Raw genomic sequence first — 72,089 nt, 5'->3', positions numbered from 1 at the left:
TTTTATTACAATTTTGCACCATTAAAAAACAGCGATTTTCAAACCATCTTAATAAATAGTAAAAAAATTCCAAAAAATGTAAAATTTGATCTCCAAGCACATTTTAATATAGATTAAACATCTAATGGTTTGGATCGGTTATTTGGACTTTGAAACTAGAGATATGAGCGCGAATTAAAACAATCTGTTTAATTCGCGAAGTAGCATAGCCTTACTCTATATATATATATATATATATATATATATAGAGGTTGGCTAAGATCAAAGTGGTAGTTCCTGAGCTTTGGTGCTACCAATTCGTTTTTCAATTTTCAAAATTCAAAATGTCGATCCGAACCGTTCAAGTTGTTCTCCATATTAAATTGTGCTTGGAGACCAAATTTTATATTTTTCTGAATTTTTTTACTATTTGTTAAGCCACTTTGAAAACAACTGATCCAACGGTGGATTTTGATTTTACTGTTTTGTTAAGCCACCGTTGGATCAGCAATTTTCAAAGTGGCTTAATAAATAGTAAAAAAATTAAAAAAAATGTAAAATGTGGTCTCTAAGCACAATTTAATATCGAGAACAACTTGAACGGTTCGGATCGACATTTTGAACTTTGAAAATTGAAAAAAGAATTGGTAGCACCAAAGCTCAGGAACTACCACTTTGATCTTAGCCAACCTCTATATATATATATATATATATATATATATAGAGTAAGGCTTGGGTGCTATGGATAACATAGAAGCCTACGGTGCTACGGCTCAATATTCGAGTTTTTAAAATCCTAACGGTCGATCCGAACCGTTCATCTTGTTCTCCATATTAATATGTGTTTGGAGACCAAATTTTACATTTTTTGGAAATTTTTTACTATTTTTTTAGCTAGGTAGAAAATCACTCGATCTAAAAAATTCTGCACCATTCAGATATTTGATTTTCTACCTATCTAAAAAAATAGTAAAAAATTTCCAAAAAATGTAAAATTTGGTCTCCAAACACTTATTAATATGGAGAACAAGATGAACGGTTCGGATCGACCGTTAGGATTTTAAAAACTCGAATATTAAGCCGTAGCACCGTAGGCGGCTATGCTATCCATAGCACCCAAGCCTTATATATATATATATATATATATAGAGAGAGAGAGAGAGAGAGATGGGCTATGGTGCATTGCAATGCATAGGCCATGGTGTGCATTGGACCATAAATCACCGATTCAAAGTCCAAATGACCGATCCAAACCGTTCATCTTGTTCTCCATATTAATATGTGCTTGGAGACCAAATTTTACATTTTTTGAAATTTTTTTACTATTTATTAAGCCAATTTGAAAATCGCTGATCCAACGGTGACTGTTTGGAACAGTAAAATCAGAAGCCACCGTTGGATCAGCGATTTTCAAAGTGGCTTAATAAATAGTAAAAAAATTCCAAAAAATGTCAAATTTGATCTCCAAGCACATATTAATATGGAGAACAAGATGAACGGTTTGGATCAGTCATTTGAACTTTGAATCGGTGATTTATGGTCCAATGCACACCATGGCCTATGCATTGCAATGCACCATAGCCCATCTCTATATATATATATATAGAGTTAGGCTGGGGTGCTATGGATAGCATAGTGGCCTCTATGCTACGGCTCAATATTCGAGTTTTCAAAATCCAAACGGTCGATCCGAACCGTTCATCTTATTCTCCATATTAATATCTGCTTGGAGACCAAATTTTATAATTTTATGAATTTTTTTACTATTTATTAAGCCACTTTGAAAATCGTTAATCCAACGGTTTTACTGTTTTGTGCAGCCACCGTTGGATCAACAATTTTGTAAAGTACTTAATAAATAGTAAAAAAATTCATAAAAATGTAAAATTTGGTCTCCAAGCAGATATTAATATGGAGAATAAGATGAACGGTTCGGATCGACCGTTTGGATTTTGAAAACTCGAATATTAAGCCGTAGCATAGAGGCCACTGTGCTATCCATAGCACCCCAGCCTAACTCTATATATATATATATATATAGAGAGAGAGAGAGAGAGAGAGAGAGAGAGAGATAGGCTAATGTGCTTCCGGTAGCATATGGGCCGAAATGCTACCGGTCCAAATTTGAAATTTCAAAATCCAAAAAGTCGATCTGAACCGTTCATCTTGTTCTCCATATTAATATGTGCTTGGAGACCAAATTTTACATTTTTTTTAAATATTTTACTATTTATTAAGCCACTTTGAAAATCGTTGATCCAACGGTTTTACTGTTTTGTTAAGCCACCGTTGGATCAGCGATTTTCAAAATGGCTTAATAAATAGTAAAAAATTTCAGAAAAATGTAAAATTTGGTCTCCAAGCACATATTAATATGGAGAACAAGATGAACGGTTCAGATCGACTTTTTGGATTTTGAAATTTCAAATTTGGACCGGTAGCATTTCGGCCCATATGCTACCGGAAGCACATTAGCCTATCTATATATATATATAGAGAGAGAGAGAGAGAGAGATAGGCTAATGTGCTTTCGGTAGCATATGGGTCGAAATACACACGGTTCAAATTTAAAATTTCAAAATTCAAAAAGTTGATCTGAACCGTTTATCTTGTTCTCCATATTAATATGTGCTTGGAGACCAAATTTTACATTTTTATGAATTTTTTTACTATTTATTAAGCCACTTTGAAAATCGCTAATCCAGCAGTTTTACTGTTTTGTTAAGCCACCGTTGGATCAGCGATTTTCAAAGTGGCTTAATAAATAGTAAAAAAATTCAGAAAAATGTAAAACTTGGTCTCCAAGCACATATTAATATGGAGAACAAGATGAATGGTTCATATCGACTTTTTGAATTTTGAAATTTCAAATTTGGACAGTGTGTATTTCGGCCCATATGCTGAGAAGCAGTCCTCATCTTTGATAGATTGTGTAACTTATTTGGGGACAAACTATTTTTAACCCAATACTTATTAACTCTTTAGTCTTCCTTTTTTTTCTTCTCTTGTTCTTTCACTCTTTTTTTCAGCTTCTTTTCTCTTTTATTTTTCTTTGCATTTGTATTGTTTTTTTTTTTCTGTTAACCACTAATTTTATCTTGATCGGATTATTTAATGTTCATATTTGCATGGAGTACTCTTTTTATTTTATTTTATTTTCATAGAGCACTCTACTTAACCGAATTATTTCTGTAGAGAGCTTTGATAGCATGCACCTGAACATATAAAAAATATACCGCGCTTCAGTAATTTATTTTCTTATACTCAAGCATTTATTTTGTCTCAAGTACAAACGAAAATTAATGCAACAAAGATCACTTTCAAAAGAAGCATATATAGTTTATACATGGCAAGCTACAGTACACGTGTGAGTTCATTCGATACTTCATTATTGAAGAAGCATCACAAGCATACCTCTTGTGTATTGATGACGATATGAGTGTCTAGGAAAAAATAATTTTCAGATAATAATAAGAGAACTTCTTGCATTTCATTGAATTTACTGAAGAAGTTCAAACGAAGCTAAAAGAAGAGATAAATTCGATTCATAGAAAGAAAGAAGGTAACGCAAAGGAATGGAGCTGACAAGAAGAGTGCAAAGAGGAAAAAGAAATAAGCACGCTGCATGGAGGAGAGGAAAAAGGTAGACTGAGAGTTAAACAATCTATCAATCATGATGAGCTGAACTGTCACATCATATTCCGTTCGGAAAAATTTATCCGTATAAAAATCACAATAGCCCTCAAAATTTGATAGGGGGAATTTCATTTATCTCGTCAAAAATTTCAATATTACGTATTTCCTCCTCTAAAATCAGTAATTATGTATTTCACCCTTAAAATTGTAAAAATTCACATATTTGTCCAATATAACTCTACAATATATCATATATATCCAATAACAGTAAAATAATAATATTTAAGACTCTAAAATTCACTTATGGACCATTATACCCTTTCCTTCCTTTATTTCCTTTCTCTCTCTGTCTAAGTACATTCTCCAGTAGATAATAACTAATAACAATCAATTATGTGTCTGTAATCGTAGCACAAATGTTTTGCCTTTGATGAGATCGTTGCTGGAGGTATGTTATTTTAAACTTAATCATCTTGACTTGCCTTTATGCAATAATCTATCATTCAACGAACTTTGGAAATGACACTGAGTTACAGTATTACTCAAAATTTTTTGGTACTGACCAGTAGGCAACTTTTCCTTTAATTAATTTGTTAATCTTGAGTCATATCCATATTGAAAATTTCCATTAGAACACTAAAATCCCTGCATGACCTGGTTCTTTTAAGAACATGGATCACCAACCCTTTGCTCTTGAAGATTCTATGGGAGGACCTTTAGCTGTACCAATTACGAATCCGATATACAACCAAAATATCACTCCGGCTTGAGGTTTTTTCTGGATTTCTACTTCTAGCAATGATTCTACATTGCATGGGTTATCTCTAAAAAATAGAATCAGGCTCCACGCTAGTTCTCTTTCTAGACCTTTGATATTATTTTTGCGAGGTTACTAATCAAACAATTAGGTATGAAAATATTTACCTTTTCTGGTCTTTCTTAGGACCAAGAGTAATGTTTGCCTTGTTTCTGATGTGCAGATCAATTTTCTTGTCTGATTTAATAGAAAGATACTTAAACCCAACCACTGTAGAACTCTCTCTCCGATATCGTTTGTTAATATCAAAGATTACCATAACAATATCTGATACTGGTAAATGCAGTTACTAGTTAGCTGCCATGAATTGAAATAGAGTGATAAGGAAATGAACAATCTGATATCGTTTGTCTAAAGAGACCAAGAAGGGAAAACACAAGAAGTGTAAAATAGGAATTAATATAAAGTTAATGCTAAATATATATAATGGATGGAATAAATATGTGAATTTTTACAAATCTAGAGGGTAAATACGTAATTGCTAATTTTAGAGGGGGGAATAAGTAATAATGAAATTTTTGAGGGGATGCATGAAATTCCCCCAATTTGAAATTATCAGACATGAATTCCAACTCTATTAAGTTTCACCACTTTCAACAGCGAACGATTTTAGTTAAATTGAACAAGCCAATGACGAAACAAAATAATTTAATTTGCATTGGGTCTTTCTTTGCATTTTGATTTAGTTATTCTTTCTTGGTGTCTCATTCAATATTTTTGTTTAATTTCACAAATATATGTATAATATCTGATTAAATTAATATATGATATATTCTCATATTTTATAAAATATATAACTATTTAGAAAACCAGCAGTGTAAAACTGATTATTCTATCGGTCCGATCAATAAACCATTGAACCGGAACATTACCGGGTTGATGTATGATTCAATTCTGATAATATAGCATCAAATGGATTGATACGAAGAGGTTGGTGGTTGTGGCCCAAACCGGGCCTTCATGAAAGGAAATTTCAAGCGGCCCAAATTCATTTATTGATATGGACTAGTGGAATGTGACGTTTAAATAATTATATTATATTATATTTTAAAGGTTGAAATAAAATTATATATAAACCTTAGAAACACACACGTACATATGTATTTATATACATATATGACAAATATCAAAACCTTTGTTCTTAAGTCATGCAACGAATACTTTGTTTTTTATATTTTTAAGTCTAAATGGTTGATCCAAACCTTTTAACATTCAACATATAATAAAATATGCTTGGATTTATTAAACTAGTTTTAATATGGTTGTTTTCAATGATCTATTAATTTTTAATTGTTTTCTTAAAATCAACTTTTTAAAACTAGCTTAATAAATAGTAAAAAAATCTAACAAATATAAATTTTTTTTTTTTCACTTCATAATCACCATACCTATGAAAAGTTGTTCGGTGATACAGGAGGCTCAATTTAAGCTCAATAAGATAAGTTATTTGGGCCCTTGAGCACAATTTTCTTCCTAGCCTAGGCTCAGATCGGCCCAACTTGATCGGATTTGGGCCTATAGAACAAAATTTTCTGTCCCACGTGGGCCCAATAAGAACCAATAATTGAGGCCAAGACCGAATTATGGCACAATACATAAGGGAACATTTCCCCAATCTTTCAAAATAAATAAATAAATAAATATAAACTATATTATGGGTAGCATATAAATTGAGATATCCAAATAATAGCGCCAGTCATGATCAAGTATCAAAGTTGCACATTAATAGATTCACCTGCTGAAACCTTTCTCAGTGGAATATCTTAAATATTCAATTTATTTGTACCATTCAATGTTTCAAATAGTTAGCTATAGTTCCGCTATAGTTTTTTTGGACCATAAAAGTTACGTTATAAGATAAAGTTCAGTAATTCAGCTATGACCACTATAGCTGTAATAGTTTATCGCTTTTATCGCTACGCGCTATGTGATATTTTGAGGCAAAACTATAAATTTTTAATAAAGGGAGCTGAAAATTAAAATATATAATGTGGTGAGTGGGATTTGAAATCAAGATCTCTCAACTACAAAATAGAAATCTAAGCACTGCACTATAAGTAAATATTTTATTATTATTGAGGAGGACTGAGCCATATAGAAAGTTCTGAAAAAAAAATTAAATTTAATTAAATTTCAATATACATAACTAAAAAATTTAAATCATAGGGGTGGCTTAGCCACCTTTCCAATACACTGAGATGCTAAATGGTATGCTATGCTAGGTATACTAATCTGCACTTCTGTTACTATTTGTGGTTTAGTCTCTCCTTTTTATATAGGAAAATATTCAAATATTAATTCTTCCTTTTGCTTACTCTTTGTCTAGTATTCACTTGTAAAATTATTGCCTTTCGTTTCAATTGAAAGCTGATTTCTATTATTGTAATATGTAAAATAATTAAATAGATACTACTTCGTTTCACTTGTAAAATTAATTTCTCTTCATCTAATATAATGTGTAATACAAGGTAAGAACTACTAAAGAATGTTACCTTGTAGATTCTTTTTTCTTATTTGCACAAGTGAAAAAAGTATAGATTTCTAATTAGTTGTCATTTGATTGTTACTTCAATTCTCTAATGTTGATTATGTTGATGATTAATAGAAATATATAATATTATGTTTTAAAAGAAAAAAAAAACGCTATGTACAATAGCTTCTCTTATTGCTACATTATTCACGATAGCTTTTTTTTAGCCTCTCCGCGATAATGAGATAATCACTATTTAAAACCATGGTACTATCTTATTTCCGATTTTTTTTATTTATATCCAAAAATTAAATAAAATTTCATAAAATATCCAATTCAGTTATGTTTTTCCAAAACTACCCAAACCGGAAAAAATTTATCCGAATTCAACCTCTATTACCGAAAAAATTGTTTCCGGAAACTCTATTCTAAAACCGGAAAAAAAAAATTCTGGTCCCAACTCCGGAAAAAAAATTTCCCGACTCGGGATTACCCTACAAAAGCCCACTCTGGGTCCTTCTTCCCCACTCCCTCCCTTCTAAGGTATTTTTTTAATTTAATTTTATATTTAATTATTTAATTTTCAATGGTTTAGAATAATGTCCAAATAATTTAGAATATACCAAAATTGTGTAGAATAATTTAGAAAATACCAAAATTGTGTAGAATAATTTAGAAAATATCAAAATGATCTAGAATAATTTAGAAAATACCAAAATGGTCCAGAATAATTTAGAAAATACCAAAATGGTCTAGAATTATTTAGAAAATACCAAAATGGTTTTGAATAATTTAGAAAATACCAAAATGGTCTAGAATAATTTAGAAAATACCAAAACGGTCCATAATAGTTTAGAAAATACCAAAATGGTTTAGAAAATTGTTCTGTTAATTTAAAAAATTGTTCAATTAATTTAGAAAATCCTAAAATAGTTTAGAATTTTTTTAGGAGCCTCTTTCCTTTTTGGATCCCATTCAGAGCTCTGACTGTCTGATCGATCAGCTCTTCGATTCAGGTTTTTTTTATTTTAAATGGTTTAGAATAATATCCAAATAATTTAGAATATACCAAAATTGTGTAGAATAATTTAGAAAATACCAAAATTGTGTAGAATAATTTAGAAAATACCAAAATTTTGTAGAATAATTTAGAAAATACCAAAATTGTGTAGAATAATTTATAAAATACCAAAATGGTCTAGAATAATTTAGAAATTACCAAAATGGTCTAGAATTATTTAGAAAAACTTCTCAAACTTTTAATGATTATTGCATGTCTATTGGAATTACGGTAGAACATCCAGTGGCCCATGTTCATACACAAAACAGTCTAGCAGAATCGTTGATTAAAAGATTACAATTAATTGCTAGACCATTACTCATGAGATCTAGTTTACCGTCTTCCGCATGGGGACATGCCATATTTCATGCCGCTGCACTAATTAGATTAAGACCAACTGCTTATCATAAATATTCCCCATTACAATTGGTCTCCGGAAGAGAACCAAATTTGTCCCATCTAAAGGTATTTGGTTGTGCAGTATATGTGCCAATTTCTCCTCCACAATGCACAAAAATGGGACCTCAAAGAAGGTTGGAAATTTATATTGGTTTTAACTCTTTTTCTATTATTAGATATTTAGAATCATTAACAGGAGATCTTTTTACAGCAAGATTTGCTGATTGTCATTTTAATGAATCAATATTCCCAAATTTAGGGAAAGAAAAATAAAAACTAGATAAACAAGTAACTTGGAATTCATCGTTATCTTATCTTGACCCCCGAAGTGATCAATGTGAACTCGAAGCTCAAAAGATCATAAATATGCAAAGAATTGCAAATGAATTGCCTGATGCATTCACAGATACGAATAGAGTTACTAAATCACATATTTCAGCTATAAACGCACCTGCTCTAATTGACATTACAAAAATATCTAATGAATCTAATGTGCGTAGAAAACGTGGAACACCACTTGGTTCTAAGGATGTAAATCCATGTAAAAGGAAATAGCAGAATAAAACAGTTGGTTCAAACCCATAAGAGGTTGATGGTAAATCTCCTGAAGAAATCAATAAAACCCCAGAAGAGGTTGACAGAAAACTCCTGAAGAAGTATATAAAATCCCAGAAGAGATTAATGATATAACTCATAAAGAAGTTGATAAAACCCCAGAAGAGGTTGATGAAGTTCCAGAAGAAACTCAAGTACCAAATGATTATGAGATTTCTATAAATTATGTAATAAATGGTACTATATTAAATAGAAATGAAACACATGTTGATGAAATCTTTGCATTCGCTATAACAAGTGATGTTATAAATGAAGAAGATCATGTGTCAAAAAACTCTAGAAGAGTGTAGACATAGAAATGATTGGCCTAAATGAAATATGGCATACAAGCAGAATTAAGTTCATTAGACAAGCGGCAAGTATTTGGACCTGTAGTCCAAACGCCCAAAGATGTTAACCCTGTAGGTTACAAATGGGTATTTGTCATAAAAAGAAATGAGAAAAATGAGATTGTGAGATATAAAGCAAGGCTAGTGGCACAAGGCTTTACACAAATACTTGGAGTTGATTATGAAGAAACATATTCACCTGTAGTGGATGCGATAACTCTCAGATTTCTAATAAGTCTCACAGTTGCAGAAAATCTAAAAATGCGACTTATGGATGTTGTAACAGCATATTTATATGGTTCACTTGACAATGACATATACATGAAAATCTCTGAAGGATTGAAAATGCCTGAAGCATATAAGTCAAAACCTAGAGAGATGTACTCTATAAAATTAAGAAGATCTTTATACGGACTAAAACAATCTGGTCGAATGTGATATAATCGACTGAGTCAGTACCTTCTAAAAGAAGGATATAAAAATAATATAATTAGTCCGTGTATTTTTATTAAAAGATCAAATCTAGGTTTCACAATCATTGCAGTGTATGTTGATGATTTAAATATTATTGGATCTCCTGAAGAGATTGAGAATACTGCAAAATTAATGAAGAATGAATTTGAGATGAAAGACCTTGGTGTAACAAAATTTTGTCTCGGCCTGCAGATCAAACATCTAAAGAATGGAATATTTATCCATCAATTAAATTATGTTGAAAAAATATTAAAGAGATTCAATATGGATAAAGCTCATCCTTTGAGCACACCAATGGTCGTACGATCGCTAAATGCAGAAAATAATCATTTTTGCCCACAAGAAAATAATGAAAAAGTGCTTGGTCCTGAAGTACCATACTTAAGTGAAATCAGGGCATTATTATATCTTGCAAATAATACGAGACCCGATATCTCATTTGCAGTAAATGTGCTAGCAAGATATAGTTCCAAACCAACCAGAAGACATTGGAATGAAATATAAACAAGTATTTTGGTATCTCTACGGAGCTAGAGATATGGGGTTATACTATCAAAAAGATACAAAATCTAATTTAGTTGGATATACAGATGCGGGATATTTATCGGATCCACATAAAGCACGATCTAAATCGGGATATGTATTCACCTATTGTGGAGCTGCAATTTCATGGCGATCGACAAAACAAACTCTTACAGCTACATCTTCAAATCACGCCGAACTGGTCGCCTTATACGAGGCGGGTCGAGAATGTGTTTGGTTACAGTTAATGATTCAAAATATTCAAGAAGAATGCGGACTTGAAAACATTAAGGTAAATTCTACTCCACTATATGAAGATAATGCAGCATGCATTGCACAAATCAAAGAAGGATATATCAAAGGAGATCGAACTAAATATATTGCACCAAAGTTCTTTTCGACACATGAGTCATGAGCTACCAAAGGAAGGCGTAATAGATGTTTGCCAAGTACGATCAATCGACAATTTGGCAGGCCTATTCACAAAATCTTTACCGACAAAGGTTTTGGTACAACTCACAAAGAAGATAGGTCTACATCGATTGAAGGATATTTAATGATATCAAAATGAGGGGAAGCATTATACGCACTGTACTCTTTTTCCCTTAACAAAGTTTTTATCCCAATGAGTTTTTCTTGGTAAGGTTTTTAATGAGGCAGTACATGGTCCTGAAGTATCATGGTAATATCGATTATGAAGTATCATATTAACAGCGTATAATGAAAGATGAACATCCAAGCGAAAGTGTTATAAAATATATTTATGTGGATGTTCATTCTATAACTTCCAATATTAATTCTTATTTCATTGCCCACTACCTCCACTATCTCCACTACCATGGACATTCATTTTCTCTTTTATTATTGTAACATATTTTTCTAGCCTATAAATAAAGGCTTTTTAAATAGAGAATGAACACACATATTATATACAATAGTGGAGAATAAAATTATGTTATTGTTCTCTTTATCTCTCTTGTTATTTACTTTACTTTTGTTGCAACTTTATCTTAATTTTACAACATCTATATCATTTTATAATTTTCTAAATTATTCCAAACCATTTTGGGTATTCTCTAAATTATTCTACACCATTTTGGTATTTTCTAAATCATTCTAGATCATTTTGGTATTTTCTAAATCATTTTCGTATTTTCTAAATTATTATAGATCATTTTGGTATTTCTAAATTATTTTATACCATTTTGGTATTTTCTAAATTATTTTACATTATTTTGGATTTCTAAATTAATAGGACAATATTCTAAACCATTTAAAATGAACTAATTAATTATTATATATAAATTAAAATAAATAAATAAAGAAAAAACCCTGAATCGAAGAGCCGATCGATCAGACAGTCAGAGCTCCGTAAGGGATCCGAAAAGGAAAGAGGTTCCTAAAACAATTCTAAATCATTTTAGAATTTTTTAAATTATTCTATACCATTTTTGAATTTTTTTAATTAATAAGACAATATTCTAAACTATTTTCGAATTTTCTAAATTAATAAGTCAATATCTAAACCATTTCCTAAATTATTGTAAAATATTTTTTAATTTTCTAAATTAATAAGGCAATATTCTAAACCATTTTGAAAATTTATAAATCATTCTAGATTGATAAATTATTTTAGTCTAAACAATATATAATTAACAAATCACAATATATAAATAATTATAAATTTAAATAATTTAAAATTAAAACTTACTGTTAGAGAGATCTGAGTGAAAGCGAGAAGAGATCGCGGTTTTATAAACAAATTCAGTGCAAGTTTGGAAAAAAAATTTCCGGTTAAAAACCGGAAAAAAAAATTACCGGAAATTGCATTGAAAAACCGGAAAATATTTTTCCAGAAATCGAATCCGAAATTTTTTTTTCTGGTTTTTCAATTCAATTTTCGGAAAAAAAAATTTCCGGTGTTAGAGGTTGAATCTGGATAAATTTTTTCCGGTTTGGGTTGTTTTGGAAAAACATAACCGAATTGGTTATTTTTTGGAAATTTATTTAATTTTTGGATATAAATAAAAAAATCGGATCTTATTTGATGCCATCTTATTTAATCTGGAGATTCATCCAAAGTTAGTCCTAAACTGTCCGATATGTTTTAAAATTTAAATGGACGTTTAGATTTGTGGAGCAATTTGAATTTATAAAATTTTAAATATATTTACACAAATCTCAATACAGATCAAACAAATAGGTTTGGTTTTGGATGAAATTTTGTCGAAAGCCCTTTAGACAAAATTCAAATTCTCTTATTTATTATAGGATGGTAAGAAAGGGACGAATCATTCCGTCCCAACTTTCTTTGTATGAAACGAATTCAAATCCATAAATTGAATTGGATTTGACAAATAAACAATATTATTATACAATAATTTAATATTATTTTTTTATTAGTGTTTAATATAAAAAAATGGGGCGTCGCCAAACGGCAAGGGAATTATTTCAATTTAAAATGGGAAAAAAAAGAGCTAGATTTGAGTATTTTGATGGGAAAAGAGTATCTTTTAACTAAAAATAGGATAGCTAGGGATGTAATTTAATCGCTTTGATGGAGAAATAAGCAATAATTTAGAATATTTCAATTGATGTAGTTGGTGCTTGAAAAAAAGAAAAGAACATGAACACATCAAAGTGCAAAGATGACATACAGATTTGGTTCATTGAAAAAGGTTAAAATACATATATAATTGGTGCATTAGAAATCATATATATCAACACTTCTTGGTACTGCAAAGGCAGCGACTTTGATCAGTGCTGCACCTGCCGCCCTCGTAGCCTTGCATGACGCACAGAGAGACACACATATATTAATATTAGCGCACATATATAGGATCAGGCCTACAAGTCTTCATAGTCCAGGTGCAGTCAGGTCTCAGCGGGTTCTCAATTTCGCATGTTCCACCTGCCTCCACCGCTACGGGTTCATTAGAAATCATATATATGTATATGCTGGCTGGCCTGGCATTGTACCTGAATATTGCTTTTTTGAGTCGTTAATTAATTATGAACCAATCGTCTACGAATAGATAATTATATATGTAGCTGTTTTTCCTTATTTTCTTTCTTTCATCATCTAATATGTATGTAATCAAAAACTGGTATCTGTATAAAAAGGATAAGGATCAATATTAATTGGATCCGACTAATTGACTTCAAACTTCATTCCCCAGTTTTTCTCCAAACCCAGCATACTGTACCGTTGCCAATTTGAAAGTGGATGCGGGGGGACGCAGGATTTCGGTTAGGCAGGGACAAAATTCGGATTCAAATAACTTATTGGGTTCAAACCCACACTACTAGGGAAAAACACATTGCTATCGGTTGAAATTAATTTCCGTCATTGGGGTCCGAACCGTTGCCTATCGCCCCAATAGAAAATGTATACCCATACACCATCGGTATGAGTCGATGATGTTAATCTCCGACGCAATCGGTTGGAAATTTTCGGTCGTTAAATATGTCGTTAATTATAGAAACACCATCGTCTCTTGTTGTTATCAGCCGTTAGAAAAAGTGTGTTACACCATCTGTTGTGTTTGAATTGGCCTTTGCATGTCCTAGTTTGTCATCTGTTATTACTTTGGATCGTTGGTGATTTATTTTTATATATTTAATTATATATGCATGTAGTAGGGGCTAGCCTCCAAATATATAATGCAATATATATATATAGAGTTAGGCTGGGGTGCTATGGATAGCATAGTGGCCTCTATGCTACGGCTCAATATTCGAGTTTTCAAAATCCAAACGGTCGATCCGAACCGTTCATCTTATTCTCCATATTAATATCTGCTTGGAGACCAAATTTTATAATTTTCTGAATTTTTTTACTATTTATTAAGCCACTTTGAAAATCGCTAATCCAACGGTTTTACTGTTTTGTGCAGCCACCGTTGGATCAACAATTTTGTAAAATACTTAATAAATAGTAAAAAAATTCAGAAAAATGTAAAATTTGGTCTCCAAGCAGATATTAATATGGAGAATAAGATGAACAGTTCGGATTGACCGTTTGGATTTTGAAAACCCGAATATTGAGCCGTAGCATAGAGGCCACTATGCTATCCATAGTTCCCCAGCCTAACTCTATATATATATATAAATAATCTCTCTCCAAATCTATATATATATATAGCACCAAATTAAATACAAATAACATGCAACAAATTAAGCAAGATAATATAGAAGACCAACAAACATATGTATGGAACAGTGCAGCACTAAATTAATCTCTAGCACTAACTCAAGTACTATCATTCATTAACACATTTGTTCTATTGCAACAAATTAAGAGAACCCACAAGACATACCAAAATCACGCTCCCAATTCAAGAAATTTAAATAAATTAAAGTTCAAGGAATATATAGTACAAATAAAAATTTGGTAAAAGATTTTTTTTTTCCCCAAACGTCCCCCAATTCAGTTAATTCTAGTTGAACAGTTAAAGTGGACTTAACTGTAAACTGTCCATCTTTCTTCCCCAAACGGAAAAAACAATCACTCTGCTCTCTTCTCTCTCTTGCGCTCTCTCACCCCTTTCGACAGAGGCGATGCCTCCTCCTGCCGTGAATCCCTCAACTTTCCCTTCCAGGACTCCACTAGAGCCGTTTCTCGCCCTTCTCCTTTCGACTCTCTCGCTCTCCCCTTATTCTATTCTTATTCTATTCAGATCTTCACGACACGGCCTACAAGATATTCGACTCCGCTTGTGGAACCTCTACTGGCTCTCGTCGACTCCTTGGGATTCGCCTATAACTATCTCTAGTCGCACCTTCTCTGACAGAGAAACCCTAGGAGGTTTGGTTCTCATCTCCATAATTGTGATCTCCATGACGTCGCCCGGATCTCTTATAATCTCGGTCATTACTGAGGGATTGATGCTGGAAACAGCTAAGTATGTCCTTCTCAAACCTGTTCTACGCAGGGTTCTCTACTGTGTTATATGTCACTTGTCAGATTAGGCTATCGGGTTGTTCTTATGTGACTCTGTTAAGAGATTCAATATAAATGCAGAAATGGGGTTGATGCTGATTTAGGACATTTGAGGAGTTCACAGATGGATTGGCGTCACTCTTTTTTTTTTATATTGTGTCAATTTATAATGTATGATTTGGATCAAACTCAAATTAATTTGAGTTTCTTCAGGGAATTTAAATATTTCTGATCTGTTGCCAGTAAGTGTTAGTCTCCAGTTATTTAAAAGCAAATAGGAGGGTTTATTTAGGATATTTCCAATTAGGATGTTTGATATGAAGATATTCATGGATTGTACGATTTAAATTTGAGGAGTTATTTATGGATTGTACGATTTAAATATGAAGATTCGTTAATATTTTTGTTTATTTCATTATGTTATATTCTTATGTTTTCTGTTATTTTTGTTGTTTGATATTTTAGATATTAATATTTGTATGTACAGACATCCATACTTGCATTGAGTTATCTTATAAATATGTTAGATATCTTAGGTATGAATACTTGCATTATGATGTATAAATATTTTCTCAACGTGGGATGAATACTTACTCGACGTCATATGAATACTTACTCGAAGATATATGAATACTTGCACACGAGATTTGAATACTTGAACGATGGAGAATTTGAAATAGATAATTATGTTTTATCCATAGCATGATCTGTGTTATCCATAACACCCTAGCCTTACTCGTGTTGTTATTATGTTTTTTGTTATAGCTGTTTGATATTTTAGATATGAATCTATTATTTTTTATATATTAATATTTGCGCGTATAGACATCCATACTTGCATCCAGTTATTTTAGGAATATGTTAGATACCTTAGATATGAATACTTACATTACAAATGTATAAATATTTGCTCGATGTTGTATGAATACTTGTATTCTAGATTTTTAAAAATTGTCGTATTTGTATCGTATCTGATACGATATCCATGCAACACAGTCTACAACGTAAATATTAGTACATAAATGCACAGGTATGAATACTTTTCATATTACGTATTAATACAATCAAGCACCAAATAGAGTCATTTGTAAAAAAATATTAAATTAAGATATTTTTCAACATAACAATTTATACTTCAGTTATAAGTATGAATACTTACATTACGAGGTATGAATACTTACAATATTTGATATTAATACTTTCAAACATCATCTAGTGCCACAAGAAAAAAAATAGAGAATATGTTAGATACAAATACTTGATTGATGTGGTGTTTGCAATACAAGCAATAAATCCTAATTTACGCTCAATTCGGTTGCAAGTGTACAACCTTGTCGAGTAGTACTTAGGGATCGTCTCCACAGGGACAAGTTGGAATATTAAATCTAACCTAACAATTTAATTTAGTAAAAGAAAATAAAAAGATTTTTGTTTGTTCAAAAGGTTGGTTTGATTGTGATTAAACTGAATTAAACTAAAGTCTTTAAAGCAAAGTCTGATTTTTAACAAGTATTAGAAATTAGGGTTTCTTAGGGTTCCTCTCCACAAATGTCATGACTAATTGGTTTATTAAATTTGTTCTTATAATTATGAAGGCACAGTTGGATGTTATAGGTACAAAGTGATATCTCTATATTAATATCATCTTTAAATTAGAATAAACGTCACCTCTCGGTACTTGGCTACACTAATCTAAAGTCATTAAGTTCTTATTGTCCCAATTAATTTAGCAAACCGTCTTTCACCTCTCGGTACTTGGCACAATTTGTCTAAACTATTAGGTAAAGCCCGTATAAGACAAGCATCACCTCTCGGTACTTAGCCTATCAAATACCCTATTCCTTATGGTCTGGACCTAATATTCAATTTCTCAATTGTAAATACCAAATCCTAGTGTTTCATGCAATTTCGATTAAGTCTTCACAATCAATTAAAATAAAGAATAGATCATAACAAAGAACAAGAATATATAAAATAAAACCAATTAAATCATAACAAAAGTTTCAAGTACAGCCCTAATTAACCCTAGAAAAACCTTTAGCCAGTCATGGCTAAAACACAAATGGAATCAAAAGAATAAAAGAGTTCCAAATGAAAGAAAATAATAAAACCGGTTGATCAATGATGTTCTTTTCTCCCTTCTTCTCTCTTCTTGTTTTTCCTTGTTTTTCCTTGTTCAAAACCAAAAATTCTCTCTCTAAAAATGTACTCAATCTGTTCTACAGGTCCCCTTTTATACCCCTCTCTAAAACCTAGAAATAACTAACTAAAAACAGCAAATTCGGGCTCTGAACCGACCTATTTGCGGGCCGCAATACATTCATTGCGGGCCGCAATACATTCATTGCGGGCCGCAATACATTCATTCCGGGCCGCAATACATTCATTGCGGGCCGCAATACATTCATTGCGGGCCGCAACGAATGGAGGCAGTTAACAGACTGTGCAGAAGAAATCTGGAGAGGTCATTGCGGGCCGCAAAGCATGTGTCTATGGGCCGCAATGGGTGTGCTGAGATGAAGCTCTGGCTTGTTTGGTTGCGGGCCGCAATGGATGTTGGCAATTGCTCCAATCTTCGCGCTAACTCACCCGTTTTGCTTCGTTAAGCTCCAAACACTTGATTACCTGTAAAATAAACATAACTAGGGCAGTAACTTGAACTTTTGGACATTTCTAACCTAATTAAACCTAATTTAATCAAAACTCGGCTTAATTTTCATACCCAACCCTAGGTTTCAACAGATATAATTTTGGCTTATCATTGATACACGAATTATTCACACTTGCATGACAATGTATGAATACTTGTAATACTTGATATTAATACTTTCAGACATCATCCAGTGTCATGTGAAAAAATTGATAGAATTTGTTAGATAGAAACACTTAATACATGAACTATTCACACTTGCATGACGATGTATGAATACTTGCAATACTTTATATTAATACTTTCATATATCATTTAATGTTATATAAAAAAATAGAATTTGTTAGATACATATACTTGATACATGAACTATTTACACTTACATGAGGAGGTATGAACACTTGCATACTTTATATTAGTACTTTCAAACGTCATCTGATGCCAAAAGAAAAAAAAAATGTTGATAAAATATTTTAGATAAAATGCTTGATACATAAACTATTAGCATTTGCATAACAAGGTATGAATACTTGCAATATTTGAAATTAATAGTTTCATACATCATCCCGTGCCATATGAAAATAAAAATAAAAATTTCATAGATTCTGTTAGTTACTAACACTTGACATATGAACTATTTACACTTGCATGACGATTTATAAATACTTGCACTACTTAATATTAATATTTTCAGACGTCATCCTGTGTCATATGAAATTTTTTTTGATAAAATATGTCAGGTACAAACACTTCAGACATTAATTATATATACATGCATTACGAGAATGAATACTAGAATAAAGAGGTATGAACACTTGCTCGACAAGATATGAATACTTATACAATAAGGTATTCACAACAATGTATTAATACTTGCACAACGGACAACTGGAAAGTACGTCATCATGGATCTCATTTGAAAGAGAAAATTACGTAGAAGACGTCCATGGTGTTAGATTTGCAAATTTCCTCATAGATCGTCAGAAATATTGACGAGATTGAACGAAGAAAAAAACCCCAACTCTAAAAACGTGTAGAAGATGTGTGTATGATGTGTCCAGTTTTTTTTCGAAATACTTGGTATCTTAGGTATGAATACTTGATATATTATATATTAACACTTGTGCGCATAGGTATCCATATTTGCATGCGTCAGTTATAAAATCTATCAAATATTAGGTGGTCCCCCAAGTAATTAATGAAATACAATTAGTTAACGATCCCCACAAGTAGTTGTTGATTGGAGGATGAATGGGGGAAATTGACTGGGAGATAGTTAGTCAATTCCTAAAAATTTATGGCCTTAGAATGTGCAACTGATGCTTACTTATCTAAAAAAAGAAAACAAAACAAAACAGCAAAATAAAATAGAAAGGCAGAGGTCCGTTAGTATTTGATACCCAATAAATTTGAGGTTTTCTAACTGAGAAGAGTAGAATGCATGGAGACTAAGTAGGAGGGTGTTATCTTGTATGGTTGTATCTTTCTCTCATCTCTTTGTTGTAAAGATGTTATTTCACGGCTAAGTTACTCATGACGTTTTAATAAATTTGTATTTGGTTTTTTTTAGTCTTTTGTTATTGGATTGCTTTTGCGCTTTATGTTCAATCTTACTGAATTTTGTTTGTTAGTCTAGTCCGTCATGGTGATAGCCACACTTGGAAGTTAGACACCATTTGACTAACTGAATTAGGATAAAGAGAATCAAAATACTATATTAGTGGTAGAGGCCTTAGCCGGAAATACCATTAGTTGGACCAACAAAAATATACATAGAAGTCTCGGTATTCATAAACGAATGTCACATTGTCTTTCCTCACCATGAGGACACTCAATAAAACCAGAAAGTAGAGCGAAGAACCTAGCTAGTAAAGTGAAGTCTGAAATTTGTGGGCTAATCACATAATTCCTTGCACTAATTAAGGCAAGTCTTAGCCGGATCTCTTGATAGGTAGGGTGACCATATCTTGAGAGCGGCAATCACTAAATTAAATTAGAAACCTTCAAACAAAATCTATTGCTTTTGCCTCTTTGATTCCCTCTTTTACAATTTTTGAATAAAATAAAATTATTTTAATTAGGAGAAATAGTGTGAAAATAAAATAATATTGAAATATAATTGATGTGTATTTACATCTTTTAGTATTCTGATGATTTCATTATATTTCAATTAATTAAAAATATACAAAAATATATATAGATAAGTGATATTTATGTTTGATCTTCTTTCTTTTATATTTAAAAAATAGAAAAATGAGTTAAGAAAGGAGATAATTTAGTTATATATATTAAAATAAACATAAAAGAAATAAAATGTGAAGGATTGATGTGTCATTACATCTCCTTAGCAAATTGAATCTTTTATTATCCTTTTAATATATAAAACCAGAATTTAATACAAATAAAAGGACTTTTATGTACAATTGGACCCATATTGTGTAGAGTCCATGTAGTGATAGCCAGAGAATTGCACTTGACAATGCCTCTCTAGCATGTAGCTACAAAGAACTACACACAGGTTATGTTATGTTAAAAAGGGAGCTTGAGCTCCTAGAATGGACCTATGCTTACTGAGGTGATGAGAAGGCAAAACCAAAGGAAGATTTGTTAAAAAATCTCATGACTGATGCCTAAGAAACATCACTTTATGTAATTAAACAAATGCGCAGGGTCTTGATTTCAAAATACCATTGACTGGTTAAAAATACATGCACAGAGATTGGATTGTCCCTTATCTAGTGGTTTGCTCCCGGGTACCTCGGGTCGGGCACGGGTAAACCTGTGGCGGGCAACGGGTATGGATACAACGGGTAGAACGGGCACGGGTAGACGGGTTTTTTTTCCAAAAACTCTACCCTACCCGCTTCATACCCGTACCCGTCTCGGATAGGAGGGGCGGGTAGGATCCAGTCCAGTTTTTTTTTTCTGTTTTTTTTTCGGGTAGGGGAGCTGACAGTAAATAAAAATTAATAGAAATGCACACAACTTTTTTAATTAATATTTTGATTTGATATAGATTTATGTGGTCGAATGTTTGGATTTGTGGTTTTTTTTTTTAGTTAGAAAATTGTATGATTTTTTTACTTTTTCTATTGAAATATTATAAATATTTTTATATTTCTTTGAAGTAGATAAAATATTATATAATTTAATTTACTAGAAAGACTGTGACAAATAATTCGGATTAATATTTTTCAGTCGAAATTTATTGCAGCCGTAAGCAAAATTATAATATTTCTTTGTTTGTTACTAGAAAAAAAAAATCTTGAATCTAAATTATTGATCTTGATTCAAAAGTCACTTCTGAGTAAATAAAAAAATTATCATGATCCTTGTAGTACATTCAATTTCTTTATTCTCAGTTTCATAATATATAACAAATATTTCTTATTCGTGAGATTATATGTATTGAAAGAAGGATGAGAAAATCAAAGGAAAAATGAAAAAAAAAAAAAAAAAAAAAAAAAAAAGATAAGAGCTTTTGTACTGTAGCACCGCTAATATAAGTAAATTTAATTACAATTCTAATAATATTGCGTGAAAAGTACATGTGACGAGTACGTGTTTAATTAAATTTAGACTTTTATACATAAAAAAATATCAAAAAGATGCATTGAATATAAGGAAGACAAATTATTTGATTGGGTAACAGTAACTTTTTTTTTCCGTTATTTAACAGGTATGGTATGAAAATGCTTCCACAACCTGTTTTGTACCCGTTAACTCCCCTAACCGTAGGTAAGTATGAACCAACATATTCAAATAATTATCTTAAATATTTTGTAGATATAGTGCTGATTATGAAGGTGATTCTGATTTTACCAGCAAAGCAGTAGTAAGTAGTAATCAGGGAGAGAAGAAATGTGGAGGTGCTAAAGAAGACAATTGCCGAAGGTGAAACGTCTATTGCCATTTTGTATGGTACCGGTCACATGCCAGATTTTCACAAAAGACTTGTTGAACAACTGAACATGGTACCGGTCATGGTGGAGTGGTAACAGTAAAGCAAATTCATTTATCCCTTGTTAGACAATTTTTTAAGAGAGTACAGGACTTGAATTCATTTTGGTTTGTTGTTGTTCATATAATTAATGGGTCTGTATCCAATCATAGAAACAATGATTTTTTTAACTTGGATTCTCTTGATTTGTACAGATTACATTTTGTGATCCTGATAAAAGAAGGTTACAGTTTCTGATAAAACCAAAGAAAGTAAGGCATCCTAATTATCTACCTTTACAGTTCCTCTGGATTTGCTGGTAAGGTTTTACGCATCAAGTATTTTCTCCTCTGGAGAGTTAACCAGACCAAGAAACTGTCGGTTTTCACAATTTGGTACCCGGCCTTTTTGTACATGCTTAAAGGCGTCTTATCCACCATTCTACAGTGCAGGTACACATCTCGCTTCTCCGTCATTTTGCAAATTAGGTCCTCGCAAGTTTTCAATAATTGCTTCCCGATCCCTTTCCTGTCATTCATTAATATTTTGTTAATATTCTTCTTTATTCTTCAATGAAAATATACCAGTAGAATCATTATTTCATTCATTGATTCATGCTCAATAACATTATCTGGAGCTTGTTTTGGTAGGTAAGTAGAGAAAAGATCCGTGCGCACGGATCTTAAAGCAAACCGAAAGGACAAGGAGGGCTCTGGACCCAAATTGCTCACAATTCGAAGACCCAAATTTAGTTCATTAAGTAGTACTGTTCAAAATGGGTGCATTTGGATGGGAGAAGAATAGCCACTAACCCGGGTTAGGACTATTCCGAACTACTATTCTCCATTTGGATGTGTTTGGGTTAGCAAATATGGACTAATTTTTGTTTGTCTTTTGTGAGTTAGCTTACTATTAATTCTACTAACCCAACAAAATATTGGGTTAGCTCTATTCTCAATTTTAGGATTAATTAGCTCACTATTCTCACTATTCTCTACTTAATTAATCATCAGAATTTAAGCATTTGCCAGTTGCAAACATGGAATAACTTGGTCACTAAGGATGGAATTGGAATTGTATAGTTCCCTATTAGACACATATTCTCTACTTTTTTTTTTGAAGGTTCACTTATTCTCTACTTATCTACCCATTATTCTTCCTTCCATCAAAATTGAAAAAGTAAAGAATAGAATAGGAATACCTTCTGAGAGAATTCTTGACAGTCATGTTAGAGATGTAAGGGCATTCAGGCGGTGGTACCGGTGTGGGGGAAGCGGAATTGGCCCCACGTTCATCAAAGGAGATCTCAGCCGTACATGCCAGCTCATCCAACCCGTCACGGTCATTGGAATAGATTCCAACTAGCAGAGCAGCGTGGGGCAGCAAACTTCTCCTATCCAGCAAGTAATTCTTGACAAGGAAGGCAAGGAGGTCGGCGTAATTAGGAGGTAAGAAGAGGGTTTCTATGAAAGATTCTGAGAGGAGATGAGAGACAGCGTCGATCTCGGTTTCAAGCATGGGTCGGATGAGGAGAGTTCCATGAGGGAAATGGTGGGGTTGAGAGAAGTCAAGAAGGGTTTGTTGTTTGGAGAGGGAGAGAGGAGACAGAAAGGTACGGGAGTGAGTTGTGAGTGGGGCCGTGGAACATTGGAGAGAGGAGCGAGAGAAGCGGTGGTGGTGGTGGTGGTGGGCGGAGAGGAATGGTTTGAGGGAGGAGTCAAGAGAGAGGGAAAGAGAAAAGGGTTGGGATGGAGATGCCATTGATTGGATTTGATTGGATTGGATTGGATTGAATTGTTTGAACGAGAGAGAGAGAGATAGAAAGGGTTGCTTTAATATTCGTGCTAAATCAGATCGGACGGTTGGGAAGTAAACTTAAAATTTAGGTTACTTTACGCCTACGGGCACAATATTCTTAGTTTGGTTGGGACTTGGGAAAGTAATAAATGTGGGAAGATCTGATCTGAGGGGAGATGCCATGGATTGATTCAACGAGCGAGAGAGAGAGAGAGAAAATCAGATTGGACGGTCAGGAAGTAAACTTAAAATTTAGGTTACTTTAGGCCGGGGATCAATATTCTTAGTTTGGTACGTTGGTGTTGGTTTCGCACACAGCAATAATATTATTATTGTGTCAATGGGTCCCACTCCCAGCATGGAATAACTAGATGTATTTTTGTAAGAAATAAATTAATGTTCAACACTAGTAAATTGCAAGATAAACATCAATCCATACGGATACATAAAATCACACCAAATACAAAAGAAAACAAAAACACATTTCTTAGTATCTCCATATCTATATACAGAATAGGGGATCAACTGGACTCTGTCTTCCAGAACAAAAAAATAAAATAAAATAAATCACACACAAACATAAAATCTTGGAAAACAATACATTTATTTTATGGAAAGTGTCAGATAGAGAAACAAAAACCAGCAACACAAATTTAGTTCAAACATCATTTGATATGAAGAAGAAACACAATCCTTTGATCTGAAGATCCAAGAAACAAAGACAACCTGAAACATGACAGATATACATGTTTAGGAATGTAAAATTTACATTAAATTTTCATTTTTGATTGCCGATATTGTTTTCTTTCAATGCTTTTCAGTGACTACAAAATATAGAATAAAAATAACATATAGAGTTGCAGGTGAAAATTTGTATTTTATATGTACCAGACTTTACGAATGTAAAATAATAATATCAAATTAATGCACATACATACCTGTAATTTGGTGATTTGATGAGAAGTGAGAAGTCTACATAGATAAGTGGCGTATATATGCATTTGTTGTGCTGAAAGTACGGTTCTGATACATATATATACCATCAGCATGTATAGAAAAAAGAAAAAAATAATAATAAAAATAATATACTTATGTACGTACCGGCTTCTCTGTAAAGTATAGGTTGGGTAGCAGATGAACACCGAAATACGGCACATGTTGAATTTTGCACCAATCCTCTCCATCTTTCGAATTCATCCTTGTTGCGAACCAATCACTATCTTCCTCGTAAACGGTAACATGAAGTTCTTTAAGAGACCTCAAATGGGTCAATGCTTCCGGAAGCTTCTCCATGAAATCGTAAGCCATGATATGCAAATTGACGAGGCTCGACATTGCCCCGGCCTCTGCATTCCACCCTTGCACCTTGCATGACCCGTCCATTTTCAACTCTTGCAATTTGGGGAATCCATTAGCCGAACAAAACATGCCAGAATTGCCCTTGTATGAACCATACTCCAACCTTAGAAGGATGAGATTTGGTAAAAGCTCTAGGACCGGCATCGGGTCCTTTTTTAGGTGAGTTTTGATTAACGTGAGCTCGATGAGTGTTGATGGTAGCTCGGTGATTTCCGGGAGTTGAGAAGGGTTGAGTTTTCCATCTAGTTTTAGAAAACGAAGTTTTCCTTGGTTATTGAACAGAGTAAAGATTGCCACCGGGATAGCCCCGTGCCCTTTAATTTTAATCGTCAAAAAGGTTAGTTCGTTTTGTTTTTCGAGCAATTGGATCAATGGTTTCCAATTGTAGGTTGATGGAATATGCAAGTCTAGGTACAATTTATGTAGGCTTTGTACGACATGGGATGTTACGGTCGGCACAATGTTACCGGTCAAGTAGACATTACGTAACGTTCCGATGTTCCAAAATTCAGGCAAAATATTAGTGATGAAAGGTCCCCTTCCATCGAATGTTTGGAGTTGCGTGAGATTTCTCATGAAGGATGCATCGCCCCATATGTTGGCTTTTCTCAAGCCTAGGTACCGGAGATGCCTCATTTTCAGAAATGCTTCTTCCAACTTGTTCCAATTTTTGAAGTGCGAATTTTCGAGTTCAAACACTCGAAGAGAATGAAGTTTGTTGCATGCTTGTTGTTTTAGTTCATGCACCTCAACGCTCGAGGCTACTATGGAACGGGGATTGTAAAGAGACTCAACAAAGGTGTTATCAAGTAAAATGTTATTATCTTTAACAAACACACAGTTGGAATTCGAATAACAATTACCCTCCATCTCTGTGGAATCATTCTCTACAATATCAAAAAATCCGCTTTTCTGAGCTTGTCCGATGCACCATCTGTGTAAAATGCCGTGAATACGTATTTTCTTAACACGTCCCGTGGATCCGTTCTTTTCTGCGACTTGCACCAGACGCCTTTCTATTAATACCACCAGGTATTCATGAGCAGTTTGCTCAAATGTACATTTCGGATTATGCGGTATGAGTCTCTCAGCTATCCATAATTTGAATAGTTTCGAAGTTGAAATGAGGGAATTTTCGGGAAAGGAAGCGATGTAGTGGAAGCAGGATTTTACATAAGTATTAGGTAAATTGTTTTGATGTAGAAACAAAACCTTTTGACATAATTTTTCCTCACACGGCATCGACTCTCTATCGATTTCATCGGCTATATCAGACCATGAATTATAGTTGAGATTATTCGAAAGAAGTCCGCTTAGCAACACCAATGCCAAAGGAAAACCTCGACAACTATTTGCAATCGTTCTCCCGAGGGGCTCTAACTCATCTATTAAGGAAAGATTGTTATCATCAATTGAGGATTGAAAGATATTACTTTTCAAAAACTCCCAGCTTTCTTCATCGCTTAATAGTCGTAATTCGACAGTGTGTAAAAAGGGAAAGGGTTCTTCCTCTTGCTCTGGTTTTACCATTTCCAAATTTGGGGTTGTTACCAGTATCCTGCTTTCGTTTTCAGAGTTTGGAAAGACTTGTTGTATCTCACTCCAAGTCTCTGCATTCAAATAAGAAATATCATCGAGTACAATCAAGTACTTTCTCGGTTTTAAAAGCTCTCGGATTTTTTCGATTGTTTCTTTTTCCTGCATTTTCTCTAGATTGTTTGTTGTTATCTCTGTAGTGTTGTTGTAACTTTTCTGGCCAAAACCAAGCCCTAGTAGCTCTTTCAGAAGGTTATTTAGCAAGTCAATAGTTGTCGAACACTTGCCCTTGCGAGGAGGCGGTGCGACAACCCAAGCCGCTATTTGAAAATTCTCTCTAATTTCCTCGGAATCATAAACTTTCTTTGCAAGAGTGGTTTTTCCAAGACCATCTATACCGACTAACGAGATCACGGTACGATCTTTTTTCTCTGGATCGGTTAACAAACTCACAACATGTTTGAATTCACTCTCAAAACCTACAACTTCTTTGGTGGTCTCATCATTCAAACAAGGTTTAGCAAATGAATACCTACTGGTCTCTTCTTGGTACCTATTCACTTCATCTTCATTGAGAGGTGTTGATGCGGCGTACCTTTGTTTTCCAGCATCAGATATCTCTCTCATTGCGAAGATTATGTTGTCTGTGTGCGAAACAATCTCGTGAATAACGATCATTTCACCGGGTAGATCAATGCATTGTTTGAAGAAGTTGCCTTCCCTTCTCCTACGCGCTTCCTCCACTTGCTCCACATCATCCGCCACGTCCTCGATCTGATAGCACGCTTCATTCACTTCCTTCACCCATTGCTTTGCATCTTCGTCGCCGTTTTCTGACTTAAACACGGCATCTTGAAGGAGGCTTTGGATCGAAACTAACTCTTTCTTGATCCACTCAATCTTTCTCGGCAGGTCACGTGAAATGCTGCCCGAAAGGCCGTTAAGCCGTGCAAGGGCAGCGGCAAGGCGAGTTTCGATCATTATTATGTTTATTTGTTTGTATCATAGAGGAGGTTTTCATGCCATATTGATTGACATTAATTCTTGTTGAGATCATAATCATATCATATTCATATATATGTATACAGTTGGCGATCGGTTGTATAATTATTATTATTTTTCTTTGAAACCATTAGCCTGTCATGTCAAATTGGATTAGAGTACAATTAGATTATGCACCTTATATATTTCCTTATTAAGAAGTAGGTCCAGAGAATTACAATTAAAATTTTGTGAGTGGGTGTTTTGCGTCAAGCCCTCTTTAATAGATTGAAATGTAATTTTTTTTTTTCCCTTCCCATATCCCCTCTTTAATAGCACACAAAAATGTAAACTTTTCCATAATAATCTCATTTTGTTCATAGCAAAAATTTCAATTTGCTTATCCAAAAGATCACTAGCTAAATAGCAAAAGTTTTAGGACTGAAACAACAAATACAAATAGTCTCAATTGAATTAATGACCAAATGTATTTTTTTTTTCTTTTTAATATTTTGTTAGTTGAAATAAGTACTCTTGCGCACGTATTTTTCTTTTAATATTTTCTTTATTTTTTTTTCTCTCAACAGATCAGAGGCATGCACCCCTGGAATACACAAAACAATTTTATAAAAACTACCCTGGTTTCACTTGAAATATTTTATTTAGAGGATCATTGTATGAAAATATTGGAAATATCTCCTTTTGAAATTTATGCAAATATTTTGTCAATTGTCCTTTTTGTTATTTTTAATAAATAACCAGTTTTCTGATTTAATCCTCGAATATTTAATTCAATTTCAAATTTTGATTTTCTTTATAGCTGAGTTTGGATTTATAATTGATGAACTAAAATAATGAAATCACCAATCTGGTTCAAGAAAATGAAAAGGAGGATTAAAAAATAGAAAAATAAAAATAAAAGGTACGGTCAATATTTGACAAAAAAAAAGTTATTTAAAGAGGGAGACAGAGTTGAAAATAATTTTTGCTTAGACGGTTCATTTAAAGGTCAAAAAAACAAATCGGTGCTATTCGTTTTTTAATTTTTTTTTGTTTGCCAAACCAGAGCTGAAACTATATGAAGGCATTCAATGGTTTTAAAAAATATCTCCTATGTTTTTTTTTTTTTTTTTTGTATGAATTAACAATAAAACAGAGTTTCACATACGAATAAACACCCAAATTCGATTTTGAAAGTTATAAAATTTGAAAGGGGAGGTAGCACAGTTGGCTAGAAAAAAGTCCTAAAATTGTTGTACCCAAAGGTCGAGAGTTCAATTCCCCCTCACGACTTCATAGCTTTTACGAAGATTTTCAAAAAAAAAAAAAGTTATAAAATTTATGATATTTTAGAGATAATAATATTTTTTTTAAAGTATAATTTATTTTATTTTGAGTATAATTAGTTTCTGAATTAGATATCTATAGAATATTTTTATAATATTTCAAAAGTGATGAATTTGTAAAATTTATTATCTGATTTAAAAAGAATAACAAACAGAAGTACATGCATATTTTATTTTCAAGATGACTAAAAAAGTATCGTTAATTCATACAATCAAGTTTTTGTTGTCCTTTTCAAGATAAAAATATAATATATATTAAAATATGAACACCAAATTGCCCTTGAAAACCCAATTAATTTTTATTCAAATCGACTAAGAATATTCGAATTTATTCTTCTAAATATTCATCCATGAGGGTCATTTGCCAACATGTGGAATGGTGAAAGTATAGAAAGAGGGTGTAATTAGGAATAAGCTTTTATTTTGTACTATATTCCAATTATATTCAGTTGATCATGAAAGATTGAAAGAATATTGCAATATGACTCAATTTAATCTCTTAAAATAATCATTTCTTCTATTCCACCATATATCACTATAGAATGAATAATTAACACAAAGGAATAGAGGGATCAAAATGTAAAAAGTATAAAATTTACTGCAATATTTAAACCCAATTTCACTTCTTTTTTTCTTATTTAATTCTACTCAATTCTTAACAGATTTATTCAGTCAAACCTATGATATTATAATTTTCCATTGCTTTTCTACTCAGTAAACTAAATTTTCTATAATATTTTTTTTCTATCGGATTAATTTATTAATTGGAAGAATGAAAAATAAAAGCGCATGACCTATACGAGGAAGTGTTAAAACTTAAAACCACAATAAACCAAAATCTAAAAAAAAGATAGCAAGTAATAAACCAAACATAATAAATACAGCCAGAAAATGGAAATTTTCTATTACAAAAAACACAATACCTCCCCATTTACACAAATTACAGAACAGAAACAAAAACAAAAACAAAAACAAAAAAAAGAGCTCCCCATAATTAAGCCGCTACACTGCGCTTGTCAGAGCTCTGATAAATCAACTCTGCAAGGGAAAAATAATATACAGCATGTCAGATACTATGCAAATTAGGTTATTATACTGTCAGGCCATGCTACTATGCATAGCGCAGTTTGGTCCGTACTACAGATCAATATATTTTTCGTTTCCAAAGTCCAAATAGTCAATCTGAACCATTCATCATGATCTCCATATAAAAATGTACTTACCGACTAAAGTTTACATTTTTTAGAATTTTTTTACTATTATTTTAGATAGGTAGAAAATCACCACTTTTAAAATCTAGTGATTTTCTACCTATCTAAACAAATAGTAAAAAAATTCTAAAAAATGTAAAATTTTATATCTTAGAATGAATTTCATTTTAGAATTGCACCATATAAGAAAAGAATCTGCTTACTCTAAAACCTCAAGTGATGCACATATTGGACATCTCCAATTCACTGCAAAGACAATTTCTTGCTGTTACCAAATGAAGATTTGTCCCTGTCAGGGCGGTCCCACCACCCCTCCGGCTCAGCTCTTTTTCCTCCCAAAACCGGGCTCACATGCACCATGCCATGCACCTCCCCATTTGCCCCCATCAGTGGTCCCATATTCAGATCCAAACCCATACTGGTAACAACTGGCCTACCAACTGGGCCCCACTTCCCAGACCCCACACTCATACTACTACTAGAACCCTCGGGAGCAATAATAAATGGCCTCTGGCCTTGACCCAGAATTGACTGGTACGAGCTTGCTGTACCAGTCGAAAAACCAAAAGGAAACTGAACCTGGCCATGATGACCCAGGTAAGGAACAGCATGCGTACCAGGGGGTCCCACTGCAAGCCCCCGGTAAACTTCACCAGTACCAAATGGTCCCACCATCCGCTGTGCAGCAACCGGGTATGAACCCTGAACTGAACCCGGAAAGGGGGACCCAGCAGGAAACCACAACTGCCCTGAAGGAGACTGAGACAACAACTGCATATTAATATTACCAGCAGTGATTGTACCAGCACTGGTGGGCCCTACCCTACTGAGTTGATTTCTAGCTGAATAGTTTTCTGTACTGGACTCGTCAGGCCCCGACGCACCAGGTCCATTCAAATCAAAGTCCCTAAAACCGCTGGCACCCCCATCAGTTATATTCAAGTCAAGAGCAAACTCATTAGGTTTTTTACTAATCCCCACATCATCTTCTAGAAGCCTCTCATCAGTTACATTTAAGTCAATCTCCAAAAGAGGCCTATTTGACCCTATCCCAATAGACATATCTAAAATCCTACGTGGCTCGGCAGGTCTAAAAGCGCTGGTGGGACCGGACCCACGCCAACCCGTCTCACCAACCCTCATGGGTCTCAATAAATTCTCTGGTGGGTTGAAGGATCCCTTTAATGGAGCTGCCACAGTGGCTATAGGTGCAAATGGAGGGTTTGACAAAGAGTGACATGATGTTGAGGCTGACAGGTGGGGCCCATCTTCTAATGGAAGAATACCTTCATTCAGGTCAAATTCAACCCTGATACTGGTATCTGGTACAGCAGTACTTCCTGTTGCCTGATCTGGCAAATCATCAGTAGATCCCTTCTTGGTAGGGGATGTTGCCAGCTCATCCTCTGTCACACCTTCTGTTTTTTCAGATTTTACACTGGTAACCTCATCCTTGTGAGAAATTACATATCTACCCACTGCGTCTTTGTCAGAAGGTAAATCCACTTTCTTAATTTCTCCATGCAGTTGCACATTGTTATGGACCCCACCACTTGCACATTTGTTTTTTTCATCTTTACTATTATTTTCATTTTCTTCTTTTACAGCAGACAAAGGTTCAGCCTTGGAGATTTCTCCAGTAGCTACGCTGGCAAGCATCCCCAAATCATTACCAGTAGAATCCACCAACCCGGCACCTGTTTCGGTACACTTCTCACCAGCCTCCTCTTTTTCTTCTTTCACATCAATCTTCGATTTTACCCCCTGAAATTGGTGTGGTTTCACTGGAGAGGAAGCATTTGACATCCTCGCCACAATCCTTTGCCCGATGCTATGATCAGGCATTGAAATGGGTACATCACTGGACCGGGTAACGGGTCCAGTGCTTGTTCTGTGATGCAATTGACCATTGATAGCTCTTCTCGGCTGCCTCAGAGCAATACCACCCATAACGGGTCCAGATTTGATAGACCCGAAACTTGAACTACTATTTGGTGACTGCTCTGTCTCGCCCGTCTTGTTCTGAGAATCAACTGACACTTGCAATTTCTGATTCGATGCAACCATTGGTTTTGGCATTGGCAACTGGGTCTGACTAGTGGGGCCAGCCTTTAGTTCCTGAGCTTTGATTTCCTCATCAACACGTCTCTTCCACACATCAACCAGAAATCGAGCTTTCCTTTGCACCTCCAAGTTTTTGTGGCCTCTTAAATTATTAACAGACTTGCCTATGTGGCACGTGCGCAATGTATTGAGATTTATGGGTAGCTTTTCAAGTGCTCGTAGCAAAGCTAGCAACAACTCTTCCACAGCTTTGCCGTTGCCATGCTCAGCCTGCTTTGTCCCCTTATGGGACTCCTGTAACCACTCATCAAGTATAGTAACACCTTTCATTTGCACAAATTTCACAAGGCAATCATTGTTGGCATTGTCGGTGCCCGCAATTATACCCGCAAGCATGATCCGACCCGTTAGGTCGATCTTTCTCTCTTTACGGTCTAACTGCATGAGTTTGAGCATCTTTTCAACTATATCTGGATGTTTGAGGCCACCTAATTCAGTAATTTTTGAGATCTCCTGTGCTGCATCAATACCCGTGGTACTGCTAGCCTCTTCCTCCTCAATTGCTCTTGCAAATGGGTCAGGGTCCCGCTTGATGGGTAAAATTTGGGGTGCCAGGTCAACCCGGTCCCTCTTGCGGGACCTCAAGGAGTGGGGACCGCAAGGCGATGGTGAACCATTTGCGGTGTCGTCAGAGGATGCTTTGGGGCTGTTCAAGGATTTGGGTTGGCGGGTCCCACCTGTCTGGGACTGGGTTGATGCATTCATCTCCAAGCAAGTTCAGTCTAGTAGCTTACCGATCTCAGCTTGTGTATCCTGTATGAGAAAATATAAACAAATTTACAAAGCATTGAAGTAACTCAACATAGAAAAGAATGAAATGATCATCAGTTAATTGATAAGAGTTTGGGAATTAAAAACACAACATAGAAATTTTAAGAAAAAAAATCCATGAACTTACATTGATATGATCATTTTTAATAAGCCAACGGAGCCACTAGGTTCCAATATCAAAAACCGTTGTAGAAGAGTATCAGCAGGACCATTTCTAGAAGGTTCTCAGAGAAATTGATGGAATATGCACATCTTCAGTCTTGACCAAATAATCACCCTAGAAGTATTAAAAAATCTAAAAAAAAAAAAATTCAGGTAGGTTCTATTGCTAGACTGATCATACCAGTATAATAATTGGCTAGTACAGTACCAAACAGAAAAAAAAATTAAAAATAATAACACCAAGAGGAGCTGAGCTTGTAAATGAAGTTAAAATTAAGACTGTGAAGGCCCCACATGTCAGTCATTGACTCCATATATAGCCAAATGCTTAAACCTATTACAATATAACCGAAGTTCTCCTTTAGTTGGTTCAGATGCTAATTTAGATTTAATTAATTAATTACCTCCTCAAGTCTAGTTATTATGCTTTCAAGCACTGGGCAGTATATCATCCCAGTATCAGTACAAGTACCAGTACCAGTACCAGTGTCAGTGTCAGTGTCAGTGACAGTGACAGTTCTCCTATAAAACCCTCATGCCATTCATTATACATAGTACAGAAACGAAAGAGAAGAAACCCAGCAAAGTATATTAAAAATTTGAAACACAGACCACTAAATCCAACGAATTAAAGTTTCCTTTCCTGATGCATCAAATTGGAATCTTCAACTGACATGTGAGCCTTACGGATTTCTTGTTCAACATTTGAAAAGCATCTAACCAACAAACTAGCGTAGTTCATTAGAACAAAAACTCATTGCTTGGTTAAACACATGGGGTTTCATGAAAACCTTACAAATTTAGTATGGGTGCTTACTCAAACCCTAACTAAAACTAGTGTTGAATCATCCCAGTCCCAGTACCAGTACCAGTACCAGTGTCAGTGTCAGTGACAGTGACAGTGACAGTGCAAGGTCTCCTTTTAAAAGATAAAACCCTGATACCATTCATTATACATAGTACAAAAACGAAGGGGAAGAAAACCCACAAAATTAAATCGTTAATGGTACTAACAAAGACGAGACAAAGGAAGAAAAGTGATGGGTCAGCTTTACCGATTGAGAGAAGAAAGAAGAACCCTAGAAGAGAAGAGAAGAGAAGAGAAGAGGAGCTGTTGAGAAGTAGAACCCTACCAAGAGAGTTCAGATCAGCTTGAACTAATAGTAATTGTTGGTCTTTTTGGGGGGATTTTGGATTTTCGGTGGTGCGAATTTCGATCGAATCAAAAAGGGTTTTGGTTTTACTCAGAGAAAGAAAGAAAGAAAGAAAGGAGATTGCATTTCAGTCGAGGATTTGAGAAAGAGAGAGAGAGAGAGAGAGACAGAGAAAGAGGAGTCCATATCATCTAAAGTAACTGAAATATTGAGTTTAGATATCGACCGTCAGATCTGTTTTCAATTGTTCCTGATTCTGATCGTACGGTCCGGATCTAAACTCAAATTTTGGGCTACTTGAGTGGATTTTGACTCGAGAAAGAGAACGTATGAGATTATAAGCGGTATCTTTTGTAAATTAGAAGACAAATTTGGATCCATTTTCAAACCCCCCCCCCTTTTTTTTTTGCAAAATAAGAACTATTTTGCTACAAATTCTTTCTCAACTCACTAGATTTTTGCTACAAAAAAAATACATTTGTATTTTTTTTTGTAACATAAAAAAAAATTAGCACAGCCATTGGAACATTAAATGATGATATGTATTCACGGTTGATCTTGTATTTATTATCAATACAATATAAATTTCAAAATAATTTAAAATATCAAAAAATTAATTACAAGACATGAAATTTATTTTACTTCATCATAAAAAATAGAAATAAATAATAAATTTTCAATTTAGCTAGTTTCATTTAATTCAAATTTTTTTTAGTATATTTCTGCTTTACTGAAAATTTTGATATTTTTTTTATTTAGAGATAAGAAAATGGATTTAAAATAAAACAAACACTTGGGTATAAAATAACCATAATTTATATTATAATAATATATAATAACATGAAAGAGAATAGAGAATGCCTTCTTAAATTATATCAAATAATAATAAATCTCAGAGCCGTTGCACCGACAGTCGTTAATTATATCTAAGCTAGCGTGGGTGCAGCGGCTATATAGATGCTATTTTTGTGACTACAGTACATTTCATGAGTTCAATTTTTTTTTTTTTTTTATGCTATACTAAAAATCGAGAAAAAACAAAAATTGAGGCCTTTTAGTGTGATATAGAGAAAGGGCCGGGGGATCCATTACAATAAAATGAGGCCTTAATTTCATGAGTTTAATTTCTACGATGAAGGATGCTCTCTTCAACTTCTATCCGAATTCTCAGAATTTTTTTTTTTTTTTTTTTAACAATAGTGGGGGCACTCACCAATTTCATTAATATGAAAGAAGAAGATGATTCAAATGCACCATGATTTTGTGCTCTATATCTTTTATCGCCGTTTTAAGTCCAAACAGTTGATCCGAACAACTCAATATGATTTTCATAATAAAATATGATTGGAAACTAAATTTTATATTTTTTTACTATTTTTTTAAATAGGTACAAAATCATTGTTTTAAAGAGGTATTGGACCATTCGAAAAAGTGATATTGTATCTATGTAAAAAAATAGTAAAAATTGTTTATAAAAGATAAAATTTGGTCTCCAATAATATTTTATCATGAAGATCATGTTAAGCAGTTTGGATTGACTGTTCGGATTTTGAAAATAAAGATAAAAAATATAAAAATATATTGGAGCACAAAATCATAATGCATTTGAACCCTCCTCAATATAAAATCATGCAGCAGCATATACACTGGTACCAAACAGCTGGTACACAGCCACTATGAATGTCTTTACAAAGTAACCATCACAACCATTGGAAATAACAAACAACTGAGTAAGAAAACAAATAGCCATAACATCAACACATGGTATATTATAACAAAAAAACAGAAATATGCATATAAGCCCTTCTACTAAACAAAAACCAAAAGCTTGATATAACTAAGTCTCAATATTCTGATATGTAGCAAAAACAGGCCATCTATCATAGCAGATCAGAGAAGAAGTGGCAACACCTCATTTCTTCCTCCCATTGTCCAATAGTGTCCTTCTATAAATCTGATTTGACAAAGATGTTATATCAAATGCCATACTTTTTAATTCTTCAAACAAGCTATCAGAATGTGTTTTGCACCAAAAAGTTTGTAAAGAAACAATTTGAGCACCAATTTTCTTATAGATATATACTATGTTGCATGGATACGGGTACGGGTATCGTATCGGATATAATACGGATACGGCGATATGACAATTTTGAAAATTCTAAGATACAATACGTCTATTATATATATTATTTTTAATTAATTCATATATTGTATTTAGATAATCATAACTTAAATCAAATTTGTAAAAAAATAATGACTTCATCCAAGTATAAGATAAATACTATATTAACTAGATCTTGTCACATGTGATGCTCTAGTGTAGTGGTTAAAGATTTTAACCAACACTTGAGAGGTCCCAAGTTAGCAGTAGGAAAAAAAAAAAAGGAATTTGCTCCGGTCCACTGGTGCGGTCCACGGGCGCGGCACGTGGGTTCGTGGGTCAAAGGCACGTATCCAGCTATGTCCGAACCGTATCAGTCGTGTCAACGCAGTATTGGAGACGACCGTATCAAGAGAGTAGGGATACGCCAGCTGGCGTATCGGATACGTATCGTGGCCGTGTCAGAGGAGTGTCGGTGTCGGATACGTGTCGGACACGGGTACGATCACCATCTAGGAGTATCAAGGTAGCATAGGATGTGTATAAGAGTTTAAGAAAAACATAATTCATTTCTGTGTTTAATTATCTTAGTTCAAATATATTCTCATGAGGGCTGTTCGGCAACAAAACTAGGATTAAATCTTAATCCGCGCTAAGGAATTGATGTTCGGTTGTCTTAATCTGCGGATAAAAGCTAAGAAAGCTAAAGAAAGGGGTAGAGATGCTTTAAGGCAAAAGGAGGCTAAAGGAAGTGATCTTAATCAAAGCTAAAAAATCAGTATTCGGCAGGATTAAGCGGCTAAGAAAGCTAAAAAAATCTAAATGAGATTTAAGGAGATTTAATCCCTCTTCGCGGAACAGCACCATGGGCATATAAGAAGCAACCAACAGTAGCACGTAATCAGAATAATTAAGGAGCTTAGCTGTAAAGAAGGCCGAGCTCATTTGGTTACAATACTTGTCCGCCGAGCTCATTTGTATATACCACTAACCGCTCCACCCATCACTTGGTTCCAATTTTCATGTTCCATGCTTGCACAAAGCATGTTGAAGTCGAAATAGAGTTTCATTTCACTCGGAAACGTGTGTCTGGTAATTTATCTCTTCTCATGAACAGCTAACTGATGCCTTCACCTATCCTCTTGCAATGATTCCAGATCTCTACAAGTACCTAACAAATGTACATGTATCAGATACATTGAAATTAATAAAATGAGAAAATATGAAGAGAATATGTAATCAAGATTAAATGGAGGCAATCTTGAGCAGTGCAGGCTGCATTCATACAAACCAAACCCAAAATTTCTGGCCCAGACGAACTAATTAATTGAAAACCAGATCCAAACCCCTAAACCAGATATATATATATATATATATTCTCTCGCTCTCTCATCAAAACAGATGGCGCATTTAATGCATCACACTACATATGGGTCCCACTGTGCCAAGTAAACAGTTCAGAATTGCTTCACGGACAGTTGCAATTTTTCCATAGAAAAATCACTTATCTAGTCAAATAACTTGATCCCAATATCAGAATCTGGACATTGCTTCACATATTGTTGCATTTTTTTCTTATCGATCATCTTTCCCTTGCAGCTGGGTTTAGCTGCAGTAAGATAACATGGTTCTATTGAAGTTTCTCTAACACATGCATGGAGGATCGGGTAAATTTTTATCCCAAATTGTCATTAAAATTAACGGCTTTATCCCAGCAAGGCCATAACTGACATATCCAAAAGTGGAATAGCCAGTTGTTATAAGCACATCACAAAGACTAAGCAAATATATCCCTGCAAGTGCTTTTTGACTGTGTGATTGGCTGTCTGTATTTGCTCTTCTTCGTGGCTTGGTTGGTAAACACTCACCAACTCTTCGGTTTTAACCGAGTGCTCATAGTACATGGATTTGGCCTTCTCGTAGTAATATGCATACAATGATACTACTAAAATTGCTTTCAAAGGCTTTTGTTCATCGGTTTTGAGAGCTTTTGTTCCATTCAAATCAAGTTCAGGAAGTACACTTTCTTCTTTAGAACAATTTAGGATCTGTTGAAACATAACATGAGAAGAAACTTTTGTAAACCAAAAGACGCGTACTTGTATACCAATTTTCTCATCTTCCTTGGCAAGATAAGACATGTAGTATCTCCTGACCAATCCCCAAACATTGTTATTGGGATGAATTAAATAGTGTGCTAGTAGAGAACACACTCTCTTTTGTTGGAAATAACCGGCCGAGTTCTTGTTCAAACAGATGCGTTGAGTAAAGAGATGGGATAAACTATAGATCAGATTTTATTAACAACCAATTGACTTTTCCGAGGACAATTTGATCGTCATTGCAGAAAAACAACATGTCTAAAGCATGATAATCCTCAACTAGATGGACATAAACATAAGAGGGCCGGGCAACGGCTGGACCTCAGTATTAATTGAATGATTGCTTATTATAACATGCTTATCTAGCATATATATTACCATATGTTACATTAGAGTTAACATATCCTTGTCATTAGTCTTTCTGTTGCAACACAAAGAATCTTGGCAAGTCTTATATATCCTTATCCTTAGTCTTTGTGTTGCAATTAAGATTCTTTTATTAGGAATAAGGATAAGGATAATGCAATTGACATACACATAAAATTAATGAAGTGATAAATATTAATTGTGCACAATTTGATTATGAAAATTAAGTCTGAAGCCATTTAATCTCAGGATTTTAAATTGAAGTACTAATCAGTACAGAAAAATATATTGAAAATATAAGTATATATAGCAACTCACTTTACCTTATAAAGAAAATAAATTTTATTTCATGTTTCAAATTCAACGCGCGTGTACAATTAATTATAACCTATTAGGAAATTCTTTCCATCAAACCAATCTATAATAGATAACTTGATCTCCTCACTAAATTGTTTACATAAAAAATACTCATCTAATCAAACAACTTGATCCCGTGATCACAATCTGGACATTGCTTCACATATTGTTGCAATTTTTCCTTCTCGATTGTCTTTCCCTTGCACCTGACTTTTGTTGGATTAATATTACATGGTTCCATTGAAGCTTCTCTTACACATGGCATAGTGGGTATTTTTCTATACCAAATTGGCATTAAAATTAGATGATTGATTCCTGTGAGGCCATAACTAACATACCCAAAAGTAGACCGAACACTTGTCACAAGCACATCACAAAGACTAACCAAAAATATATCTCTGCTAGTGCTTAATTTTTTATTGTGTGATTGGGTCACCGATTTTTTCGTTTCTTCATGGCTCGGTTGGTAAACACTCACCAACTCTCCGGTTTTAACCGAGTGCTCATAATACATGGATTTTAACTTATCGTAGTAATATGCATACAATGATACTACTAAGATTGCTTTCGAAGGATTTTGTTCATCGGGTTTGAAGGTTTTTGTTCAATTTTGTAAATTTAGCGTTCAAACCCTCCAAAAAACATTTCAAATAAGTTTTTTTTATAAATTCTTGTGCTTGCTAATAAAACTTGTCACACAGTCAATAGAAAAAACATTCAATATTCATAAAATTGACAGTATTGTATCTGAAACAGATCTTAGATTAGAAAATAAACACATCTAGTCAAATAACTTGGATCTCCTTACTAAAATCGTTACATTGCTTAACACACTGTTACAATTAATTTTCCTTTCAAATATCACTACTGATCATCTAGTCATACAACTTTGATCTCCTTATTAAAATCTTTACATTGCTTCACATACTGTTACAATTTTTCCTTTAAAAAATAACTCATCTAGTCAAATAACTTGATCCCATCAAAATCTGGACATTGCTTCACATATTGTTGAACTCTTTCCTTCTCAATTGTCTTTCCCTTATTGCATCTGATTTTTGTAGGACTAAGATTACATGGTTCCATTGAAGTTTCTCTAACACAAGGCCTAGCTGGTAGTTTTTTCCAAATTGGCATTAAAATTACTGGCTTGATGCCCGCGAGGCCAGCACTAACAGATCCAAAAGTAGACCAACCACTTGTCATAAGCACATCACAAAAACTAAGCAAATATATATCTGCAAGTGCTTTTTGATTGTGTGATTGGTTCTCTGTATTTTGTTTTTCTTCGTGGCTCGGTTGGTAAACACTCACTAACTCTCCGGTTTTAACTGAGTTCTCATAGTACATGGATTTTAACTTCTCGTAGTAATAGGTATACAATGATGCTACTAAAATTGCTTTCGAATGTTTTTGCTCATCAGGTTTGAAGGGTTTTGTTCCATTGAAATCAAGTTCAGGGAGTACACTTTCAATTTTTGAGCATTTTTGGATATGTTGGAATATAACATCAGAAGAAACTTGTGTAAACCCAAAAACGCGTATTTGTATACCAATTTTCTCATCAGCCTTAGCAAGATAAGACATGTAGTATCTCCTAATGTATCCCCATACATTATTACTGGGATGAATTAAATAGTGTGCTAATAGGTAGAACACACTCCCTTTTGATGGAAATAACCGACCGAGTTCTTCTTCAAACATAGGTGATGATGAACAAAGAGATGGGAGAAAGTATACATCGGATTTTAGTAACAACCAATTGACCTTTCCAAGGACAATTTGATCATCATTGCAATAAAACAACATGTCTGACTTACGATAATTGTCAACTAGATAGACATACACATAAGAGGGCAATGACTCGGCCTTGGTATTATTCGGTTCATTGCTTATTATAACATGTTTATCTAGCATGTTGCCATATGTCACATTAGAGTTAACATCAATCTTGTCTAGGTTTTTGATAGGGAAATCAGGAGGTAAAATCCATGAGCTATCAGGAAATGGTTCACAAAAGAGGTCAACCAATTCATCGGTCAATTGAATTAACAGAACTCTATTGGTGATAATAGCATAGAAAAAGGTACTTGTAAGGGATAGCATTCGGTTGCCTAACCCTGCAATTGGGATCCAAACCACATAGTTGCATTCTGATTCTATACTGTGACCTGAGTTCAACTGCTGAATCGACTTCTGATAAAGAGGCGTATTTGGGCCGCATTTCTTGTGGAGAGTTTCATAATTTCTTAGCTTCTGTAAAAGGTATGAAGATGGCTTGTAGGGTGATGATTTGCGAAATAATGGCCACTCGAATCGGCTCAAACATGAATCGTTGTCAAAGTTTGAGGGGATGAGTACATGGAGATGGTTATTTTTTGATGGTGTAGAAGTTTGATTTGAACCATAATTCAACCCTGGATATCAAAACTTTTATGAGCTACGAGAACTTGTATAAATGAACAAATTAACTACATAAAAAAAAAAACACTTTTTTTCTCATTATTTAGTTCAAGAAAAAAAAAATCATGTTTATCCTTACGAAACCTTGAAAATTACATACATTTTTTCTTACAAAAATTAGTTGCATGATGGCATTTGATAGTAACCATTTTTATAATGTTTGGGTTCACAATTAAAAGATAATTGACTAACGAAATAATAATTAGTTTGCAACACTGAAACAATCCATATTAAATTGCTATTAATATTTCTTTAGAGGTAGTTAGCTAGTATTAAATTGCTTGATCAACATTAATTGCATTCTTAGATGATAATTCTATTGAAGAAAAACAAGACCAACCGCGCGTTGTCCATTAAACATATAAAATAGTTCCTTTAAAGTGCATTGCATTTAAGCATAATTTAATTTAAAGCTAAAAGAAGGAAAACAATTACTGGTATATTAATGGGGGGAAAATTTGTTTCTACATTGAATATTCAAATTTAAATTTAATTTCACTAATATGTAGGATTTAAGCTTTTAGAAATCGTTATCGTGCCCCATGCTAAATCACCCCCCCTGCCCAACTTGATAGTGCAACAAAAAAAAAGCTCTCAAATTATAAAGCTGAATTCTGGTATTTACCAAATTAAACATATACAAATCCATACAGCAACTGCATGTAGAAAATATCAACCTGTAATATATATACAACTACAGCAGCGATTCTGGTATTTACACTTTTCAGTTTCATGCTTATGACTATTAATTGTTTGCATTAGACTTCTAGTTGATATAAATAGGAACTGGATTGTAAAAATTAGCAATTGGTTAATGAAATTGAAACTATTATCTACGTTATCTCTCTTTCTCAATCTATCTCTTTAGTTTCTTCCTATTTCCATTTCATTCCTTTGTTGGTCTGACAACTGAGTCTCAGACTCATCAGACTATCATGATGCGTTTCTCAAATATGTGAATTGGGTGTACCAAATTGTAAATACCATAATTTGGCTTTATAATTTGAGAGCTTCATTTTTCCATTTTTGACATGATCATGGTCATGGAAGGAGAATATAAAGGAAGAAGAAGAGGAGGAGGAGGAGAAGAAGGGGTGGTATTTTAATAATTAATTATTTAGAGTGGCAAAATTAAAAATTAATAAAGTTTAGAGTGGCATTATTACAATTTCAAATTTCAGGATGGTATTTTTCAAATTTGAAAGTTTTGGAGTGACAAATAACCAATTTTCCTAAAAAAAAAAATACCTTTTACATCTTTTTTATTCATTCCTCTCAACTACGATATTAGAGTTATGTGGGGACACAATTTTAGAAAATCATAAAAAGTTAAACTTGAACAAATTAGCGGGTATATATATTTACTTGAACTTTGTTTAACATAAAACTCTTTATTAAACAAATTTGGATAATGTACAGATTGTAATTGGTAGCTAGGTAATCTGCTAAGTAAGATAACAACACAATTAAATTAAGAAGAAATGAAAATGAACCTTAAATTTGTATGTACCTTTGTAAAGAGTAGTCATGTTTACATTAGTACTGATCAGCCAGAGAAAGAACAGAAGAGGCAAAAGGATGAACACTGCTCCAGGAACTCCCCACTTATTGTTCATTTTCTCATTCCTTTCCATAATTTCATGTCCCATACTACTATATATACTAGCTAGCTAGCTCTATTGATCGATTTCACAATTTTAATTCTAGTTAGCTCCTATGCTTGTTGAGAACTACGTACGTACGTACCTTGTATTTATATATAAAATTAATGGATCTGCAATTTGTATATTATTTAATGTGCTGACTATATAGGGATGCGATCTTAATTAGTTGAAAATTAAGCTAGCTAGTGCCATTATTAATTATCTTAGGATATGAGAGAAATACTAGTATATATATCTCATGGCCCCTTTGAGTAAAAGATAATCTGAAGCAATACATTGCATGCATGTGAGCAAGTTGGAAAGTAAACCCTATATATATATATATATCTCCCTTGAAAATCCCATTTCACTTTGAGTTGAAATGACGATTAAACTAGCGATCTAAAACAAATGTTTCTTGGAAGACAATCCAAGTCCTCAATTTTTTTTCTTTTTGATTTTTGTATTTTGCATTCTTTTATAGGTTGTGTGTGGAGAAAATATATATGGAGATTAAATGGAGGCCATCTTGAAAAATGCAGGCTGCATTCAAACAAATCAAATACAAAATTTCTGGCCCAGCCCAACTAATTGAAAATCATATCCAAATCCATAAAGACATCTTTCATCTAACAATAATCCAGAATTGCTTCGGACAGAGATTTTGGAAACGAATAGGGTAAATATATATTGTGCACAATTTGATTGTGAATATTAAGTCTGAAGCCATTTGATCTAACATTTTAAAATTGAAATTAATTGTACAAAAAGAAAAATGGAAAACCTAATTATGATAACTCATCTTTTGAAGAAAAAAAAATTCATGTTCCAAATTCAACGTGTAAAATTAATCGATAACCACTTAAAAATAGAAAAATAACTGAAAAAAATCCTATATCAAAAATCACTCATCTAGCTAGTAAATTAAAAATAACTTGATCTTCTCATTAAAATCTTTGCATAAAAGTTACTCATCTAGTCAAACAACTTGATCCCATTATCAAAATCTGGACATTGCTTTATATATTGTTGCAATTTTTCTTTATTGGCTGTTTTTCCCTTGCAACTTGGTTTTGCCGGAGTGAGATAGCACGGTTCCCTTGAAGCTTCTCTAACACACGCCGTATTGGGTATAGTTTTATCCCAAATTGTAATTAAAATTACTGGCTTGATCCCGGCAAGGCCATAACTAACATATCCAAAAGTGGACCAACCACTTGTCATAAGCACATCACAAAGACTAAGCAAATATATCTCTGCAAGTGCTTTTTGATTGTGTGATTGGATCTCTGTTTGTTGCATTTCTTCGTGGCTCGGTTGGTAAACACTCACCAACTCTCCTGTTTTAACCGAGTACTCATAGTACATGGATTTGAGCTTTTCATAGTAATATGCATACAATGATACTACTAAAATTGCTTTTGAAGGCTTTTGTTCATCGGTGTTGAAAGCATTTGTTCCATTGAAATCAAGTTCCGGAAGTACGCTTTCCGCTTTAGAACAATTTAGGATCTGTTGGAATATAACATCAGAAGAAACTTTTGTAAACCAAAAGACGCGTACTTGTACACCGATTTTCTCATTTGCCTTGGCAAGATAAGACATGTAGTATCTTCTGACCAATGCCCATACATTGTTACTTGGATGAATCAAATAGTGTGCTAGTAAGTAGAATACACTCTCTTTTGCTGGAAATAACCAGCCGAGTTCTTCTTCAAACAGAGGTGTCGAGTAAAGAGATGGGACAAAGTATAGATCGGATTTTAGTAACAACCAATTGACCTTTTCAAGGACAACTTGATCGTCATTACAAAAAAATAACATGTCTGAAGCATGAGAATCCTCAACTACATGGACATACACATAAGATGGCAACGACTCGACCTCGGTATTAATTGAATGATTGCTTATTATAACATGATTATCTACCATGTTACCATATGTCACATTAGAGTTAACATTGAACTCAGTTAGGTTTTTGATAGGAAAATCAGGAGGCAAAATCCATGAGGTATCAGGAAATGGTTCACAAAAGATATCAACCAATTCATCAGTCAATTGAATTAGCATAACTCTATTGGTGAGAATAGCATAGAGAAAGGTACTTGTAAGGGATAGTATTCGGTTGCCTAACCCGTTATAAGGGATCCAAACCACATAGTTGCAATCCATCAGTTCTATACTTTGATCTGAGTTCAACTGCTCGATCGACTTTCGATAAAGAGGCGTATTTGGGCCACATTTTTTGTGGAGATTCTCATAATTTCTTAGCTTGTTCAAAAGGTATGAAGATGGCATGTATGGAATTGATTTGCGGAACAATGCCCACTCGAATCGGCTACGACATGATTCTTTGTCAAAGTTGGAGGGGATCAATCCATGGAGATGGTTCTTGTTGGATGGAGTAGAAGTCTGATTGGGACCATAATGCAACCCTGTATCAAAACTTTGTGAGCCACGAGGACTTGTACAAATGAACAAATTAACTATATAATAGGACCAAAATAAAATAAAAAATAAAACAGTTTTTTACCTTATTTAGTTCAAGAAAAAAAATCATGTATATCCTTTATGAAACCTTCGAAATTACGTACATATTTGTTTCTTATAAAATTTTATAATGTCTGAGTTCATTAAAAAAAATGATTAATTAAATAATGATTAGTTTGCAACACTAAAGCAATTAATTAATCCATATGAAATTATTTACATACTATTAATATTTCTTTTGAGGTAGCTAGCTAGTAGTAAAATTCTTGATCAACATTAATTGCATTCTTAGATGATAATTCCATTAATGAAAAACAAGACCAACAAATTAAACTACGACAAGATGTAGCTCTTTTCTGCCTTTGAATCTGTCTCCAAGAGGTACACAAATAACTGCTTTTATTTTGGATTGCAAACTGCAAACATCCATGCCCATTCCATATCTAGAGATGCCGTTGACCCTTAAGAAACCCAGTCGGCACAACTTTATACCTCTGTTGAAAAAATTGAGAAGGACAATAGAAGGATATATGGCTAGATAATTTTTTATCTAAAGGTAGAAGATTACAACTTATCAAATATGTCCTAATTAATTAACTTCGGTTTCTGTTTATCTGATGACATCCTTTTTTCAATGGTGTGTGCAATGGACGGTGGGAGACAGTGCGTCAATATCTTACTGGTACGATATCGATGCATGATATGATTACAAGCGCCAAGGCCGTGTTTGCAAGGAATTGCTTTACATGCATGCATGATATGATTACAAAATGGTTGTTGGTCCTACCTTACTTGATATAGTCAAGAAGACCTACTCACATGGAGGTGGTCTTTAATTCGCATGGTAAGTGCACATCACGCGGCTTCGGCTTCAGTGTATAAAACCATGCATGTTGATAGCTAGGAGGGAAGGTGATCGAGATGGAAGCACATGGAAATTTGGCAAAGCTAGCTATATATGCTCCAGCAAAGGTCCAAATTTTTACTTTCCTCTTACTTAGTAACAGATTATATATTAACTCATGATAATATATATGTTAATTAAAGAGAGTAATGATGTGTGAGGATTGAACTGATCATGTCCTCCCGTCGGAGAACTAGTACCTAGCTAGCTATAACAACTGCATGCCCCATGCAGCTAGCTAGCGGTGGCTATGGTGTTGATAATTACTTTTTAATAATAAATTTTATAAAAATGTCTATCTTAACTGATTAGGTGTGATAGGGTCATGTTCCCAAAGCCCTTTTAGCCTCAATCTGAGCCATGAACAAGGCCGGGATTAGAACCTTATTCTACGAGACCAATCCGGAATACAATGCAAAGTCCACGATTGAGGCTCATAATATGCCGGCCCGAAATAGTTGCATGATGGCATTTAGTTCAAGAAAAAAAAAATCATGTTTATCCTCATTATTTAGTTCATGGCTCACATTTTTCATTATTTAGTTTAAGAAAAAAAATCATGTTTATCCTTATGAAACCTTCAAAATTACATACATTTTTTCTTACAAAAATTAGTTGCATGATGGCATTTGATAGTAACCATTTTAATTTATAATGTTTGGGTTCACAATTAAAAGATAATTGACTAACGAAATAATAATTAGTTTGCAACACTGAAACTATCCATATTAAATTGCTATTAATATTTCTTTAGAGGTAGTTAGCTAGTATTAAATTGCTTGATCAACATTAATTGCATTCTTAGATGATAATTCTATTGAAGAAAAACAAGACCAACCGTTGTCCATTAAATATATAAAATAGTTCCTTTAAAGTGCATTGCATTTAAGCATAATTTAATTTAAAGCTAAAAGAAGGAAAACAATTACTGGTATATTAATGGGGGGAAAATTTGTTTCTACATTGAATATTCAAATTTAAATTTAATTTCACTAATATAGGATTTAAGCTTTTAGAAATCGTTATCGTGCCCCATGCTAAATCACCCCCCCTGCCCAACTTGATAGTGCAACAAAAAAAAAGCTCTCAAATTATAAAGCTGAATTCTGGTATTTACCAAATTAAACATATACAAATCCATACAGCAACTGCATGTAGAAAATATCAACCTGTAATATATATACAACTACAGCAGCGATTCTGGTATTTACACTTTTCAGTTTCATGCTTATGACTATTAATTGTTTTCATTAGACTTCTAGTTGATATAATTAAATAGGAACTGGATTGTAAAAATTAGCAATTGGTTAATGAAATTGAAACTATTATCTACGTTATCTCTCTTTCTCAATCTATCTCTTTAGTTTCTTCCTATTTCCATTTCATTCCTTTGTTGGTCTGACAACTGAGTCTCAGACTCATCAGATTATCATGATGCGTTTCTCAAATATATGAATTGGATGTACCAAATTGTAAATACCGTAATTCAGCTTTATAATTTGAGAGCTTCATTTTTCCATTTTTGACATGATCATGGTCATGGGAGGAGAATATAAAGAAGAGGAGGAGAAGAAGGGAGGGTATTTTAATAATTAATTATTTGGAGTGGTAAAATTAAAAATTAATGAAGTTTAGGATGGCATTATTACAATTTCAAATTTTAGGATGGTATTTTTTAAATTTGAAGGTTTTGGAGTGGCAAATAAGCAATTTTCCCAAAAAAAAAAATACCTTTTGCATCTTTTTTATTCATTCCTCTCAACTACGATATTAGAGTTATGTGGGGACACAATTTTAGAAAATCATAAAAAGTTAAACTTGAACAAATTAACGGGTATATATATTTACTTGAACTTTGTTTAACATAAAACTCTTTATTAAACAAATTTGGATAATGTACAGATTGTAATTGGTAGCTAGGTAATCTGCTAAGTAAGATAACAACACAATTAAATTAAGAAGAAATGAAAATGAACCTTAAATTTTTATGTACCTTTGTAAAGAGTACTCGTGTTTACATTAGTACTGATCAGCCAGAGAAAGAACAGAAGAGGCAAAAGGATGAACACTGCTCCAGGAACTCCCCACTTATTGTTCATTTTCTCATTCCTTTCCATAATTTCATGTCCCATACTACTATATATACTAGCTAGCTCTATTGATCGATTTCACAATTTTAATTGTATATGGATAGCTAGGGATATTGCGATCTTAGTTGCAAATAAAGCTAGCTAGCTAGCTGGTGCCATTATTATATATATTAGGGCCGGGCATGAGAAAAATATTACAAATATATTATGGAATACTATATTTGTACCCATATATATATACACGTCGTGCAACTTACAACATAGGCATTATATAGCGCATAATTAAGTTTCTTTTTTTTTATTTTGTCAACTAGTTTGTCGTGCGTGCCAATTACTTAATTAATTTGTCGTGCGCAGAAAAGATATATTTTGTTGATTCCTTTTTAAACGCTCCTAATTAATTGCAACTGAATTATGTTATTGTTAGGTATATTAATAAGCTACCAACCGTACATCATCAGCTTAAATATAGTTTTTGCAAATATTTTGGTGGTTCCTAACGATATCATGACCAGTTTTGGAGGTTTATCCTTACAAAATAATCATTTTTTACCGAGGTTCTAAATAGCGATTATAGCGGCATAGCGGGGAGACCAAAAAAAATGCTATTGCGAATAGCGTAGCTATAGCGGAAGCTATCACACATAGCGATTTTCCCTTTTCAAACTTTATATTCTATATTTCTACTAATTATCAACATAATCAATATATTAGAGAATTGATGTAACAACTAAATGACAACTAATCTAAGTCTATACTTTTTATCAATTACGCAAATAAGAATGAAAAAAATCTAAAAAGTAACATTATTTAATAGTTTATACTTCATGGTATTACATATTATAATAGAAAAAGAGCAATTAATTTTATAAGGTAAATGAAGTCAATATACATATTTAAACATTTTATAATTATAATAATAATCAAAATCAACTTTCAATTGAAACGAACGATAATAATTTTACAAACGAATACTATAAAAAGAGTAATCAAAATGAATAATTAGTATTTGACTATTTCTCGATATAGAATGATAGAATAAATCACAAATAAAAATAGAAGCATATAATTTGGTTTAGTATACTTATCGTAGAAGACCATGTAGCATTAGAAATAAGAATAGAAGTACAGAAGTCCATATAAATTGCAAAAAAAAAAACCATGTAGCATAGCGCTAGCTATAGCGGATCTCATATAGCGGTAATAGCGGTCAGCTATTATAGCTATAGCGGTCGTAGCTGAGTTAGCGCAATTTTATCTCATATCTTAGCGTTTATGGTCCGGAAAAGCTATAGCTAGCTATTTAGAAGCCTGTTTTTTACTCTCGCTGATAAAATAAATTCTGGTAGATACGTTGGTTATGTGTTATTTATTTACTTGTGATAATTTCTGCATTTTAGTAAATAAGTGAATTTTACCGAAATTTCTTTAGTTATCATCTAAATATTTCAAAATTTTAACCTTACGATCATTTTTCCAAATTTTTTATAAATATCCAAAAAAATAATTAAATTTAAAAACCTGACCAAAGTTGCGCTGAATTTTGAAATTTTACCCAAACTGCAAAAAAAATTTGCGAAAAAAAAATGCGGTTTTGGAATTCCAAAACCAGCAATTAAAAAAAAACAAAAAGAAACCCGCAAAAAAATTTTGCGGTTCTAACTCTTTTCCATTTTTTTAAGATTTTTTTTATTTAAATAGAAATATTTATAATTTATTTATTTTTTGTATTGAAATATTATAAATATTTAATATATTTCTTTGAAAATAGATGGAATACTATATAATTTGATTTATTAGAAAGATTGCTATAATTAACCTGGATCAACATTTTTTTATGCCGGGTTTTTTGTGGCTATAAGAAAAATTAATATATTTCTTTATCTGTTATTGGAAAAAAAATGAAAATGTTTGGATTCTCAGTTATTGATCCCGGTTCAAAAGTCACTTCTAAGTAAATATAGAAAATATTGTCATCCTTCTAGTACATTTAATTTCTAAAAAATTGTATCTATTTTTGAAAAAAAAACAAAAAATTAAGTTATTTAATAATTGTTATTAAAAAGAATTCTCAAAATAGATACAACCTTTTATAAATTAAATGTACTAGAAGTATCATATTATTTTATGTATTACCTAGAAGTGACTTTTAAACCGTGATCAATAACTCAGAATCCAAGCATTTTTTATTTTTTTTCCAATAATTCATAAAGAAATGTATTAATTTTTCTTACAACTGCAAAAAAATCCGGCATGAAAGATGTTGATCCGAGTTATTTGTAGCAGTCTTTCTAATAAATCAAATTATATAGTATTTCATCTATTTTCAAAGAAATATATTTAATATTTCTAATATTTCAATACAAAAATAAATAAATTATATATATTTTTATTTAAATAAAAAAAATCTGAAAAAAATGGAAAAGATTTGGAACTGCCAAAAAAAATTTGCGGGTTTTCTTCCTTTTTTTTTAATCGTTGGTTTTAGAATTCCAAAACCACAAAAAAAATTTGTGGTTTTAGACTGAATTTCCGCAAAAAAAATTTGCGGTTTGGATAGATTTCAAAATCCAGTTCAACTTTGGTTAGTTTTTTAAATTTAATTATCTTTTTGGATATTTATAAAAAAAATCGGATCATTTTTCTCAAAATTCAAAATCTATCATCCTTGCAGTTTGAATCTACATACATGGACGCATTTTTTTTTCTTAAAATAGTTTTGCGCAGATTTAATCCCGTAATTTTTAAAAATATCATATTTGAAAAAAAAAAAAAACCAAACAACTACATTTTCTGAAAGATTCGAATTTTGACACAGCCGCATCCCCTAGGTGCGGCCACCTTTCTGCGGGCCGCATCTAGGGGATGCAGCCACCATTTTTTTTTGTCCAAATTGAACTGCCGCACAAGAAAGAAAATAAATAAATAAATAAATAAAATGGGCCGCATCCCCTAGATGCGGCCCGCAGAAAGGTGGCCGCACTAGGGGATGCGGCCGTGTCAAAATTCGAATTTTTCAAAAAACGTGATTTTTTTTGTTTCTTTTTTTTTAAGGGTATGGTATATTTAAAAATTTCGAGATTTAATATGTATGAAACCAATTTTACCTATGGATGTGTCTAATTTGTCCTAGGCAGACAGTATTATAATCCTCTCGGCAACAGATACATCGCAGGAGGAAGACAATACTTGAGATTCAGGAGACGATCCTTATCTTGGTTTAGAGGGGTCAGACCTCTCTAAGTACCTCAGAGATCGTGCAAATTTGGACGCAGCTGATGCAGCCTTTATGCAATCAATTGACCCCTCCACAAATTTTACTGGCTCCTCGATGGCCAGTTCAGCTGCTCCATTTTAGATGCCCTTTCATAATCTGTTTCTCTATGTCTTAGTTCTCAATTTGTGTAATATATGGTACTCTTTGACTTGGTGACTTTAGCTATTTCTGATCTAGTTTAGGTATCTCCTATTTGTTTCACAATTAGTGAGATCTATGTTAGTTTTTACTTTTTTTTGCTCTTTTTGGTATTAGCCTATAAGGCCCCTATTGTACACAAACATCCTTGTTTCTAATGAAACAGGTGGTAATATACTAGTTTTATCAACAACAAAAAAAATATGTATGAAACCATTTTTTTTTTTTTTTTGGAATGGAAAATGGTTCTGCGCAGATTCAATATGCATGCAACCAATTTCTTTTTAATAGTTAATTAATCTACGAACCATGGTATATTGGTATATAATGATAATAAATAAATAGGAAAATTTTAAAATATTAGTATGATGATAGATTAATATTTTGAGAAAAATATCGGTTTGGTTAAAATTTTGAAATATTAAGATGGTAACTAAAAAAATTTGGGTGAATCCTATCACAACAAGAATGAGACACCTTTCGCGAGGATACAAAAGTGACTTTTTGCGACGAACTACTCTCATTCTTCAGCTTTTTCTTTTTGCGACGGTACTTTTCGCGAGGGAGTACCGTCATAAATTTGTTTTTTCTCTCGCAAAAAGTATCTACATTGTTGTAGTGTATTTTGGAAATTTTGAGGAAATATAAGAATTGTTTTTGTACCTGCTGTTTGGAAATGAAATAAATTCCGACATAGTATAAAACAAAATTCGGTTGCTTAATTCAATAATAATTTAAATATATATATATATTTTTTAAGATGGATTAATGGAATTGGAATAATAAAGAAAACAAGAATGATGGAAAGTGGAATGAACCCTCAAAATTTGATTTTAGATCCGGACTGTTCGATGTTCTTCAGCACGAATATTATAGGGACTGGGTTCTGATTGGACGGTTCAGATCAAAACTCAAAATTCGAATTAATGCAGAGAATGCGGACTTAACTGCTGCCGCTGCTGCTAGTGTATTTATACTCGGGCGGGTACGGGTACCCCGGGTATACCCGTCTCGGGTACGGGTATACTCGGGTACAAGGGTATTCGGGTACAGGTATGGCGGATATAATTTTCAAAACCCATACCCTACCCATCCTATACCCTTACCCGTGTACCCTTGACGGGTAAGGCGGGTACGGGTATTTTATTTATTTTATTTTTTTTGCTGTTTTTTTGTTTTTGTTTTTTTGTTGGTTTTTTTTTGTTTTTTTCTGGTTTTTTCCTATTTTTTTCTGGTTTTTTTTGTTGGTTTGGGGGGAAAAAAATCAGATTTTTTGAATTTTGAAATGGGATGAACAGTGATCGGGTATACGGGTACGGGTAGTCGGGTACGGGTTTAGTCGGGTACGGGTTTAGTCGGGTACGGGTAAACTCGGGTAGGGTATGGTCGGGTATTGGTCCAAAATAACGGGTCCGGTCCGGTTTTTGCCCGTACCCGCGTACCCGAGTACCCGACTCATACCCGGGCTCGGGCACCGTGTTAGGTTTTCTAGGATTTGAGAAGAGGAAGAGAGAAAGAGACAGAGACAACTGAAAGTGATATTCTGATTAGACTTAGTTCTCTCTCATGACAAGAGACTACATATTAAAGATACAAAGCCCAATGGGCCCGAATAGCAATTTGGGTCAAAACATAAACATAACAATCTCCACCTTGAACCAAATTGCATCTAAAATAAACTAAAACATAAAGCAAATGCATAAAGCAAACATAAAGATACACTAGCAACATGCTAGAAACAAAACTAGCTCAAACTAGCTAGAAACAAACCGACACCAAACTTGAACAAAGCTTGAACTTTGCAATTGGAAGAGGCTTTGTGAGCATATCGGCCGGATTCGACTCGGTACCAATCTTCTTCACGGCAACCTTGCCTTCCGAGATCACATCTCGAACAAAATGGTACCTAATGTCAATGTGCTTCGTCTTCTCATGGTACATGCGGTCCTTGGTCAAATGTATCGCGCTTTGGTTGTCACAAAACACCGTAATAGGACCCTCGGAAGAAGACATCTCACCAACAAACGCCTTGAGCCAAATAGCCTCCTTAATAGCCTCGGTAATTGCCATGTATTCGGCCTCGGTACTTGAGAGTGCAACAGTGGCTTGAAGTGTAGACTTCCAACTAATTGCACAATCTCCAAGGGTAAAAACATAACCCGTCAAAGAACGCCTCTTGTCTAAATCACCCGCAAAATCCGCATCCACATAACCCGTTAGTGCCTTCCCATCACCAAACTCCAAACGAGCATCAAGAGTACCTCTCAAATAGCGGAAGATCCACTTCACCGCTTCCCAATGCCCTTTCCCGGGACAAGAGAGATATCTACTTACCACACTAACAGCTTGAGCAATGTCGGGTCGAGTACACACCATCAAGTACATGAGACTCCCGACTGCACTTGAATATGGAACATTTTCCATATATTTCTTCTCAGCATCAGATTTTGGGCTTAAAGCGGCCAAAAGCTTGAAATGTGCCGCAAGAGGTGTTGAAACAACCTTTGCTTTCTCCATGCCAAAACGGCGTAGCACTTTCTCGGCAAAACTCTTTTGTGAAAGAAACAGCTTTCTTTTGAACCTATCCCTTGTGATCTCCATCCCGAGAATCCTTTTGGCGGCCCCCAAATCTTTCATCTCAAATGCCGAACTTAATTGCTCTTTCAACCTCCTAACTTCTTTCAAGTTTGAGAATGCAATCAACATGTCATCCACATAGAGCAACAAGTAAACAAAATCCCCACCATCCAACTTCTTGAAATAGACACAACTATCATAATTGGAACGATGGAAATCAATACTCACCATAAATGAGTCAAATTTCTTGTACCATTGCCGCGGTGATTGCTTAAGGCCATAAAGGGACTTCTTCAAAAGACACACACGGTCCGTCTTTCCCGTAACCTCAAAACCCTCCGGTTGACTCATGTAAATTTGCTCTTCCAAATCACCATGCAAGAAGGCGGTTTTCACATCCATTTGCTCCAACTCCAAATCCTTCATTGCCACCAAAGAGAGCAAAACTCGAATGGAGGTATGCTTAACTACGGGAGAAAACACATCATTGAAATCCACACCTTGGACTTAACTATACCCTTTAGCCACAAGCCTTGCCTTGTATCGAAATTCCGCGGGATTTAAACCATCAATCTTCCTCTTAAACACCCACTTGCAACCCACAATCCTCTTACTACTAGGAGGCTTCACAAGAGACCAAGTCTCATTTTGTTGCAAGGATTGTAACTCTTCATTCATAGCAGCGACCCAATTAGCCGCATCCTTGGAAGAAATGGCTTCCTTGTAGGAAGATGGCTCACAATACTCCACATCCTCTGCAATCGCCAAACAATAAGCAAAGTCGGAGTATCCATACCTTGTAGGTGGTCGAATTTCTCTTCTAGCTCGATCCCTTGCCAATGCATATGGTTGTGCCTCTTCTTGGCCTTCATCTAAATTGGCATCATCATGTGAGATCGCATCATCACCTTCTTGGACCGGTTCCTCAAACTCCACCTTCTTCTCAACCTTCTCATTCTCCTTAATAGTCGGCTCGGGTGCAACATCATTTGCCTTCAACATTGCCGACTCATTGAAAATGACATCTCTAGAGATAAGGAACTTGGATGATTCAGGACACCACAATTTATATCCCTTCACATTTTCGGGATACCCAACAAAAACACACTTCTTTGATCTAGGCTCCAACTTTCCTTCATTCACATGTGCATAAGCGGGACAACCAAACACCCTCAAATTCGAATAATCGGCCGGCTTACCCGACCACACTTCTTCAGGTGTCTTCAACTCAATTGAAGTGGTAGGAGATCGATTCACCAAATAGCAAGATGTGTTAATGGCTTCCGCCCAAAACTCCTTACCTAAGCCCGCATTTGAAAGCATACTTCTAGACCTCTCAAGTAGTGTCCTATTCATCCTTTCTGCAACACCATTTTGCTGAGGAGTATAAACCACCGTCTTGTGCCGAACAATTCCTTCGGCCTTACAAAAGTTATCAAACTCACGGTTGCAAAACTCCAAACCATTATCGGTTCTCAACCTCTTAACTTTCCTCCCTGTTTGGTTCTCCAAAAGTGACTTCCATTCTTTGAAGGTGCGAAACACATCGCTTTTCTCTTTCAAGAAATAAACCCAAACCTTCCTTGAGAAATCATCAATGAAAGTAAGCATGTAACGAGAACCATTACCTTTAGAAGGCTCGCGAGAAGGTCCCCAAAGATCCGAATGGATATAGTCTAATGTTCCCTTGGTCGAATGAATGGCCGTGGAGAAGCTCAACCTCTTATGCTTGCCAAATACACAATGCTCACAAAACTCCAAGTTGCCCGTGTGCATTGGCCACACAACAAGCCTCTCTTGCTCAAAATGGTCATTCCTCGCTCACTCATATGCCCCAATCTCATATGCCACAACTTTGTAGCATCTGCATCCGAGATAGTACCCGAATGCGCAATGGCAGCTGAGCCCGTGACCGTGGAACCTTGTAGGAAATAAAGAGTTCCAATCCTCTTTGCCTTCATAATTGTGAGAGCCCCTTTAGAAACCCTAAGGACTCCACCTTCACTTTGGAACTTGCACCCCTTTTCCTCAAGAAACCCCAAAGAAATCAAATTCTTCGACAAATCAGGTATATGCCTCACACCCGTCAATCTTCGAACCTTTCCATCATGAAACTTAATTGTCACCGAACCAATTCCGGCAACCTTACACATGTTGTTGTTCCCCATGAGAACCTTACCATCCGTAGGCTCATAAGTCTCAAACCAATCTCTATTCGGAGTCATGTGTTGTGAAGCACCCGTATCCATCACCCAACAATGCTTGTCATCAACATTGGTGTCTACCACACAAAGAGTATCAACCGTGTCACACTCGGCCACATTGGCCTCTTCTGAAGAAGTACCTTTAGTATCCGCCTTTTGTTTATTTTTGAGCTTGAAACAATCGGCCTTAATGTGTCCCTTCTTCTTACAATAGTTACACACCAAATTATTGTGCCTAGACTTCGAACGGGTCCTCGTATCTTTCGAGTTTCGATCCCATGACCTACCTCGATCAACAACCAAACTAACACCTTGACTCCCTTTCTCATTATTGGTCATTTCACTATCAATGTGCAACTTGGCTTGCAAATTGCTCTTAACATCCTCAAGGGAAATCTTGTCTCTACTATAAATCAACATGTCTCTAAATGCCTTGTATGATGCGGGTAATGAGCACAATAACAAAAGCGCTTGGTCATCATCCTCCACCTTAACATCAATCTTACCCAAATCATTCAAAATAGATGCAAACTCTGAAATATGATCGGAAACTGATGTACCTTCAACCATGCGAAGGGTGTAGAGGCGCAATTTCAACCGCAACCGATTGGTGAGAGACTTCTTCATATAAATGTTCTCCAATTTCTCCCACAAATCCTTAGCAGTTTTCTCCGACAGGACCTCTTGCAATGTCGAATTGCTCAAACACAATTGGATAATGGAGAGTGCCTTATCATCCATAGTTCTCCACTTACTATCCGTCAATGCATCAATCAATTTATCTCGACCAAAAATGGCATCCTTAACGCCTTGGCTCGACAAAATAGCCACCATGCGTACTTGCCATAATGCAAAACTCGTCTTCCCATCATACTTCTCAATATCATACTTCGCAGACATATCCATTCAATTTCTTAAACACCCAATTCACAAATCTCCAAAATTTTCCCCAAAAATTAAATATCCAAAATCACCGAAACACCACTGAAGCAAAATTCTAATTCAATCAAAATTAGAACTACTAAGTACTCTTGACTTAATATATCAAAGTCAACTTAATTGTTTCGGAAATGGATAGAAAAATTTACAAAACTCACACGTGGCTGCAACAGAAACGATATATCAAACCCAGATTAATTGGGTCTTTGCGCGGCTCACTGAGTCGGTTCACAAAAGTGGAATCACGGTGTAGCAAACTAAGAAATTGAGACTCAGGAAATGAAATCGCCCAAATCTGATTCACTATCGCGGCTCACAGAAGCGTTCCGGGATGCAGCCAAAGGATATATCGCGGCTCTGCGGGATTTCTCAACGCGATTTGACTCACGACGAACGGATCTGACTGGAGAGGCGAAAATTGAAAACCTTACGGCAGCGGAATAGATCTGAACCCTGAAACTACCGATCGAACCGGCGGCGAGATGGCTCTGATACCAATTTGTTAGGTTTTCTAGGATTTGAGAAGAGGAAGAGAGAAAGAGACAGAGACAACTGAAAGTGATATTCTGATTAGACTTAGTTCTCTCTCATGACAAGAGACTACATATTAAAGATACAAAGCCCAATGGGCCCGAATAGCAATTTGGGTCAAAACATAACACACCGGTACCCCAGGCGGCGGGTACGGGCGGGTACGGACGGATACGGGCGGGTATACCCGACCCAGATTTTTGCCAAACTCTAGCTGCTGCCTAGTGCTTCGGAGCAGTTATAGCTTCATGCAGCACATGAACCATCAGCAACGCTGTTTTGATTCTATAGTCTGTGCTCTGTATTATGCTAAAACTGCTCTGTTAGAATATTCACCCCCAAGTGCCTCCTTGAAATAGAAAGGGTTTGAATAGGAGCGCTGGTTTTGATGTGTTACCAATTCTTTTTTTATCATTCATATTCTTATGCGCAGCTCATTTCATTTGTTAGATCTAGTTTTAGGGTTTTCAATTGATTGGATTATGTATTGGTTTATATTTGGGCCGCCTGCATCGGCCCAGTCAACGGGCCGAGTTCCAGAGTCAGTTCAGAAATAGGCTCCAAGAAAGAAAGAAAATAGCTTTTAGCATCTACTCAAGATATCAGTTCTTCCATATGTATATCTACTAAATTTAAGATTTTAATATTAAGAGCAAAATTAAGGCTGAGAGGTGGAGCAAGGTCGAGAAGGTCGGAAGGGGCAAAATGGTCTCAAATTTTGTCTCCTCTCCTGATCTCTTCTTCTCTTTTAGCCTCTGCATTATTCCTTCCACTTACTGTGCTGAACTGCCAAATAAATATTTAATTATTTTGATTTGATAATCTTCCTTACATTAATCTTAAAATTAGAAAGCAAGTTGCAGTCCTAATTAATTTTGTTTTGAACACTTCCAGTTCCAGTCCAGCTGCTGATATAAGGTATATATATAACGCTCCTAATTAATTAATTAATTAATTAATTAGCTATGGACAGGAAGTGTGAAGGTGTGATCCTTTTAAAATTAAACCAAAACAAGAAGGTAAGCTCAGTTCATCTCAAAAAAGGTTACATGGCATGGCATCGTAATATGGGATAAATCGAGCACCAATTCGAGCACAATTGTAGCCTAAATCACCAAAACAGCAATTTAATTTGGGCTAAATCCACAGAGAAATCGTCAACTAAATATGCCAAAATTAAGGATGATTTCTCTTCTCTTCTCTTCGTAAAGAACCAGGCCAATTGCTAGCAGAAGCAAAGAGAAATGGGTACCATTACCATTTACCAAAGAAGAAGGAAATCAATCTGCTCTCTAGTTGTACGCGACGCAACACGACACGACACGGTAGAAAGATAGAAAGGGAAATGGCAGGGAAGGGAAGAAGAAAAGAGAGAGAGAGAGAGAGGCGTGCGTCTGAATTAGCCGCAGAAAATCAACCAACCACTGTGACCGTCCGATTTTTTTACTTTTGATCCAAACCGTCCGATCTGATCTAACACTAATATATATATATGCATGGTAAATACAAATACATGCAGTACATAAATTTAGTATAAAATTAAATGATCAAAAAAAATATAAAAGTTAATTTTAATATGTTTCATTTTTTTTATAGTTGACTGTATACTAAAATAAATAAAAATTTGTATAAATTTGATATGTACACACACCACTTCTATAATAAATCAGTTTAATGATTTAAATAAAAATTATGACTTAAAAGATGTGTCGTGTCATAATCAAAATCACAAGAAATATCCATAGCACGTTAATTATATTGTGATAAAGTCAAATTCTAACCAAAAGTGATATAATTAATCATGCTTGGTCAAGTTTAATTACTTTTAAATTATTTTTTTTAATTTAAAATTTGTTTAAAGACTACAAAATCAGAAAAGTTTTATGTGCAAAAACAAGCAATCCTAATTGATGCTAGTAAATATTTGTAAAGAGAGTTAGCTCAGCTAGCTACTGTAGTTTTCTTAGGTTACAAAAAATCAGAAAATACAATAAAAACATTAAATATGAAATATTATAAAATAAAGAGAGAGAGAGAGAGAGAGAGAGAGAGAGAATAGGTGAGTAGGAACTAGGAAAGCTCCGATCTCTCTCGGCTCAAGCGGGGCGATATACACCGAGACCATGCCGGGACCAGGAGCTCACATGATGTACACACTGACGGTGGGGTCAGCACTGGCAAGGGTAACACGTGGTAGGTTCAGTCCCCACCACTGCCTGGTCTACGCATTAAATGCCTTCCTTGGTCCCGACCTCGGTTCCTTCGCTGAGTGGCTTTCCTCCGTGCTCGGCGTCGGTCGAGACCTTGGCTCTACCTTCATGCACCTGGTCCACGATCCATTTTGGTACACCGTGCTCCTCGGTTTTCCCCTTTGTGTATTATATTCCTGGGTTTCTGGTACGCTGCTTCGTTCAGGCTTTCTCGATTCTCTCTCTTTGGTAAATTAAATTATGAAACCCACCTTCAAGTTCAAGTTCAAATTATTATATTGTTACCTTCATATAATAATTACTTACTGGTAATAGAAAGTTGCAAGTTGAAACAGATGCAGTGTTTTCTTTTTCTTTTTTTTGAGGGTGAGTTGGCAATTGCCATCTCACATTTTTCATTGATAAAAAAGTATTTACAAAGATGCAGTGTTTTCATACAAGAACTAAGCAATTGTGATAAATAATTAATGTAATTTTCTAATTTGGGAAATTAAGACTGTTTGGCTGATTTTTGTGTCAGGTTCCATTAAACAGGAAGCAGTGTTTGTTTCTGGTATCAGCTGGATCTCTCTCCCATTTCTTCTTGGATCACTTATTTGAGGTAAATTATTTTTTATTTTCCTTTTTCTATCAGAAAACTGGAAATTAAGCAATTTGCTTCAATTTTAGTACCCAAATCCCATATTTGCTATTATTCCCCAGTTTTATTGTTTGTGTGAATTGGGGGTGTCAATGGGTACAAAACAGGTCGGGTGGAAACATTTTCATATCCGTACCCGTTAAGTTAACGAAAAATAAAAACATTTCTTATAGAATACGGTACATGTTGGATAAACTGTTAAAGGGATGCCATTGAATAAATATATGTGTCATGAATAAAACTATATCATATTAACGAAAAAAAATTACCGTGCGTAATGGGTACGAAATAGTCTATACCCGTTATGTTTACGAAGTAGTCTATATCCGTATCCTTACATGTTATGTTAACAAAAAAAGTCTTTGCCCTTACCCGTACCCAATAATTTAACCAAAAAAAAAAACTTACCGTACTGTCTTATCAAATATGATACAGATCGGGTAAACGGATAAAAGAGTACCATTGACATCCCTTAGTGTGAATCTCTACTGGTACTGGCTGTGTACCAATATATATATATGTATATGTACCTTTCTCTTTGTTCTCTGGAACTCTCTCCTCTAATTCTATCTCAAGTTCTCTGATTGTGGCTTAGCCAAATAATTTTTGTAATAATGAATGGTGCTAGGATGACTCTAAGAGATTGTGTGAGATGAACAAGCCGGCACTATAATATCAGTGTCTTTGTTTCTTCTATCTAATCTAATTATACAAAGTAGTTATTAATTATTTGTAATCTGATGGTTCAAACCGAACCGGCAGGAAAATGGGCATTCAAAAATGTACAAGTGGATATTGAGTACCGGTTGGTGGAAGGGATCTGCACCGATTGATGCTGATTCGGTATTTGTTATTGGGTTTCTTTGCACCTCTCTCTTGGCTGGTTTTGTCTACATAAACCGGTACGTAACGCTCTCTTACTTAATTTTGATGCTTTACAAAAGCTGATAATGGATTTGTCAATTTTTTTATGTGCAAATTATGTTACGCAGTGTTAACAACAGGAAATCTCTGAATTCAAAATCAAACCAATCGTTGCTCCTAATTTCGGGGGTAGCAACTCTATACTGCATGTGGTGCGCTTTTCAAATTTACTTGCGGGACCCACCTCGGCCGGCCATAGGAGAAGAGGCTGATCTCGGTGTAATCATTTTTCTGACTATTTATTTCTTCCTCCCGCACGGTCTTTGTATTTTGTCCATGAACCAAAAAGAACTCGTCCAAGCATCAAATCAGCTACCGCTTTAATTAGAACAATTTTTGGATAAATTAGTGGTTTGATTGTTGTGCCTTTGCTTAATTGATGTCAAGTTCTGAACTGGTAAAAATTACAAACAATAAATAAAAGAAGAAAAAATGGTGGTGTTATCTGTTATGTACCTGGGGAACAGGTGGAAGAAAACAAAACTGAGTACATTTTCAAAAGGAATACTGTACCGTACCGTATTGCAAACTGGCACGAACTTTTTAAATTATAAAATTGCAAATTGTTAATTTTTAAATTGGAAGAAGCTAGAATCCACACAGCCCACAACAAAAAAGATCTGAGAAAAGATAATTAATTAATTAAGAAGATCATAATATATATCCCCCACGATCGATTATGATTCCAAATTAAAGCACATAATTAATTAAGTTTTGTTTGATTGAATGAATGAATGTGATAACACCAAGACAACATATATATATAGTTTAATAGATAAAGGAATTGGTAAAGGCTAAAGTAAAATATCTTGCCTTTATTTGATATAAATTTAGTGCGTAAGTGGGTATACCAAACCATGGCTGAGGATGCATGTAAGATGGCACAAACAAGTTAAGCTAGCTAGCTGTAAACTGTGTTCAAAAGATCCATGTTGGTTTTAAACAACTAATTAAAGTGAGACAGCTAATTAGTTGCATTAATTAATTAAACTAACGGTACTGCATGGAAAAGGTCTTCTTGATCTCTTGTGCTTTACATTTCAGCACCACTCGAGTTGTTAATTTCTGTTGTCATAATGCATGTATTCTTCTATTTTGCTTCAAAGAAATTCACCCTTCTATACTATCTTCTATCTTCTATCTTTTTGTGTATCGATACAATTAGATTTTCATATTGTACAAAAAAATGATAAACAATAAAATTGTAATTATTCTTCCAATTTACTTCAATGAAATTCAACCTTCAAATATCACCCTTCTATATATAATATCTTCTATCTTTCTGTTAATAAATGTAGCTAGTCAATAATTATGGACCATCAAAAACAGTGATTTTGAAAAATTCTAAAAAAATAATAAAAAATTTCCAAAAAAATATAAAATTTGGTCTCCAAGTACAATTTAATATGGATATCAATTTGAACGGTTCGGATTGACATTTTGAACTTTGAAATTAAAAGTATGAGTGGAAATTAAAATACCTATTTTAATTTGCAAAGTATGATAACCTTACTTTATATATAATCATAATGTTTTCTTCTATTTTGCTTCAAAGAAATTTAACCTTCAAATATCACCCTTCTATATATATAATATCTTCGGGAAAATTGGTTATTTGCCACTCCAAAACCTTCAAATTAGAAAAATGTCACTCCAAAATTAGAATTTATCAAAATGCCACTCTAAACTTAGAAAATTCAGAATTTTGCCACTCTAAATTATTAATGACCAAATTACCCTCCCCATCTCTTCTTCTCCATTTTCTTCTTCTCCTCTGCCTCCCTGGTGGTTCTGTCCCTCCACTCTAATTCAAAATTAATGGATCTGACAATGATAAACGACGATGTAATTGAGAGATCAAGAGACGGAAGTGGTGAATTTCAGAGAATAGAGGACGACAATATATAGCAATTAGCGAGAATAATGAGGAAGAGATAGAATCTCAAAATCGTTTAATTAATATCATAATTGATACTGTACAATGCATCTTTTATTTATAGCGATGCGAATCATGCGATTACAATTGAAACTATTTAATCTGATCAAGTAAGCAAACTAATGAGATTAGACACCTCAGCTGCAGTTTATCAATCCGTGCCAAATCAGATTAATTGTTTATTCCATTCGTCTTCAGTCGAGATGGCGTTGGAGCAATCCAGTCAGTTGCTTTCAGTTATTGCGCTTGGTCCCACTTGTAAGTCTCCGACAATACTACTGCTATGCTAATGCTGGTTCGTTAGTATATTTACTCTGACGAGCAGGGTCCCGTATCGCAGAGAGTCACTACTTGGTTTAATATTGCCTGCCCTGGCGTTTTGCCACCGCATTGCCCGTTGCTGCTTCTCCTTCGTTTCATTGTTTGACCGAATCACTGCAGACTACGAAGGAGAAGAAGAGATGCGGAGGGTAATTTGGTCATTAATAATTTAGAGTGGCAAAATTCTGAATTTTCTAAGTTTAGAGTGGCATTTTGATGAATTCTAATTTTAGAGTGGCATTTTTCTAATTTTAAGGTTTTGGAATGGCAAATAACCAATTTCCCCAATATCTTCTATCTTTTTGTCAAAAAATGTAGCTAGTCAATAATTTATTTTACTATATAATGTTTGTGATTCTTAGTCGATCCATTAAAAGAGTAAAGCTAATGTGCACTATGTACATCAACAAGGTTTTGTGAGTATAACTTCAAAATCTATTTAATTAACTTCAAACGATTAATCTAAACTGTTAAAACTGATCTTTCAAACGATGAATCTAAACTGTTAAAATTGATCTACTTGACAAGTGATGCGTGTCCATGCAAAAAATTTTAAAATTTCAAATTTATTTAGTATAAAGTTAACGGTCAAAAGAAATGAAGGTGTATAATTAAGTTATTTTAATGCCTTCTTGATGAGCATAGTGCACACCACCTTTACTCCCATTAAAATATTAAATTGCTGAGAGCTTAACATTTCCATTAATTTGCTATATATATATATTAAGAGGAGGGATCGGATCCACTTACAACATTTGTAAGTTACAATATCTTATAACAATTTGGTTTTGCAATTTTAAAAGTCCAAACAATCGATTCAAACCGTTCAACATGATCTCTATATTAAAATGTGTTAGGAAATCATATTTTTCATTTTTTTTTTACTATTTATTAAGTATTTTATTAAATGCTATTTTTAAACAATTTTGAACCATCGAAAAATAATAGTTTAGTTTTGTAAAATACTTAATAAATAGTAAAAACAATTCAAAAAAAAATATTGTATGTGATCCCTCCTCATATTAATTAGGTATGGAAGGAATGATTGACAAGTGTATTTATTTTGATCGCCAAGGCAAAGTACAGAATAATTATCAAAATCCAAAAAGAAAAAAAGTATTACAGAGATATCACATTATCACTATAAGTTTGATAGCTTGTGTATCAATACAATTAGGTTGTAATAAAAATGAATTATAAATTTTTCAAATCGCTTAATGGATGGTTTCCATATTGTACAAGAAAATAATTAACAATTTATCTAAATCATAAAATATATATTTGTAATTATTTTTTAAAAACCAGGCAGAGGCTGCCAGACGATACATATATATTTTTGCAAAACCAGGTGATCATAAAATCGCTTGATGGATGCATGGTTTTACATATTGTACAAAAAATAAAAATAAAATGATAAACTACTTATATGAATCATAAAATATGTTTTTTGTAATGTTAATTTTTTATTTTGATATAATGTTAATCATGACTTTTATGCATGATTAATTGCTTACTAAAAATAACCACCACCGCTAGCTACTTATAACTAGAGTATTTGACATGACTGTATATATATATAGAGAGAGAGAGAGAGAGAATGGCTAAGCTCAAATCGTTTGTTTCTGGGCTCAGGAACAAACGATTGGGTTCTCCAATTTCCGAAGTTCAAACGGCTGATCCAAACCGTTAGATGTTTAATCTATATTAAAATGTGCTTGGAGACAAAATTTTATATTTTTTGGAATTTTTTTACTATTTATTAAGAGAGTTTGAAAGTTGCTGTTTTTATTAAAATTCTGCACCATAAAAAAACAGCGACTTTCAAACCCTCTTAATAAATAGTTAAAAAATTTCAAAAAATATAAAATTTTGTCTCCAAGCACATTTTAATATAGATTAAACATCTAACGGTTTGGATCGGCCGTTTGAACTTCGGAAATTGGAGAACCCAATCGTTTGTTCCTGAGCCCAAGAACAAACGATTTGAGCTTAGCCACTCTATATATATATATATATATATATATATATAGAGGTGGGCTACGGTGAGTTGCGAAGTAAAGCGACTATTTTACTTCACGCTCATATTTTGCGATTTTAAAGTTCAAAATGTCGATCCGAACCATTCATCTTGTTCTCCATATTAAAATGTGCTTGGAGACCAAATTTTATATTTTTTGGAATTTTTATACTATTTATTAAGCAATTTTGAAAGTCGCTGATCTGATGGTCCAGAAAATTTTACTGCTTTTTACTGTTCACAGCAAAACAGCAATTTTCAAAAATGCTTAATAAATAGTAAAAAAATTCTAAAAAATGTAAAATTTGGTATCCAAGCACATTTCAATATGGATTAAACATCTAACGGTTCAGATCGGTCGTTTGGACTTTCAAAATAAAAATACGGCGTGAAGTAGAAACGCGTTTTACTTCGCAACTCACCGTAGCCCACCTCTATATATATAGAGAGAGAGAGATAGGCTAATATCAAAATGTTTGCACCAACCCCTCCCGTGCAACCAAGTCATTTTCCGATTTGCAAAGTCCAAACGACCGATCCGAACCGTTAGATGTTTAATCCATATTGAAATGTGCTTGGAGACCAAATTTTACATTTTTTGGAATTTTTTTGCTATTTATTAAGATGGTTTGAAAATCGCTGTTTTTATTAAAATTCTGCACCACTGGAAAACAGCGATTTCAAACCATCTTAATAAATAGCAAAAAAATTTCAAAAAATGTAAAATTTGGTCTCCAAGCACATTTCAATATGGATTAAACATCTAACGATTCGGATCGATCGTTTGGACTTTGCAAATCGGAAAATGACTTGGTTGCACGGGAAGGGTTGGTGCAAACGTTTTGATATTAGCCTATCTATATATATAGAGAGAGAGAGAGAGAATGGCTAATATCAAAATGTTTGCACCACGCCTCCCGTGCAACCAAGTCATTTTCTAATTTTTAAAGTCCAAATGATAAATCTAAACCGTTAGATGTGTTCTCCATATTAAAATGTGCTTGGAGACAAAATTTTACATTTTTTGGAATTTTTTTACTATTTATTAAGCCACTTTGAAAATCGCTGATCCAACGGTGGCTTCTAATTTTACTGTTCCAAACAGCCACCGTTGGATCAGCGATTTTCAAAGTGGCTTAATAAATAGTAAAAAAATTCCAAAAAATGTAAAATTTGGTCTCCAAGCACTTTTTAATATGGAGAACACATCTAACGGTTTAGATTTATCATTTGGACTTTAAAAATAGGAAAATGACTTGGTTGCACGGGAGGCGTGATGCAAACGTTTTGATATTAGCCACTCTATATATATATATATATATATATATATATATAAATAGAGCGGGAAAAATGGCACGGCAGAGCTGGCTCCGTCATCGAACGACACAGTTACAATAAGAAATAATGGCATGACACGTCTCTTGGTTACATGTCGTGACTCGCGTATTCCGTGCCGTGGTCATCTTTACAAAACTTGGCATGGCACGTTATGCGAAAGATCTAGTTATGACACGGCACGTGGTCATACGAGTCACATGTAATTATAATTGTTAGATATTGACTAAATGGTGAATCTTAAATAAACTAACATATATTATGATCAAATGATCATGCGAGTCACGTTTAGACACGGCGTGACTCGCGTGGCATATCCATTCGTGTATCATGATCATCCCTTGATATTTTAATCACGGCATGGCACGTGAAAAATTAACTTAGTCATAGCATGGCTGGAACGAGACCAAAGTTACGGCATGTTAATCACAGCACGGCACGACACGTTTTTTCCACTATATATCAAGCATGGAGTGACAAAATTAAGCATTAACATATTTATGTTAAAAAATCAGTAATTAACATGCATGAAGTAAAATTTATTTTAAATTAGTCCATACTAAATAAAAGTTTTACAAAATCAACAAAAAGAACAATTTAGTTGAAATCAATTGAACTAGATCTGACAAAACAAAACGGTGAGAAATGCATTATTTAATGCCTTGGTAGTGGAAGCATCATTCTCATAATTTTTAAGCTTATGGAGACAAGTTTGGCATATGCATGCCAAACCAACTATACTGCTAGCTAATCTCTCTCTCTCTCACTCTTCCCCAAATCCAGAGAGAGAGAGAGAGAGAGAGGGGTATGTTAATCATCAATCATTGGTTGAAGCTCTAAATTAATTAAAGAAAGTTGAGGGCTGTAAACCACTCAGGCTATGCAAAGAGAAAGAGGATTCTCCTTGAGCCTTACTATTTATCATGTCATCAAATCTGAGCCGTTGGTTCCTCTAGCTGCGTTTTTATTTCTTAATTTATCCTTGCATGGCATCTTCTGCTAGGGTTAATTTAGCACTTTAGGTGTTCCTGCATGCACTCTATAAATGAACACCCCTTCTCTGCCTCTCTCTCCAAATTAAAACCACAGTAAGTGGTGAACAGGAGAAGATCTAAATTAATTAAGTCTCTCTCTCTGTACATATCTATATATATATATAATCAATTAAATAGATCACTTCAGTACAACAATGGGAAGAAAATCTATCTTCTCCCTTTGTTTTAGCTTTTCGAAGAAGTCGAGCTACTATGAGGATGATTACTCTCCACGGTACGTTAGAAAGATACGGCCGAGTGATGAAGATCGAGGCTATTATGTCGGTGAACCAGATGTTGATCGAAGGGCATCCGCTTTCATTGCGCGTTTCTACGAATCCCGGTGAATGGTTAATTTAGATCGATCAATGAATTAAGATATCACATGCATGAAGCTTGCAGTCCTAGCTAGCTAGCTAGTAATCTTGCATGTCTTTGGTATTATTATCTATATCTATATTCATCGAATTGTATTTGCATATATATATATATATATGCTTCAATGCTCTTCTGATATATATGTTTATGTGCATGTATTAATAATTTGTTCTTAATTTTTCTGGGGAGGGAATTGGAATTAATTATTAAAGTACTGTTTTATTTTGAGGGAATTTAGAATATATATGTTATGAATTGCTTATGTATTTTAACGATCAATCAGGACGAACTATTGGATTAAAATTAAATTGCTGTAATGAAATTGTTGCAAATAATAATGCTATTTCATTTGTTAATTTCTTTGATTGCATGATCGATGTGATCGATGCAATGCTACATATGTTTCTCTTGTTCAGTTGAGGTTGAGATGACAATATTTTATATATGGATGCATTTCGTCTCTCGTTAATTAATTAGTTAATTTGCTTCAACGATCCATGAAACCAAAGAATTATATATAATTAAGTTTGTACAAGACATTCTCATTAATTAATTCATGATCTGTGCAAGAAGAGAAAATGTTTTAAATATTAGAGAAATTTATATGTGTGTGTTTGTGTGTGTGTGTGTAGCATGCAATATAGGACTATATATATATTTATACAGGCTAGCTAGCTAAGCTTGACTATATATATATGGAGAGTGGCTAATATCAAACGTTTGCACCACATCTCCTGTGCAACCAAGTCATTTTCCGATTTTTAAAGTCCAAATGATCGATCCGAACCGTTAGATGTGTTATCCATATTAAAATGTGCTTGAAGACCAAATTTTACATTTTTTTGATATTTTTTTACTATTTATTAAGCCACTTTAAAAATCGCTGATTCAACGGTAGCTTCTGATTTTACTGTTTGATTAAGCCACCGTTGGATCAGCGATTTTCAAAGTGGCTTAATAAATAGTAAAAAAAATCCAAAAAATATAAAATTTGGTCTACAAGCACATTTTAATATGTAGAACACATCTAATGGTTCGGATCGATCATTTAGACTTTAAAAATTGGAAAATGACTTAGTTGCACGGGAGGCATGGTGCAAACGTTTTGATATTAGCCACACACTCTCTCTCTCTCTATATATATATATATATATATATATATATATATATATATATATATATATATATATATATATTGTTCTAAAAACATTCCCTCAAGGCCTCAACCCAGACATGTGCCAGGGTAAAATAATTTCAAGCTTGCTTCTTTGCGTAAATATGTATATAACAAGATTTCCGACATATATAGCCGTATTATTTGCGAATAATTAATTTGTCTGAGTACTTACAGATTTTGACAGATAACCAATTTATACCCATATTATTTGTGGGTAACGAACCTTTTATATATTTAATTTTTTTTTGAGAAATATCTCTCTTAGGTGTAAGGTTTGCAGTAATTAATTAGAATCCATATATACTTGTATTATAATCAAAAAGGGATATCCATATTTATCCAAAATAAAGGGTGAATTACATGTATACCCCTCAAAAACTTCAACATTATGTAATTTCTCCCTCAAAAGTTTGTAATATCATATTTACCCTTCTAAACTTTAAAAAGTCACAAATATATCCATTTTATTTTCTTTTCTATTAAAACCCTTTTTAGATTAACAAAATACTCATTTTACAATTTATTAAAAAAAGAATAAAATATGTAGCGTGTTTCAGAAAAATTCCACTCATTTAAATGGACTGGTTTCTGATGACAAATGAGTAATTTCTCTACTTCTAATGCTTACACGGTGACATCTAGATATATGCTTGTCAGAAGTAGAGAAATTACTCCCTTATCCTCAAAAACCAACCAATTAAAAGACAATCATTTTTTTAAACATGCTACATATTTTTTTTGTAAAGGGTAAAATGGGTATTTTATGAATTTAAAATGAGTTTTAATAGAAAAGACAATAAAATGGAGAAATTTGTGAGCTCTTGAAATTTAGAAGGGTAAACATGATATTATGATTTTTTTTTCTTTTACCAAAAGAATCAAAAAATTTAAATATATTATACCCCAAAAAATAATAAATCAAATAACCATGTTTTTTGAAAAATTCGAATTTTAACACGGCCGCATCTCCTAGATACGGCCACCTTTCTGGGGGCTACAACTAGGGGATGCGGACCATTTCTAGGTGGCTGCATCTAGGGACTGAGCCCCCCCCCCCCCCCCCCCCCCCCCCTCCTTTTTTTCTCTTCTCTTTTTCCTTCCCCTGCACGAGAAAAAGAAAATGAAAAGGAGGGGGGGGGGGGAGGAGCATAGCCCCTAGATGCGAAGGTGGCCGCATCTAGGGGATGCGGCCGTATCAAAATTTGAATTTTTTAGAAAATATAGTTATTTAGTTTATTATTTTTTGGAGTATAGTATTTTTAAAAATTACGGTCAAAAGAAGTCGGAACCAACAAAGGAATGAGTAGGTGACCCCCTTTTGGAAACCAAAATAGAAAAATATCTTCATTTAGGGGGGGGGGGGGGGGGGGGGGGGCATTTATTTAATTTAATCCTTGTACTTCCCAGCGTACGTACATAATTCTTAGTCTCTAAGCTATACGTACAACACTTCATGCTAGCTTTCTACAAATAAAATGTATACTCTTCCTTTTATTTATTCTCTCTTTTTGTCAGCACTTTCCAGCCTTTATAATCATTTGAACTCTTATCTCTTTATCTTACCATAATTTGTTTTAGTGGAGGGTTCAAATATCTCCATTTTTTGTGCCTTCATCGTGCCTTTATTTTTAAAAACTTTAATAACTAAAAATTTGAAACTT

At 33.9% G+C, this 72,089-nt stretch overlaps 4 protein-coding genes and 3 pseudogenes across 4 annotated transcripts; 1 reads left to right on the top strand and 6 right to left on the bottom strand.

The window, feature by feature from the left end:
* Window positions 1-22,003: 22,003 nt before the first annotated feature.
* LOC144560593 (Acyl-CoA N-acyltransferases (NAT) superfamily protein) lies at window positions 22,004-23,617 on the bottom strand. Its single transcript, XM_078309833.1, has 2 exons — window positions 23,035-23,617; window positions 22,004-22,361 (listed from the first exon to the last, which is right to left on the bottom strand). The coding sequence occupies exons 1-2, from the start codon at window positions 23,592-23,594 to the stop codon at window positions 22,130-22,132; spliced, it is 792 nt and encodes a 263-aa protein (XP_078165959.1). The 5' UTR covers window positions 23,595-23,617; the 3' UTR covers window positions 22,004-22,129.
* A 1,102-nt stretch (window positions 23,618-24,719) lies between these two features.
* LOC144560829 (putative disease resistance protein RXW24L) lies at window positions 24,720-27,506 on the bottom strand. Its single transcript, XM_078310063.1, has one exon. The coding sequence runs from the start codon at window positions 27,504-27,506 to the stop codon at window positions 24,720-24,722; it is 2,787 nt and encodes a 928-aa protein (XP_078166189.1).
* A 2,174-nt stretch (window positions 27,507-29,680) lies between these two features.
* On the bottom strand, window positions 29,681-34,373 carry LOC144560539 (uncharacterized). The gene is made up of 4 exons (XM_078309764.1): window positions 34,176-34,373; window positions 33,086-33,235; window positions 30,267-32,940; window positions 29,681-29,890 (listed from the first exon to the last, which is right to left on the bottom strand). The coding sequence occupies exon 3, from the start codon at window positions 32,890-32,892 to the stop codon at window positions 30,307-30,309; it is 2,586 nt and encodes an 861-aa protein (XP_078165890.1). The 5' UTR covers window positions 32,893-32,940; window positions 33,086-33,235; window positions 34,176-34,373; the 3' UTR covers window positions 29,681-29,890; window positions 30,267-30,306.
* Window positions 34,374-37,883: 3,510 nt separating this feature from the next.
* Window positions 37,884-38,733, bottom strand: LOC144560828 (putative fucosyltransferase 8 pseudogene; annotated as a pseudogene).
* Window positions 38,734-40,160: 1,427 nt separating this feature from the next.
* Window positions 40,161-43,312, bottom strand: LOC144560826 (putative fucosyltransferase 8 pseudogene; annotated as a pseudogene).
* A 969-nt stretch (window positions 43,313-44,281) lies between these two features.
* Window positions 44,282-45,604, bottom strand: LOC144560825 (galactoside 2-alpha-L-fucosyltransferase pseudogene; annotated as a pseudogene).
* A 14,871-nt stretch (window positions 45,605-60,475) lies between these two features.
* On the top strand, window positions 60,476-62,563 carry LOC144560769 (uncharacterized). Its single transcript, XM_078310018.1, has 4 exons — window positions 60,476-60,894; window positions 61,187-61,267; window positions 62,069-62,208; window positions 62,299-62,563. Exons 1-4 carry the CDS (start codon window positions 60,580-60,582, stop codon window positions 62,552-62,554), a joined length of 792 nt encoding a protein of 263 aa, XP_078166144.1. The 5' UTR covers window positions 60,476-60,579; the 3' UTR covers window positions 62,555-62,563.
* The last annotated feature ends 9,526 nt before the right edge of the window (window positions 62,564-72,089 follow it).

Source organism: Carex rostrata, chromosome 10 (genome assembly GCF_964058835.1).
Source record: "Carex rostrata chromosome 10, lpCarRost1.2, whole genome shotgun sequence".
Lineage (NCBI taxonomy): Eukaryota > Viridiplantae > Streptophyta > Magnoliopsida > Poales > Cyperaceae > Carex > Carex rostrata.
The sequence above is the reverse complement of the archived record's forward strand: the minus strand, read 5'-3'. Positions and strand labels throughout refer to the sequence as shown.

Bases quoted from the DNA above. Each gene is read 5' to 3' on its own strand.
- LOC144560829 (XM_078310063.1), bottom strand. From the start codon at position 27,506: ATGATCGAAACTCGCCTTGCCGCTGCCCTTGCACGGCTTAACGGCCTT.
- LOC144560769 (XM_078310018.1), top strand. From the start codon at position 60,580: ATGCCGGGACCAGGAGCTCACATGATGTACACACTGACGGTGGGGTCA. The intron at 60,895-61,186 runs GTAAATTAAATT...TTTTTGTGTCAG, and splicing joins TTCTCGATTCTCTCTCTTTG to GTTCCATTAAACAGGAAGCA. The intron at 62,209-62,298 runs GTACGTAACGCT...TATGTTACGCAG, and splicing joins GGTTTTGTCTACATAAACCG to TGTTAACAACAGGAAATCTC.
- LOC144560593 (XM_078309833.1), bottom strand. From the start codon at position 23,594: ATGGCATCTCCATCCCAACCCTTTTCTCTTTCCCTCTCTCTTGACTCC. The intron at 22,362-23,034 runs GTATTCCTATTC...AATGAATGACAG, and splicing joins GTCAAGAATTCTCTCAGAAG to GAAAGGGATCGGGAAGCAAT.
- LOC144560539 (XM_078309764.1), bottom strand. From the start codon at position 32,892: ATGAATGCATCAACCCAGTCCCAGACAGGTGGGACCCGCCAACCCAAA.